This window comes from Lycorma delicatula, chromosome 11, assembly GCF_047948215.1.
Source record: "Lycorma delicatula isolate Av1 chromosome 11, ASM4794821v1, whole genome shotgun sequence".
NCBI classification, from domain to species: Eukaryota; Metazoa; Arthropoda; class Insecta; order Hemiptera; family Fulgoridae; genus Lycorma; species Lycorma delicatula.
The window spans coordinates 12,900,318-12,968,414 of record NC_134465.1 but is presented as its reverse complement, the minus strand read 5'-3'; the positions used below and the strand labels follow the sequence as shown (position 1 = coordinate 12,968,414).

The window sequence follows — 68,097 nt, the reverse complement described above, 5'->3', positions numbered from 1 at the left end:
TATGCACTCAGATCATTACTTGATACAGCATTTTAAACACCAAAAATACTATTATCATAACAACAAAACAAGTGTTGATTAGATAAATGATAATCTTTTCCTACAATTCAATTTACTCAAAGTCCTCTTTGATTTACTCAAAAATCAAGAAACAAATTCACAAATTTAATAAGCTTCTAATGAAAACATTCTTATATCTTTCTGCTCTGGTCCATTTTCAGGAGTGAGATCAATGCCTACACCCTCCCATACCACAGTTCCATCACAGAGTTCTCAACACATCCTAACAGCAAATATCTAAACTGAAGGGGGCTTAATGCCGAAACGCCTATCTTGGTGAAGTAAGCACTTAAGTGGACTCATAGCCACCCGTGTTAACTTATGTAACAGTTTTAATCAAAAAGGTTTACAAATTCCATTACAGGAACTGCCTTATATTTACACAGAGAGTGGATGCACTCTCAAACAAGATATGCCATTTGCTACTTCTTAAATCAAAAAGTGACCTTCCTATCACATCCAAGCTTCCCCACTGGTATAGTTTTCTAAAAGAGATTAGTGTGAAGCCCTGGGTGTAGTATGTTTGTGATATTGTTTAATGAATGTGTCTGTATGTAATAGAAATGGTTTATGTAGATGTGATATGTAGCCTTTCCGCAGTTTGAAGAAAGTCTGACCCAGTTAGAGTACCCCAGAATTGTTACGCCAAGTACTCTAAATATTTGAGGATCCCTACGGCCACAAACTGATGGTAATGCCTTTGACCCCCATTAGATATCTAAATAAAATAAAACCTTCAGAATATAATGAATTAATAGGTACATAATTCAAAGCACAATACTTGGTTCATAAGTAATTTACTGAAAATATTTTTTAAATTATTATACAAGTGAACAGAGTTTTTTGGAAACACAATTAATATAACATAAATAGGAAAAACAATACATAAATATGTTTATTTATATATAATAAATTCTAATTCATTATTTTTGTAAACCAAAAATATACAAATGTACATATTTTTCAATAGTACTTAATAATAATAATAATACAAACATATTGCAAAAATACAACCTTTGGGTATATAAAATTTAAAATTAATTGTATATATTAATTTAAAATATCCTTTTTTATAACCCTACTATTAAATTATTATACTCAACATCATTTAAAACCAGTATCCCGTGTCTTTGTTCTTGAAATTTCCATGCTCAAGAATTTGTACTAACACAAAAAGGTTGATTTTGAATTGTCACTTGTATATACCATTCAATAGAAAAAAAATCGTTTCAATTTATTTGAAGAGAAGTGTAAGAATTACAGTAAAATTATTACATTAAATCTCAGAACAAGTTATGACAAACTACTGGACTGAAGGTAAAATTAATTAAAATAATTAAATATTAGATCAAGATGGAAAGGAGAAAACTTTGTTTTAACCTCACGACTTACAGATGTACCTTTGGTATAGTCAACACTTTTTCATCTTTGAATCTGCAAGTTAATCAATTACATGTAATCTTTAAACATGAGATTCTTAACTTTTATTTAATATACTTAACACAAAAGTGGAACTAAAAGTTCGCAGTTACAATACCATTACCAAGAATATGTATCAAAATATAGTGGCTGCCTTTATGTTGTATTATGGTTTTTATTCCGTTTCACAAAATAAAAAATTTTATACATCCTGAAATTAATACGAATTTAAATCTAAATAAATAAAACTGTAAATGTTAATTTGTTAAAAATCTTAAATCTATTTATATACCTAAGAAAACAGCATTATCTGTTGGATGTAAACGCAACACATGCTATACTAAATATTTTACAATTCCATTTCAATGTTTTCGATATGTGTATCTGCTATAGACTAAAAAACTACTGGACAGATTTATGTATGGAAAAAAGGGAAAATCTAAAAGGTAAAAGGGAAGAAGAGGAAAATGGAAAAAGAAAAACAGGAAAAGGAAATGGGAAAGGAGAAAAAAATAAAAGAAGGGCGAAAGGGAAATAAGATAAATAGGGAAAGGAAAGGGTGACGGGGAGAAAAGGAAAGGGGAGTATGGGAAAAGGGAAAATGGGATAGTGAAAAAGAAAAGGGAAAGGTTAAATTATGTGAAGTTCCATAATGTTCATTTTGTTAATGTTTTATCAAACTATCAATTGTGTTCATTTAATCTATATATAAACTCGAATCTAGCAATAGTGAAGCATTGCCAGGTGTACTAGTAAAAAAACAAATCTTTTTATTTATTTACCATAAAAAAATTTCACCATCAGTTTCTCTATGAATATATATTTTGAAAAAGTTACTATACAATTTGTAGATTAGAAATAATTAAAATAACTGTTATTTTTATAAATATTTATGATTATATTTTTAAAATTCCATTGTAAGGAATAACAGATTATACAAAATCAATTCAGCTGTCTATGTTCATGGTAAAATAGTATTATACCATTTTAGTTGAAAACTATTAATAATTTTACGATTAATTTTTCAATTACAAAAAAATTTAGTTTTAAAATGTTTAGTCAGTCGATTCACATACCGGCACGATTTAACTTTAGTAGTTAGGCAGAATAACACAATACATAAGACTCAACAACACAAACTATCAATAATCCTAACAATCAGTTAAGTCTAGGCACTGTTTATATTTTATACATATTTAAGGGCACAAATAACAATTTAATTCCTTAATGGAAGTCATTGAGAAGTGAAATAATGATAATATGTAAGTTAATCAAGACCTTAAGCATCTGTACTAGAAATAAACTCCTTTTGCTATAAGTTAATCTCTAATGCAAATAAACATGCATTAAAAAAAATAAAAAAATATATATATATAAAATTACAAGCATAGCAATCGCAATGAAAGACTGAAAGTAATTACACAACATAGTAAGATTTAACATTTTGATGAATAGGAATCACTTACTATGATTAATTTAAAGAATGCAAGGAAAAAATTGTGGCCTCTCATAGAACAAATATAAAAAAAATGATTGTATGTGAAATGAAAATAAAGAAGAGAGCCAAATATTAAATGAGATGATTAATATTTTTTTATAAATTCCAGAGTTTTATAATTGTCAAATATACAAAAAAATGGTTATAAAATAATACTGATATACTGTAAATAATACTGAATATATTAATATTGTTTTAAAATTACAATTATTTTTTTAAAATTGCAGTGAGTTTGTGAAATCAGTAAAAGAAACTTGTGCTGGGGATTTCAAGAAGGCGTAAACATTTAGGCCTGCTCTTCCTAAAGCAATTACCGGATTAGACTTCACCAGCTTAGTATGAAAACTTAATTGTATATGACACAACTGCTTTTGCTAAAGAAAAAAAAAAGACACAGATCTATGAGATAACAAAACATTGCTTGCTTAAAGAGTAATCAATTTCAGTAGCTTATTTAAAAATATGTTTTCAGTTTTCTTTTTAAAACCTTTTTTATAATCTTCGGTACAATATACATATATACTTAACACAAATAAGTTACAGAATAATAATACATATAAGTTACAGTAACACATATAGTTACATATACTAACAGTATATAAGTATTATGATTCATATATTTATTAATATATATGACAATTAATTTTAATATTTTGTTATTTTAAAACATTTTATGCTCTAAAATCTCATAATGAAAATTCAAACTGATATAAATCATAATTATTGATATGCTTCAATAATTAAAAGAAGGAAAATCAATAAACAATATTACGTTACCTATTAGTCTTGATCTTCACTATTCAGAACCATGATTTTAACTATTATAATCATTATAAAACATGTATAAAATCAGTAAATCAAGATTTTATTTATAAGGGACAAATCAAATTTAACCATTTCACTGGTTTCCTCAACTTAAGTCAAACTGGCAGAATCTTTCTTTAGCATTTAATTTGATTTTAGTCCATGTTGTGTTGTAACAGTTTAAAATGTGTTTTGATATGATAAAGATACAAGAAGATATAAAAATATATGAGGTCTGTAAATAAAGTAATGAGAGTAGATTTTTGGCAGTCAAAGTGGCAACACTGTAAAGTTACTAGTAAACATATGGTTATATGAACAGCTGATTTATATTATATATTAATATTTTTAGTCTATTGCTGTCATGTGAGATGTAAAAAAAAACTTTTCGTGAAATGAGTTTTGTTGTGCGTTACAAAAATGAATGATACTAATTATGAGCAATGTTGTGGAATTAAGTTTTGTGTTAAATTCAGTGAGAATGTGACTGAAACTTTTTAAAAATTGAAAAGGGCATATGGAGATGACATTCTGTTATGAGCCCAAGTTTTTAGGTGGTTTAAAGGATTTTCATATGTCCGGGAATCAGTTGCGGATGGTCCATGCTCTGGAAGACTGTTAACGTCAGAAAGTGACGACAATGTTGAGCGAATCAAAGACTTGATAAGGTACAACCGGCGATTAACTATCAGAATGATTGCAGAATAATTGAATTTGAACCACACACAGTGCATCAAATTTTGACAACGAATTGGACATGAAAAAATTTATGCAAAATTGGTCCCAAAAAACCTCACTGTTGAACAGAAAAATAACAGGCTGGAAGTGTGCAGTGATTTTCTAGGATGAATTGAAACTAATCCTGATTTTCTAAAAAAAATTGTTATATCAACAATTTTCTAAAAATTTTTTAAGATTATCTAAAAATAATTGTTATATTGTTGATGAATCTTGGATATTTGAGTACGACCCAAAAACAAAATGCCAGAGCAAGAAGTGGCAATCACCATGTTCCAAAAAAGCAAAACCATGCTAATTTGTTTCTTCGATAGTAATGGCATTGTCCATAAGGAATTTTTGCCTACAGGACAGACTGTAAATCAATAGGTTTACTGAGAAATTCTTGAATGACTGTGGAAAAGAATTGGCTGCGTGAGGCCATCAAAGGCAACTGCATCAAGACAATGCACCTTGTCACACTACACTCTCAATTAATGAGTTTTTTGCAAAGAAAAACATTCCTGTAGTTTCTCAATTACCTTATTCACCTGACCTGAGTTCCTGCGACGTTTTCCTGTTCCCGACAGGAAATAAAACATCCCAAAGACACCATCTTGGAACAGTAGAAAACATAAAAAAGATGTAACCGACCATCTTAAGGATATTCCAGTTTCTGAGTTTCAACACTGCTATGAAGAGTGGAAAAACCATTTGAAGTGTTGTGTGGCTTCCCAAAGGAACTATTTCAAAGATGATAGAGTCCATGTATAACTGGATTGTAAATAAAACGTTTTTCTGAGCCATTACTCATTACTTTATTTATAGATCTTGTATATGTCTGAATCAGATTACAGAATATTCTTAAATAAGGCAAAAGAATAAAACAATAGCTTATTACGAAGACCCTTTTTTAAAATTTCATGTTAGAAGTATGTATATAAAGTAAAAAAAAAATAAAAAACAATACTATAAAAATTTATTAGATTTAACATAATTTTTAAAAGTTACAAATATAAAATACCGTTTAACATCTGTATAAAGGTTCAGTAATGCAGCTGTACATTTTAAGGTCAATATATATATAATTTTGGGTAAAATTTCTCATTAATTTAAAATATTCATCATTTGGTAAAAATAAATCCACTGTTGTATTCCTAATGTTTAAATAAAAGAGAAAACTTTTTTTACCAGTCAAGCATCAATATAGAGCTGGCTTTATAATACTGGATCATTGTAGCTTATTAATATTAACGAACAATTAAGTGTTAACATCAATAACATAAAATATATATAGTGCATCATACAATAAAATACATTGCGCTATTTATTAATAACTCATAATATTACACTATTTAAATATCATCAATTTGTACTATAAACTCATCTACACTAAAATTTAATAAAATTCTTCTAATGTTAAACAGTTTTATATCAGAGAATTTTATAATTAATAATCATTCATTAATTATTTTTACCTCTTTCATAATATATATATATATTTTGTCAAAGAATAATAACGTAATAGTATCTCATTAATATCTCACACCGTAACATAACTTGTTTTATATTCAAATCTCTATTATGATATCAGTATTCTGTGTGATCTATCCAGTAATCTACCATTTTAACCACAACTACTAGTAAGTATTCATCTGGAGTAACCAAGCAACATTTCTAAAAACTACTTAAATTTATATGCTTTGTTGTTGACATAGTAGATGAATACGATCATAATGAGATTATGATTATAACCTGGTGTTAATTTTAATAAAATAAAAGTTAGTCGTTTTTTAAAGCAAAAGAGATATATATATATATATACAATACATTAGTTTATTAGTATAATATAAAACTGTAATAATATTGGGTGTAATAAAAAAATATTATTTATGAAATTTTTGTTTTTTTATAAATATCATAATTTATTAACTTTTCTTTTTTATTATTTAAAAATAATACATAATCCTTTCATCCACAGGTCCTGGGTTTGTATCCCAGTCAGGCATGGCATTTTTCATACGCTACAGAAATTACATTTCATATTCCTACACACAAGCTTCGAGTTTCTGTAGCGAATTTCATCAAGCAAAAAAAAAAAATAAATAAAAAAACTCATTCAAGATAATCAGTTATGTATGATTTTTCATGTAAATTTCATATAAAAACAACCAATTTCTTATGTATAAGCCAGGAATCTTCATAATATAGACCATATTAAAGTAATTTTTACTAAGATTCCATTTAAATAAAATGTGTTTTTTTTTTTTTAATGTATCATCAACTTATTTTGGTCGACAAGATTTAACCCTTAAACAAACAAAAATTAGTTTTATAATGAATAAATTTTTATCTGACTGGCAGCAGCAGTAAACTGTGATTCAGCTATTTTTAATGTTTGATGAGATTTTAAATATTAATCAGATTCATATAAGTAAGAAACATTACTACAAATAAAATTTCTACGTTGTAATTTTTTTTTTATTTTCATACAGAGACCAAATGGTTAACATCAATGTTTTACCCTTTAAATGCTGTTTATTTTTTGTGTCATGATGGTAAGTATTTAAACTTTGTAGATTGTGATTGAAAAAAAAATATCTCAGAAAACCGATATGATAAATAAAGAGAAGTCAATTGAAAAGGTTTCCTTAATTTTTATTGAAGATACAGAATTAACTAACAGCACAAAAATGAACAAACTTAAAATCCTAGTTACCTTATTTATTTTTTCTTCGATGAATAAAAATGAAGTACATATATTTTCTATCATAATTCAGGATCCTTAGATTGTAAGAGTATTTTTTTTTAAATTTACGTTTGGACTAAATACATATGTACATGCAAAATCTAACAATTATATAATTTGTTATAAATCAGGTGAAATATTTTATTATAATTTTAAACAGGTTAAACTATTACTATTACTACCACTACTACTGAGATACTACTACTACTACTACTACTACTACTACTACTACTACTACTACTACTAATAATAATAATAATAATAATATGATGAGTTTTCTTTGTTTCAAATAATTACACTGATAGACAAAATTTGTTTTAATGTTTCTCTAAGTGTGATACCATATCTTGAACTGCTTTATTGCGTACAATACAGATCTGTAAATACAATTTTTCTATTACCCTTAGTTTTAAATAAATTACACTTCAAAAAAAAATTAAGGGAAAATATAGTTAAAATCTGTAAAATTTATAATTTTGCAATGCCATACTTGTGTTAGAATGATTTTGCTGACGCTTTTCTTTTATAAATAGCCTCAGGCACATCCCGAATTAATGTCCAACAGTAACTGGCCATTAATAAAAGTAAAATCCATTAATAAAAATTTAAAATTTTTTCAAAAATGGTGGATGATAGAAAGATTCTGAGTTCATATTCGTTTTCAGAATCAAAAAACAGATTAAAATCATGTATCGCATGTTAGGAAACAAAAATTATGTTTATCAGTGTTATGTATGAATTTCACATTAAAATTTCCCCAATATTTGGTGTGATTGATCGTTAAGTCATTCCTAAATCAGTTAAGGAAGTATCTACTATGTTGGAGATTCTTGTGAATGAGTGGAGGGAAGTGCAACGATTTACGGGAAACAGCAGTCACTTCCCAGCAGTGCAGGCGTGTAGTTGTTCTCCGTAGCTTGAACGTTATGAATACAGACTTTATGTACTAAACTTGTACACAATGATTTTAATAAGTATTTTTGTGTTATTAAATCTGTAAACTTACACGCATAATTATATACTTAAACTAAACTTTTCGCATGAGCCTTGTTGAAAAGGTTTTTAGAAGATTATTTAGAGTACTATTTTGAGAGTTACAACAGCAGTACTGGTGTACGAATAGAAGATAAAATTTTAACAATATCTTTTTTCTATAAATTTTAGTTATAGAACCAGTTTGGTTTCTTTAATAACCATACATCATACTGCTTCGCTATACACATATGGAGAGAAAATATAAATACAGAAATATAAAAAGTTAAAAAAAAAAGACAAAAATCATTAAAACTGAACATTTTATAGTACATGAACATGTTATAGTATTTAAAAATGCCTTTTCTCTTCTTTTATTTATTTTTTTAATTAATTATGATAGCAAAGAGAGATACTGCATTAAAAATTGTTCTTCTTGTTCCAGAGTAAGATCTAAATGATCATCGACATCAGTATTTATACATTCTGAAAACCGCTTAAAAGCTTCTTGTTCTTTTGAATGTTATTTAAGAAATGATTGCGGATTCATTGATGTAGATGGTATTGCACCATCACCTGAAAAAAAGAAGAAAACATTTAAACAATCAACATTATTTTTTTTTTTATAAACACCTGAGATTGGATTTGGGTTTGGTCCAGAGGCTTTGGTTTGGGTTGAATTCCCAATAAAGGCAAAGAATTTTCAGGTTAAGTCAAATTTTAAAATGATCTTGTCAAGTAGATTACAAAAAATAATAGAAAATTATTTTCATTGTTCTAATATAATAAAAAGTATTTCTAACGTTAATGTTTATTTGGAGAAAGGTAAATTATGTGTGGTGTTGTGTAAGTATTTTAATTCTCAGATAGCTGGTGTAATAAAATGCTACCCAGGTAGCATTACAGGTATTCATTAGTGATTCAATAAATTTTTAACTGAAAAAAAATTACATGGAAACTATAAATAAAAGTCTAACACAAAAAAGTTAAAATAAAAATACATCAGGCATATATTTAAAGTTAACTCCATTGTAAAATTAAAACAAAACTAAAAAATATGAACAAACTTTATTACTGATGCAAAACTACATTTATTTACTACTTTTCTATACAGCTGCCTTCAGTTTTAACAGATTTTTCATAGCATTTCACTGGCTTCTTTATTTCTTCTTCAAAAAATTCTGCCATCAGTTGACTTAAACCACACAGTAACATCATTTTTTTCATTTGTCAAACCTTTATGATATAAGCCACTGTTTACGATGAAGAAAAAAACAAATTACTGGGAGCTAAACCAGGGCTATAGGAAGTATGATTCAAGATTTTTCAACTAAATTTTTCTGACTGTCTCACTGTCTGATATGTTGTGTGCAATCAGGAATTATCATGCAAAAACAAAATCCTTTTAGCTCTTCTAAGATTTTTTAATGTTCTGCAATATAGCTGGCCGCTACATTCTTCAACAAGAAGGTTGTTCACTGACCCTTAAAATGAATGGCATGACTGTCTTATTTTAGCACTATTTACAATATTCAGCATGTAAACATCACAAATTTGCTTGTGAATTTCAGCCACAGAATTGTTTTTTGCAAAAAATTGCCAAAGATTGGTTTATTTCATATACTTCACACTTTGCAGGATCACAGATTGTAGCACTCATTACAAATGGATGAACATAAACAATAAAATTACAAAACTAATGTTGCTAAAATCTGACAGTTGATTGAAATAACTATGTAAGTGCAGTCTGTTTACATCATGTATGTAGGTGGCAGATTCAAAACAGATATTACTTTAAAAACAAGCCTCATAATATCTGTAAAATAAAATCTAATAAAAAAAGAAATTCATGTAGAAAAAATTAGGCAACAAAAAATATAACACTGCAACTGGTAAAAAGTACGCTTCCCTATAAAATAATTTTCTATTCTGATTGGTACTTAAATAGATAATGCTATAATAAGATAAATTATACAATAACATATACAAAGGATTAAAGTCCATAAAAATGATTTAAAATGTAAATAATTTAAATATATAGGATATAAAAAATTATTATAAAACAATTCACAATTAAAAAATTGTTGAACGGGATGCAGAAAAATCATGATTTTTTAAAAAGAATTTTCTATGAGATTCACTGACTCAGTAATATTGTTTCTGTAAAAGAAAATCTTTTAATTGTATTCTAAATAAATTGGTGAGAATTTTTAATATGTTCAAAAACTTATCAATGCCACAGAAGTAAAACATGGCTATTAATTATAAGTTGAAATGATGTGTTGAATTATATGAAAACAGTTCTGTTGACTAGTTAGGTAAAGATGGGTATTGTTATTTTTAAAGAATAAGTTACTATTTTTTTTTAGCAAAGACTGTATTATTACAAGTTTTTTAAGCTCACAATGAACATAATAAAAGTGAAAGAAAACATTACATTCTATAATGTTTATTTATGACAACTGTTTTACAATTTGATGATTTAGAAGTAACATAAAATTGTAGCATAAACATATTTTTAAATTACAGAATTGGGGTTAAGAAGTTTTTATGGAAAAAAATCTCTAGCAATGACTAAAAAATTATTTTTTGTTAACTATATGTACCACTTCAATAATTTAGGAGTAACATAAAATTAATTTATAGTTGAATTTTTATAATTGGTGGTTAGATGGGAGATCAACTGAAGTATCTATAATAATAAATTAGTCTTTTAAGATTTACTTTAGTAATTTATGACAAAAACACAAACTATCCACGAAGAAATACTAGTAAGCTTTGTTGAAATATAGGCATAAACTTAGTTTCTTCCATGAAATAAGTATTAATTTACAAATAAATTTCACTTACTCCCAGATATTACACATATTTCAATATTAAATGCAATCTTTAAAAAAAGGTTGCTGTGTGACAACAATTTCATTATAGTTTCATTTTATTGATGGACTAGAAATCAGAGCAAATTTTTTACTAGCTGTAACTAAAAATACAAAGAATTTCTTCAAATCTATGTCAATATGAACTTTTTTCATTAATATAATATAACCAGGAATTATTAAAGCAGCTAGAATATGCTAATTCAGTAATTTTCTTTTTCAGTATAGTGACTGTGGATAAAAATAGAAAACTTTTTAAGTTTCTATGAATCTGTGTAAAATACTGTAATCCGTCAATGTATACTGCTCATTTTCTGAAATACTGCTTGGGATTGAATCTCAGAACCTACACATTGACAGCTGTGTAAATGGTGAAGATTGACATACCCATTACCGGCAAGTTTCAATAAATCAGCTTGTGGTCAACAAGTCAACAAGATATCATTAAAATCATGTTTATTTCAACAAAGAAGTGTACTGACTATGCAGCTAAGTGTTTGCTTAGCTCAGTCAGGTTTTATACAAGTAATATTCTTTTACTTTGGCAGATTCAAGGAAAAATGCTGACTTATAATCCTCGATGTTCATTCATTTATATTATTATATTATATATATATAATATATATATAAAAGAATGAAATGCTGAGAAAAACTGAGCATCGTAAACCTACTACACAAACCAGTAATTACTACTGATACATATTTTTCAGCTATACATATTTATAATATAAATATATTAGTAAGCAATGTAACCAAAAGATTAAATAAAAGCAGCATTTTAACATGCAATGAACCAAAATGTAAACTTATGAAGCAGTGAGGAAAACCAATAACTATTCCTGTATTATAAAAAAAAATTGTTGTTTTGCTATGTCGCATGCTATTGTCCCATGCAATGGATAAAATAAAATTTAAATGTTTAGAAATAGAATTTTATCAGGATGAAAATTTAAAAAAACATATAAACCTAATATTTTGTTATAAAATTATCCTCCACAGATAATATCCCACTTTCAGTTTTATTATTTTGGCAATTACAGATAACAGATTATAGTTAGAATACTTAAAATAAGGTAAGTATTATAGTGGGTTGTAATTTAGATTGTTTTACACATCTTGATGTTTTGAGATCTCCCAAGTGTAAAGAAGTAAAAATAAAACTAGAGTAAAATTTTATACAAATGATTGGATGATTGTGTTTTGTCATGGTAATTTATTAACAATTTGGTAAGAAAATATATGGAATGTTGACTTGCTTTTGTGAAGTAAGGGAGATTCAGTAAAAAAAAAAATTTAGACAAATAAAGGATAGGCTCTGCTGGGATATGATAACTATCATATTCTACGTGAATTTTGGTAAAACTTCAGCTGGTAAGTTTTATTTTAACATTTATTAGTAGCAGTATAAAAAACTGAAAAATCTTCACTATCTATCTTAAAACAAAAAAATGTTTTAAATTTTCCAAGTTTTCTCATTACTATGAGGGTGAATCAAATATAAATGGCAATTTTTCTTTTTATAAAATTATTGATAAATAATATACACATTCATACCTTCATCATTTCTCTATATATTCTCCTGAACAAACTACACACTTTTGCCAATGATTTGGAAGCTTGAATATTCCCTGTTTACAAAAGGTTTGAGGATGAGTCGTCAACCAATTGCGCATGTGCTCCTCGTCATCTTCATTGTTTTCGAATTGTTCCCTTCCAAGTGATTCTTTCAAGGGTACAAACAAAAAATAGTCACAGGGAGGCAAATCTGAAGTGTAGAGAGGGTGGTCAAGTGTTTCCCAGTGCATTTTTTCAAATTTATCCCATGTGAAAATTGCAGTATGCAGCCTAGTGTTGTCATGGAGAAGGATGACATCTCTGATGGTCATACCCCATCTTGTTTCAGCTTTTGTTGACTGTAGCAGCTGACAATAGTAAGCTGCATTCACAGTTCGTTGATTGTAGAGAAAATCAATGAGTAAAACTCCCTTAGAGTCAAGAAAGATTTTTGCAAGAATTTTTTCAGCTGATAGATGGGTTCTGGCCTTCAATGGGCACCTCTCATCCTTCCTTTGCTCCTCCTTACTCGCCATTTTTGACTCTGGAGTGTAATGATGGACCCATGTTTCATCACATGTGATGATATGCCTCAAAATCAACCCCTTCTTGCCAAAATCGATTCAGAAGTCTCTCACAGATCTCTCCAATCTGACCTATTTTTGATTTTTGGTCAACAACTTTGGAACCCATTGAGCACTAATTTTTCTAAAGCCAAGATGATCAATGATAATGGATTGAGCACTCCTATAGCCGATACCCACTAAACAAGGTACCTTTAAACAAATTAAAATTTCCGCAAGTTTAATGTTTTCATTGGTTAAAAACTTTAAGATTATACCTTATAAAACATACAACGAAACCTCTTGCTCACTCATGGCTGTACTGACGACAGAAAAGAGTGAAGGAGCTAACAAAGCCGGCTCAAAGCTAGCAAATTACCATTTAAATTTTATTCACCCACATATTAGTTTTTGTGAAAGACTGTGATAGGGTTAAATACAAATTATAAAGTTTTCCATTTATTTTATTAATTTACATGCTATGGATATTGATAAGTTTAGCAAATAACTATTTAAAAAAAAAATGATTTCAATAGAAGGAAAAAATAATTTTTCACTACGCTCGCAATCCAATCTTTGAAATTTATTTTTTGAAGTTGATGCCAAATTCAAACAAATTATGTACACTTGTAATTTTGTAATCTAATTGTAATTGTAATTCATTTATAATTTGGCGCTAACCTAAAGAAATGACCAGAATGCAAACTTCTAGGAAAAATGATCATCTTTTCCTTTTCAGTACAATATATGAAAAAAAAAAGTTTTTTTTTCTCTTAAAAATGACAGTAGCTACATACAATTGATGAATCCCAGGAAGCTGCTACATACAGAAAAAAACATCAAATGTAATTCCAAACTATGTCAACAATAATTGTGATGTCCTTCATATTCAATAAAACTAGCTACAGAGTTGCGAGTAATGTTCTACCATAACATATCTGACAGTAACAGTCTTGTAAATGAAGGTATGTGTATAGTCAAGAAATTCAAATGGCCAGCTGTTAGAAGAGACCAGTCAGAAGATGGTGAGTAGAAAGATGCTATTTTAATTCAATTTGATGATGACACCATTGGTTATCATGCAAAAAATGCAGATGGCGATTTCAATATTGCTTGTCATTGTGACTTTCCAATTTGATCTCCTTGATGGAAAATGTAACATCTCAGCCTTTCATCTGGAGGTACCGGGTTCAAATCCTGGTCAGGCATGGTGTTTTTTATATGCTACAAAATTTCCACTTCATATTCCCACACACTAACTTTGAAGTTTACATGGTGATATAATTATCCAAAAAAAAGTAAAAACCCACTGAAAGATATGGGAATGTTGAATGTCAAACGGCTCCGCTAATTATAGGCTGTAGTAGTGGTACACAAATTACAAGGCACTATACCTAATACAGCTATAATTGATGGCAAAAAGATTTTTGTGAAAGTCAAGTGTATGTTGCTTCAAATGAAGTGAAAATCTTAGAAGGATTTTCTTTGGAGCCTAAAGTACTTCTTTCTTTCCTTTCCTGTTTAGCTTCCGGTAACTACCGTTTAGATAATACTTCAGAGGATGATATGCATGAGTGTAAATGAAGTGTAGTCTTGTACATTCTCAATTCGACCATTCCTGAGATGTGTGGTTAATTGAAACCTAACCACCAAAGAACACCGGTATCCACGATCTAGTATTCAAATCCGTGTAAAAATAACTGGCTTTACTAGGACTTGAACGCTGGAACTCTCGCCTTCCAAATCAGCTGATTTGGGAAGACGCGTTCACCACTAGACCAACCCGGTGGGTGGAGTACTAAACAAATTAAATGGTGATAGATCACTGGCAGAAATGCATAAACTATGAGCTCTGCCTAGTTGATGTGTGTTTTTTTTTTTAATTAAAGCAAAAGTTTTTATTTATTAACCCACCCAGAAACACACAGCATACCTTTCAAACTTCAGGATCAGAACCTTGCAACAAATAATTTTTTTTGATTTTTGCTAATTTCTAAAAACGTTCTTAGATGACTTTGATGTACTTTACATTGGACCAACAGGAAAAACTGCTTTTCAAACAAAAACAAAATGGTTCAACCATTACAAAATTATACATGAACACTGAATGTTGGTAATAAAAAAAAAAAAAAAAACAATAAGGATCGTAAGGATCGAATTGAAAACCTCATCTTTTTCTAAAGTTGATTATAAATAATTCTCAGGTCAAATATCTAAGGGAATAAAATTTGAATAAAAAAGGTTCAGTGGAAATATTTTTCAGAATTTTAATCAAAATTTTCATTATGGTAAATGAGTTTAGCACTGGAAGAAAACAGATTGGGTATTCACTTAATATTTAAAGCGTTTAAAAAAGAGATTTAAAATAAAACTGCATTAAAATACATGGAAATGTCATTAAAAAAGCATAAAAAGATTGAATTAGAGAAGATTCAACTAGATTATTGTTAATATATAATTGAATAAAAAAATTAGCTGTTTTAAATTATTTATAGCACAGTCTTTATGAAAAATAAAGGGTTAATCCAACACTATATCCAAATTCATTAAGCAAACATAGCATATTTTTACCTCTTTCACTTACCATTAAAATGATTTGCAAATTGCATCAATGTGTTATCAAAATTACTTACAGCATTTACTAGCTGAGTTAAGTTGTCATTAATGTTCACATTTATATTATTAAAATTCAGATTATCTGCTATAAAAAATAAATGATCAAAAAATAAATATATATGTTGTAATAAACATGTTATTTTTATTAAATAAGATGGGAAAGTATGTTACTACCCAATCAACAATGAAGGTAATAATATAGTTTGTCAACTAGTAAGGATTTTAGAAAACATTAATTTTCAACAATTTTTTCTTCTGAAAATAACTAAGTAACAAGTAGCTAATTTTAAAAGAACCAAAAAAACAGGTTCTGAAAACCTGCCTTTTTTCCATCCTCCCAAAATGTTTGTTTGGGTGTGGTTTATTAATTAGATACAGGAAGAGAATTAAAATTAAAGCACTCTCTGCACCTTTGATAAAAGTTTTAAATATAGTTGTACAATATGCTTATTAATTCTTCAATGCAGGACTTCAAACTTTTTATAACATCTGAAACCCTTACTATTTGATTTTTTTTCTAGTTAATTAAACTAAACATTCATGCACAGTTATTTCAATTTCTAACTTAATTTTAATTTAAAATTATTTTTCTGTTCTAAACATAAATCTATTTTGTTAAATTGGAAGTCATTTAATAGGATTAAGTAAAGTGTTGGATCTGTCTAATTTTTAGAAGCTGTAATTTTCTACGTTGTTAATCATTTTACCATAGTCTATCACTTTAGATTTTATTAATTTAAGGGAAACAAAATCCAAACTATAAATAAGATAAATCACATGTTTTTTTTTTCATTTTAACACAATACTACATGACAGTCTACCTCCATATTTATCCATACAATAATATTTTTAATTTATAGAAATTCAGTTTGTTACTCATTTCTATAACTGTAACATAATAATTTAAAATAATAAAAATAAATCATATTTGTATTAAAAAAAAACACTTATAAAAGATAAAAGAAACATCAAATAAGTTTATTCACAATTTTATTAAAATGACACAGGCATATAATCTGCTCTTAAAGTATTGCTAAGTTTATTATTGTTTCTAGGCAAAGTGTTAGCCTTAAAGATATACTTCAGAGATTTCAGTTAAAAGTCCATTAAATAACAAAAGCCATTTTAGGTATATATAGCAGCTTTCAGATTTCCAGTTATCTATGAGCAATTAATATATAATCAAACTATATTGACTAACATATAATCAAACTGTTTTTGCTGCTTTCTAAAAGAAAAGCTTACGTGATAAAATATAAAAAAATAATAAAAAACTGAAACAGATTCCTAAATATAAACAGAAATTCAAAACCTCTTGCAAAGAGTATTTAGAATGAATGGTTTATGCAGTACCATTATCTACTTGCAGTTTGACAATCAAGATTTCATCTATGTAAAGCTTTTCAATGGAGTAACACAATATATTTATCTGGTATACAGTATTCTTGGAAAAAAGCAATTTATTTTTTATAAAAAAAAATGTCTAGCTAAAGTTTCTATAAAGGTGGAAAACTTTGGTAATGCACAGATGTCTGATGAATTGCATATAGGCCCAGAAATTACTTTTGTATATCAATTTAAATGGCTCTAAGTTTCAAAATTTAAATTTCTTGGAGATTTTTACTGCAATGCTCTATGGAGCTGAAATTTGGATGATAAGAAAAAGCATTTGTCTGAATTGAGACATTTGAGATGTGTGTGGTGCAGAATAATAAATGTTAGATGAGAAGATCATGTAACATGAGTAAGTTAAGGAGAATAGGAGAGAACAGGAAAATGCTAAATGTGATTGAATATAGGAAACGGAACTGGATAGGACATTGTATGAGAAAAAAAATTTTATAAGTGGATGTGACAGGTTTGGTGAATGGAAGAAAAAGAAGAAATTTCATATGATGGATTGGATTATGGAAAAGAAAAAATATGCTAAAAAAAAGTGTTTAGAAAAGGATAGATTAACGTGGAGAGCAGCAGCTGTGACAGGATCTGTCCTAATGGCAGAACACTATGAATGTATGAATGAACACTTGTAACTTATAGTGTATGTAATATCTGAAGGTGGGTCTGTAGTAGACTATGGCATCCCCTCTATTGCTCTTAACATCACTCAGCGACTTCTCCTCACACCAACAGCTGAAGTAGTGTATTTCAAAAGTCACATCAATTAATTTGCAATGACTTGCACCTATCTAATTATCTAATTATGATGTTACTATTGTAGTAACAAAATATGTTCTGGTAATTTATTTATTTCATGAAAGCATATGGTTTTTTTTGTATGTTAAACTAAGGATTTGCTATAAATAAACAGAAGTAATGACATAATACAAAACATATGAAATGAGTTGTTTATTTATTACAGGCTATAATATTATGATTTTCTTTGACTTGGCGTAATTATTTACAAAAATTATTTCTAAATAGCATGTACGCATCAATAACTAATATTCTTTTGAGTTATATAGGCTTACAAAACTACAAGATTAAATTGTACAAAAAAATATATAAAAAATAAAGTGTTAAAGAAATGTAAATAAAAGTAATATAACTATAAACATTATTAAATTTATTCTAAAAAAAATTATGAATACTATAGAGATATTAATTTAATCAATTAAAACATTAATTCATACAATATTTTATAAACATAAAACATGAAATGATTTCATAAAAAATAAATACAGTAGAATAAATAACAGATGAAATAAATACTTAATAATTAAATTACAAATTTAAATAAATAAATAATAGCAAAAATAAATGAATATGGTAGAATAAAATATTATAAAAAAATAAAAATAATAATAAATCCAAGTCTGTATCACTTTGAGAACTAACTTTTGTTGCAACCAGTAACACATGTTCCGCATGCTGGGTTATAGTAGAGGAGGCAATTAGGAGCAGGTTGTAGGAGGACCCACCTTTAGATCTTACATATATTATAATATAAAAACTAACCTAACAGTTTTTTTAAATAAATTCCTCGTACCTGATATCAGATTTTTAAAGCAATATTTTCAATTCATTTGGTTGACTAATATGTATAATAATAAACTTATCTTTCAATTAAAAAGATTAATATTTTTTGTAGTACTTTTGAAATTTATGGATTAGATCATGTCACAAAAGTACTGTAGGTAATTGAATCTGAAACTTAACGAAGATTCAGATTTTTTTAATCCATGATATTTAGTTAAAATCAATAACAATAGCTAAGTAAAAAACATCAATGAACTAGATAACAAAGCTAACTGAGGTGTATACACTGATTCTTACATAAATGCCAAGCTCAGTAAGGAGAAACTATCCAATTGCACTTTTTGAATGTTAGAAATAAGTATAATATTTTGAAAATTCAATTTATTCTAGAAATAGAGTTGTTGTCTATACTTCCTTATATTACTGTTTGTTGTATTTTAAGTGATAAATGTTAACCGATATAATGTAAATATATTAAATCATTTCATAATAATAAATTTTTGAATGATTTGAAAAAATAATATACGAGGGTTATTCTTTTTTCAAGGTCCGATCGATCGTGAAATAAAAACCCGTGCAAAAATCAGATGAACCTTTGCGCATATGTGTTGCTCAGTGTCTCTAGTATGACCTTCAATCACGCCGCATCACTTCGTTTAAACATGCAGCTAGCACGCAAACATGTCTACAACAATAGCATCTCCTGCCAAGAGTGAAGTGTGTGTGGTAATTTGATTTCTTCAGGCTGAGGGTTGTAATGCAGCTGAAATTCATCGACGAATAAGTAATGTGTACGGTGAAACTTCAATGAGTGACAGCAAAGTGCGACAATGGTGCAGGATGTACAGATGTTCATGATGCAGGTGGTCAGGGAAGGAAGCGAGCTTCAACCAATGATCTTATTGAGCGAGTGGATGAGGCAATTCGAGAAAATCGTCGGTTCACAATTTCTGTATTGAGTGATTCGTTTCCTGAAATTTCAAGGTCAGCTCTCTACACCATTGTGAGTGAGAGACTTCAGTACCGCAAACTGTGTGCGAGATGGGTTCCCAAGATGCTGTTGACGATCACAAAACAATGAGAATGGATGCCTCCCTAACGTTTCTCCAGCGCTACTGCAATGAAGGAGAAGATTTTTTGAACAAAATTGTCACAGGTGACGAGATATGGGTCCATTTCGAAACTGAAGAAACGAAAGAACAATCCAAACAGTGGATGCATTTTCATTCTCCCAGTAAACCAAAGAAGTTCAAGCAAACCTTCTCCAACAGAAAGTGTATGGCTACTGTGTTCTGGGACCGGAATGGAGTTCTCTTGGTGGAATTCATGGAACGTAGCACGACCATCACTGCAGCCTCATACTACGTCACTCTTCAATGTCTACGAAGGCCAACTCAGAATAAGCGGAGAGGAATGTTGTCATCAGGCATTGTCTTTCTCCATGACAAGGCTCGGCCATACACTGGAGCTGTAACAAAGAAGCTCCTGCAACGTTTTCGTTGGGAAGTATTTGATCACCCACCATACAGCCCAGATTTGGCTCCATCCGATTTTCACCTCTTTGCTCACATGAAACGCTGGCTAGGAGGACAACATTTTGGCACAGACATCGAGCTGCAGACCAGCGTGGAAACATGGATGAAAACACAGGCGGCTCCGTTCTATGATGAGGGTATTGGAAAGTTGGTACCACGCTGCGACAAATGTCTAAATTGGAGTGGCGACTATGTAGAGAAATAGCGTAACTATGTAAGTACTTGTTACAAATAAAAAACTTTTTATTTTCAGTGTGGTTTTAATTTCGTGACCGATCGGACCTTGAAAAAAAATAACCCTTGTATAATAAAAAAAAACTCACTTGTTACTGTGGCATTATCATCAATGTCATTACTATTGCAATTACTATCACTAAATTCACTAGATTCTCCCTGCTTCTTTTTTAACTGATTTACTGCAGTTTGTTGCTGTTTACTACCTACTAACATAATGAAACATAACATAAAAAAAAATTATTAGTTTATAATCCAACAATAACATAAAGAACACTTTTTCAATTTGGTACAAACAGCAATGTAAAAATTAACCACAATATAATTTCATAAGTCAACCAAACTTTACCCAAAAGAAGTTATGTTAATGGATCAAAAACAGAGAGGTGAAGAATTAATTTTGGGATAAAAATTTAATGCTGAAATTACATTTAAATTTTACAAAGTGTTCTTCAAATCATACATTTTGTTTGTAACTATTAGCACACTTAATAATTTAAGCACTTTAAGTCATTATAATAATTTATAGTCATTTATAGTGTATTTAAGTATACTTAAAAAGTACATTTAAAGTATACATTAAAAGTATACATTTAAGTATACTTAAAAAGTCATTTTAGGAACGCGTCCACAAACAATTTTTTATGATTTAAGTTTAAAACGATATAAAATGGAACATGCAATTTTTTTGCAGTGCTCTGTAGACATTAATATGACATATTTTTATTATTTAAGGATAACAATGCTCAAATTATTAAAATTGTAGATTTATTGCATTTTCAAACGTTTCTGACATTTGAAAAGTCATTTTGTGAATATGCCCATAGTTTGGCCAAATGTTGTAACTAGTTATGCTAGTTGGTGCTAGTGAGCAGTCATGTGAAGTTTTGTCAACAAAGAAGTCAATATTTTAGTGATTTCTGTATTCAATAATATTTTTTTCTGGTAAGTTCTTTTCAATTCATCATTTGTGTAGCATACTTCAATTGTTTATCATTACAAGAACGCCATTTTTCATTTATTTTGCCAATAACATTACGTGTTTTGTGATATTCTTTAAAAAAATTTGTATCTTAATTGACAACCTTCAAACCATTCAAGATGGCGTTATTTCAATATAAAGATGATCATTATGTCAAATCATCATTTCGGGAAAAGGTCATTTCTGGAATGTACTTAGACAATGATGCACGTTCCTGGAATGATTAATTCATCCTCAGAATGATGTTTGATCTTTACAAGTGTGAAAAGTATTTGATTTTGTTATTTTATGTAAATTTTGTTTGTTTCAGTGACATGATGGAGAAAGATAAAAATAAAAAAAGACCAAAAAGCAGATAAACAATAACAGTTCAGCTTACTTCAGACAACATGAAAAGGCTAATGTGAGGAAATGCAAATTTCTAGGTAAAATGATACTCAAGCAAAGGGAAATGGAAAGAAAAAAAGACAGAGAATACTATCAAAGAAAAAAAGTTGAAAGACTAAATCTATAAGTGAAATAACTGAAAGAAAAGTCAAGAGAGAAAAGTATGGAAGAAAAATTCACAGAAATATAGAAAGAAAAAAGATTGCTGGCAAATATATTAAATAATAGCCCTCCAGAAACTAACAATGAAAGCGAAAATAATCCTGGTTCTTAAGCATCACAAAGTTTAAAAAGAAAAACTGTAAAAATAAATAGATTTACAGAACTATAAAAAGAAAAAACTCAAATCAGCAATATACAATGAAACATAGTCTGCAAAAAAATTGTGAGAAATAAAACAGCACGCAGAGAGAGAGAAGCAAAGAAAAAGATTGATTTGTCTAATAGAAACATCAACGAGTTAATGACTGTTCTCTCATTTCTGAAGTAAAAAGGAAATTATTGTTTGGTGAGGTTTTAGTATCTCAGCTAAAAGAGATCTCTGAAAAGTTACCGAAAAATTCTAAAGAAAGGGAGGTATTTCAGAAGTGCGTGAGTGGCAGTCGAATTAAAAAAATATTGCTTTAATAAAGTAGCCCAAAATCTTTTGCTGCAGAACAAGGACAACCGAAATATTTTAGTTTATGACAGAAAGCCTCAAACATTCCTGATCAGTAAAAGTGTTCATGAAAAAATTCAGGTTTTTTTGAAAAAGATGATGTTAGAAGAATGTGTCCTGGTAAAAAAGACTGTATCAAAGGAGGAAAACAAAAGCGTTTGCTTTTAGATAGTGTAAAGAATTTACATGATAAATTTGTCACTACAACAGCAATTGAATTGTCCTATGCTACTCTTCTAAGAGAAAAGGCATATTGGGTTGTGTCTCTCAAATAAAAGATTGTGGCGCTTGTGCGTAAAACATGAAAATTTTTAGTTCAAACTAAACAAACTGAACAGAGATTGGGTGATTTGGAATACAATTCTACATCAACAATGATGATTCAAGCATACAACTGTGATGGTACCTCGTATGATTGTATGTTTGGTACATGTTTGACTTGTGGAAAAATTGAATTGGACCCTGGCAGCAATGAAGATGCAGTAGATTACTGTCAGTGGCAAGTGACAAAAAAAGACAGAATAAAAGGGGAGAAGAAAGTTGTGAAGATTTACTAAAAAATGTTACTGTTACAAGCTCAGTGAAGGATCTGAAAAAATCCATAGCTGAAGATATTTTTGATATAAAAAAACATGTTTATGGCATGAATGAAAACTTTAAGGCAGAGCGAGAAGTTCAAGATCCTTTAGTTGAGACACAGATTTAGGTACAAATAGATTTTGTTTTGCTGAAAATTGTATGACTAAATATGCAAAAGAAATACAGTCTATACACTTTGGAGCATCTAAAGGCCAACTTACCTTCCACACAGGCATCTTTTACTTGAAAAATAATGATTTGATACAGACTGGCCGTTTGCAACTGTGAGTAAAACATGAATGAACGTGAATAATCTTGACCATCAGGCTCATGCTGTTTGGGGTCACTTAAAGCCAATTCTACAGAAACTTTTAAGTACAAGAGAAGGTGTCCAAACTCATCATATGTTTTCAGATGGTCCTACCCCGCAGTATCTAAACTGTACAGACATTTACTTATGGATAAACACTCTGATGGACCATTTTCCACAAATTACATCTGCATCTTGGACTTACAGCAAGCCTGGACACAGTAAAGGACCAATGGATGGTGTAGGTGGCTTACTAAAGAAGAGAGCTGATGATTACGTTTTAAAAGGAAAAGATGTCCAAACAGCTCCATATTTTATCAATTATTTGATAAGTCAATGGTTTTAGTTCAAGAAGTTACCAAAGACAAAAACAAGGCTGTGAAGAACTCATTACCTGAAAAATTGGATGCCATACATGGAATCATGAATGTAACTAAAATAAAGTGGCAGAAAGCATTGGACGTACTGATATTATATCAGCATGTGAGATTTTTGAAGACAGTAACATTGGAGGCTTTTGCAAGGACTATCCAAAATAAAGAACCAGAAGTTCCTATAGACATGGAAGTTTCTCAAGAACCACTGTCTTTGAAATTTAATAGAGTAAGCATTTACCATGATGTGTATGGTACCAGCAGCTCAGATGAAGAAAATTTGTGAACACTTTCAGACTGAGTCCATGGATGTGAAACGAACTTCATGCTGTTAAATCCTAAGATCAGGTTAATGAAAATTTATAACCTAATTTAATTTTTCCTATGGTATTTTTGCTCATAAATGTACTGACCAAAAGAAAAAAAAACCCGTTATGTATAGATATGCTGCAATTGCAAGCACCTCAGTTGATGAAGATGGTGATGTAAAAGTCACCTTTTTACGTTGTCAGTGTAATTCGGCCAAGATGTTTAAAATTGAAGAAAACGTTTTGTATATTGCTTTTCACCAAATCGTGAAAATTCTTTCGATCCCTCAATCGCATAAAAAAGGCAGAGGTAATTTTTATTATTTTCAAGAAGACATTGATATTTTTGAGAAATAAACACTTTTTGATTCCTATTTACTTTTAATTCCTACCCATTTAAGAATTTTGTTTTTTTATAATAAATGTTTAAAAAATACTTATACGCATATTAAAAACTGTCATAGTTTATTAGATTGTACAAGTGTAAAAGTGTGATACTCTATTTTTGTAAAATTGATGTCAACTTTCGATCTCTATTAGTTTTATTTGTAAGATGCAATTGACCAAAGTGTATCCTAAGTACTATAAAGATTTGATTTTGATGAGATGTGTATTATTTGTGCCATTTAACATTACAATCTTAACTATTGATCATAATTGTCATTCAAAGAATGCTGTTGTCGTTCAGGAAACATCACTGTTGTTTACAGGAACATTGGAAAAAATCAAATAATTCTGTATTTATTTATATATCGGTTAAAATTTCTAAAAAGATAAATAAATATTTTACCAACTTACAACTTCATATGACTCTCTCTAAGTACAGCTTAATGAACTTGACTATACAAAAATCCACACAGATTGGTTTTTATATCTCAATCTCCATTTTCTCCAATTAATAATTGCATATTTTACAATTTTAAATAATTATTGTAGTGTTACATTCTATTTTCTAAATTTTTAAAAACCGTTCCCGAAATGACTAATATTTGCCCCACATTAACAATTTTATGCAATTCCTATAGAAAAAATAACTATTTGCTTCGCCATTTTCAAAATAATTTTAGGACATATATGTTGCTTATTCTGTAAATTAAAATTAATGTTCAAATGTAAATTATTTTTTTGAAAATTTGGAATCCGAAAATGCTCATCTCTCTTCCTCTGATTTTGACTATTGTAAAGCAACTTAATGTCAATTTTTTTAAAACTAACAATTTGTAAAATTACTCATTTTATTATAATTAATATTTACATTAATAGATGAAAAAAATGTAATCAACAGTGCTCTGGATTTGAATATCATTGAAGTTAGTATTTTTTTACAAAATTAATTTCTTGATAAAAAAAAACATTAATAGTAAATAGATGTAAAAAATGTAATCTAACAGTGCTCTGGATTTGAATATCATTGAAGTTAGCATTTTTACAAAATTAATTTCTTGATAAAAAAAACATTAATAGCAACTGGTTTTTAAATCTGTAGTAACAAAAATAATAAATAATAACACAGATATTCACCTGAATGATATGAATGTAACAGTGATGCAACACAGATACAGGTTTAACTTTATTATAAAAAGTAAATGTATACCTGAATTCCCAATTATTTTCCATTATCAGTTAAGATAAGGTATAAATATTTTTTAAATAAAATAATTGAGATCATTAAATTAATAAAAGTTAACAGTACTAAATTAATTAAATTAACATCTTTTCACCATATATTACAACTAAAAAATATTATAAAAATGTTTTTAATGGGTAAGATGTTTTAATGTAAGCATCTTAAATGATACTGGAGAATATAAAGATAGGGACAGAAGAGGAATGGAGAAAGGAATGAGTCAAAATGATGTCACTAACTCCACGGCTAACCTAAGAAGAGAAAAGTGATGCAACATAGAAAAAAATTTACTAAGATTAAATTACAACAATAAAACATAAAAATACACGTACCAGAGTTCATCGAGTTAATTATTCCATTATTTGTAACTAACTCTTCAACAGCCTTTTCAATATTACCATTATGTTTTTTTAAAGCTAGCAGAGCCATTTGAGGATCATAACCAAGGGAAGACACCTACAAAACAAGAAAATAGTAATCGATAATAAAAAAATAAAATAACAAAGTAAATAAAAGTAATAACTTATAAGTAATAACTAAAAATTATAAGTACTGGGTGTACAAAAACGAAAATATTTTTTGTTTATAATTTGTTATATATCTCTTGGATTAGGTGCACAATGTTGATTTAAGGTTACAATAAAAGAGTAAAAAGGGCAGTTTTAGTTAAATTTTCTGTTTTGCAGTTTGCTAAATATGAATCTTCAGTACAGTTCAACATGTATTTTGTAGAAAGTTTAATTGTGATCTTGCAAATGACATTATCATTTGTTGATACAATAATAAGTTTGAAAAGAGTAAGGGACAACCAAGGGTGTCTGAAGAAAATGTTCAATGTGTCAGGAAGTTTTTCCAATGTAATCCTAAAAATCTATTAGGAAGGCGCTCTGGTTGTGAATTAATGATGCTGGTGATTACAGTGTGGTAATGCTTACATATGTGTCCGTACTGTTTATAGCTATTATAGGCTTTGAAGTCTACTGACTGTGCTGCATGTGCCAACTTCGCATTGAAATGTTGCATGAAGAGGTTCATGATGATTTTCTTGATCATATTGTATTAAGTGGTGAGTCGACATTTCATTTTAATGGAAAAGTTAAAACATAATAATTGTATCTGGGGGTTAGAAAATCCGAACAAACCCTTACAATGCGAAAGGGACTCCCTGTAATTAAATGTTTGTGTGATATCCTGATGGCAAGTTTAGAGGTCATTCTTTTTCATTCAAGAAAGCGTAACAGGAATTGTTTATTAGATATGCTATGTACATGACTCTTTTGTTGATTACAAGGTGGAGCAGAGAATATTATTTGATAGTATAAGGTGCACAAGGTCCTCAAAGGCATAACTCTATTTGGGATTGACTGAATGACATTTTCCCCAACTGCTGGACTGGTCGGCATAGACCCGATGACAGAACTTGTTTACATCTAAAGTCATCTGATCTGACCTCATATGATTTTTTTCTTTGGGGTTTTACAAAGAATTTTGTCCAGTGGCCTCAACTACATTTAATCTATTTGATTTGAGGCAAAAAGGGTTGAAAGAGATATTTCTATTACACCAGACATGATGATTAAAATATAGCATGAACTCTCCTATGGTTGGATGTGTGCTGCATGACAAAAGGTGCTCACATTGAACACTTGCTGGGAAAAACTGTCAGAATTACTATTTCATTTTACTTATGATTCATTATTGTAAGTCTTTCTGAATGTCCTATATATTACATAATATTACGTTAGCAGTAGACCATGAGTTACTGATCATATCCATTCACATTGGTCAAATTCTTCTCTGACATATACCTTACTTAAAATATCTGCTGTACGTGAATTTTTATTCTTACATCTCAATAGAGGTGTTAGGAAAGGATGCTGCCTGTTACTAAGACTGTTCAACATTTACATAGAAGATATGATAAGGAATATATTAGAAGAAAAAAGAAAGAGGAATAAGTATAGGAGCACGAAAAAGAAGATGCATAAGGTTTGCTAATGATATGATAATTCTAACTGATATCAATCTGGAGGTAGGAAAGAAAGAGTACTGAATGAAAATAAATATAATACAACCTAAAGTAATCGAAATAAACAAGAAAGAGCGATTAGTAATACGAACAAGTGAAGGAAAGATGAAAAAAAATTAAAATAAAAAAATGAAGAGGTGTCAAATTAAAAGTAATATTCATATGTACGCAAAATCATTATATGTTTTTCCATCTAATTTGATCAGTAGCATAATTTTAATTTTATTACCAAATAAAAAAAATCAATGTTAAAGGTGTGGGAGTAATGCTAGTTTATGCATTTGTTTGCATGTGATATTAGTTTATCCATGAAGTGTTATTTACTTGTATAATAATTCTTTTAAAGCGACTAAAAGATAAATTGTAATGTTAGTCCAGTAGCAAAAAATCCTGCATGTACAGTATCTATGAGTTGGGTTATAAATTAATACCAAATTTTCTGTTGATGGTAACATTTCAAACGACTTAAAAGTGAATATACATCTGATAACATTTAAATAAGCTCTGAAACAGAATATAATTGTAAATAACAATCCAGGGATATTTTTCTATGTCATAATCAACCTCTAATAATACATCTGATTGCAAAGACCCTGTAAAAGTGAGAAACAATGCTTAATTCAGTCAAGCAGGGGAATTTAAATTGTATTTCGTTCTGAATAATTTTTAATTATTTTTTTATAACAGGTACAAAGATATAAAAAAAAAAAAATATTGTATAGAAACTTTTTTAACTTTTTATTAATATTCACATTTTTAAGTTATATCTTTCATTTATATTTACTTTACATTATTTTCTATATATAATGATTGTTTAACAATCAAAATTTGAATCTAATTTTTAGATTTTTATTTCTGTTAACAGTTCTTGAATAATTTATCTTTAATAATTTTACTATAATCCTTTTTTATATGTACATAAATACACAAAAATACTGTAGTGCAGTTGAAATCAGAATTTTGGCAAAAAAACAACAGATTGCTTTAATATTCTTTATACAACATGATCAAAATGCTCTTAATCTGCAATATAATTAAAAGGTTTTCATAAAGAATCCTAATTATTTTTGTAATAACTTCTTTTAAAATAAAAATTAGAGTTGTGAAAACCATATATATAAATATATAATGTATATAATCAGAAAGTTGAGCTTTAGCAAATGGTAGCTAATTCACAAGGAGCACACAATCACTTCCAAATATAACACATGTAAACAAGTACAGCTTCAATCATGTATCCTGGTTATTTGAAAACCATGTCTGAAAAGAAGTTATTCATTTTAAATTATTGGTAATGTACTCTAGTATTTAAACAGGTTCCAAAATACGATACAATTACTAACTTTTATGAGGGCTATCTGGATAATAAATTCAGAATAGTTATTGAAAAACAGAAACTGATAAAATAAAAAAAATAAAATTTGTTATATATATCTTATAGTTATTTTTCTACATAATTGCTGTCCAAATTAAGGCAAATGTGATATATGTAAACAAGTTTTTGAATACCCTTGTCATAAAACTCTAACATCTGTGAATTAAGCCAGGTATAATGTTTTTCAACTTCTCGTCATTTTCAAAACATTGCGTCACTAACCATTTTCCATTTTTGAGAAAAGGTGATATCACTGGAAGCCAAATCAGGGCTGTATATGGAGGATGGTTAAACATCTCCCATTTGATACTGTTGATTTAGGGTTGAGTGCATACGGCAGTATGCAGATTGCCGTTGTCATGAAGAAAACAATGCTTGAACTCAGCATGCCGCGTTGTTTGTTTTGTATGACCTTTCTCAATTTCTGCAACGTCTCACAATAAGTTTCAGGATTATTTCAGTTCAAGGTTATTTAGAAATTAACTTCTAGGACTCGGTATTGTGAGGAGTTGAAAAACAGTGTTGTTACCTGGATTAATTCAGACAGTAGAGTTTTATGATGAGGGTATTCAAAAACTTATTTACAGATATGACAAGTACCTTAATTTAGATGGCAATTATGAAGAAAAGTAGCTAAATAAAAATAATAACATAAATATATATATATATATAATTTATAATAAATTTATTTATTTATTGGTGTTTTTTTTTTTTAAACGATTCGGAAGTTACTTTCTGAACAGCCCTCATAGAACTTAAATTTCAAAAAAAAATATATCCCTTTTAAAACAAAATTATAAAGTTTCATTTGGAGATAAAGATTGCATATCCTTTTATAAAATGTTCTGAGATTTTGTGTGATAAAGTTTCTTTAATTTACTGGAACTGTAAGGTAACAAGAAACAATCTATGACTTTAATTCAGCTTCTAAAAGGTGACTTACTTTGATGGTAAACAAACTTTTATATTGTAATCTGCTTCAGCCTTTTGGTTAACTGCCAAAATGCTATTACTTGGATCCTTAAAAATAAAACATCCTTAATATCAGTGGAATTTAAATTTTTTTCCAGAAACAGTAGTTGAAGAATGATAGATAAAAAAAGGAAATAAAGAAAAGTTCAAAGAATCAGGACATCTGAAATGTAAATGTTAGGTTGAAATCAATATGCAGCAATAATTGTTTCAAAACAAACAAAAAAAAGTTAAATAACAGGTTTTTATTCATTCAGCAGATAATTAAAAACCATGAATTACACCAATATGCTTACCTGATTAATAAGTTCTTTAAAAAAAGGACTGTCAATATTGCCAGACAATGTCGCTTGCAATAACTCTGGTTGTTGATGTATTAAATTTATTGCATCATTTACAGCATTATTAGTGTGGCTTAAAGCTTTGATCGCCATAAAACGAGAAAATCCCATCGCTTCTAACTGTTTAACTAGTCTAGATTCCACATACTGTTGACCATCTGAACAAAGACCCAATATTTTCTTTTCCCAAGAGGAAGAAATAAAAATTAAGAATAATGAAAACTGCTTCATTGTAACATAAATATTACAATATACAGCAGTTATTAATCCTGGACCTAATCAATAATACTAACTGTATTATTCATATAAGTGTCTCATTGAATTGGTATGGTCATTAGTTATTAATAAATAGCAGCAAACTAACTTTAACTTGAAAGCTCTAAGAGAACAACTTTATTAAATGTCACTTTGGCTGTTGATCTTATTTCATATCTTGTCAACTATTTAATATTTAACAATCTAAACTATTTATATTTTATTTTCTAAACTATTTACACTAGGGTTGAGTACTTTCAGTCAGCAATCAAATTTAATATGGCACTGAATTTTTTTAATGGTTTTGTCAGTCATAGTGATTTTTGGGATGCACTGAGCATTCAACATCTTGAATGGAATATATACGACCATGTTTAAATTCAGCAGCCCACTTTTCTACAGTCAAAAATGAAAGGGAAGAATCTTTTTAAGTGGAAGCTAACTCTTCTTTTAAAACAAAGTACTTTACATCAGCTTGAACTTCAACTTTAACTATGTTATCATTGTCATTGTCATTGTTGATAATATGCATACATTATTAAAATATTCTATCAAGCAGCATGTATGCTATGTAAACTTCTATATTAAGATTTCATAGAACACTAATTTTGACTATAAGTATGAAACTTTTCTTATTTTATAAGTAAAATTTAATAGATTGCTTTACTTTATAACTTTTAATTATACAAGGAAGAGGTATGTCTACATACTTACTTAAGGTACTATATTATAAAAAACAATATCAGCAAAATAAGTTTTTTTATAATGAAATGTATAAAAGAAAAAAATCTTCTTCCATCACACTTACTTTTCTTTTTCTCTAATTTCCTCCCGTTCTTCTCTTCTTTTTTGTATATATTCGACAGCTGAATTTACACAACCATTAGTAGCTTGTCAATTCTGGCTTCAACTGGAGTAAAACCTAAGAAAAATATGAAATATTAAGTAATAGATTATTAGTATAAGTAACTTCTATTATGTGGGGGCTTGTTTTTAATACAAGAGACTCAATCAAAACTATTCTGTTCAATGAGATTGAAAAGCTGATAATTCCACAATGTATGAAACATTTCACAGACCAACTTCTGATATTTGATAGTTGTAGAGTAGATATAAAAAAAATGTAACAGCCCAGGCTGCATTTAACAAATCAGTTTTATAGATAACTGTTTAAAACAATGTTGGGTGCAGTTTCTCATGTTGGTATTTACTTGTTGTTGAGTTTACACATGTTGGTATTTACTAATTGGATCATGCCATGACATTATGACTGAAAAATTGAACATGCATTGAGTTACAGCAAAGTTTGTTCCTCATTTGATGACCAAACAGCAGAAAAAACATCAAGTGGACGTTTGCCGGCAACTTCTTGAAGAACCCAATGATGATGTAACATTCATGCAAAGGATCATAATGGGACATGAAAGTTGGTTATGGCTACGACATTGAAACAAAAGTTCAATCATTAAAAAATCACACATTACAAAAACTGCTACCAACACTTAAACACGTTGCACTGAAATAACAATAACACGAAAACTAAATGAGAAATAAACAATCCAAGAACATGTGCTTACAGAGGAGGTTATGTGAAACACAATGCTGCCAACCACATGTCACTAAATATCTCCACTGGGGCATGTAATTAAAAACGTTTGTTTATTTTCTGAGTAGACCTCATATGAAGCATACACAAAGAAAAGAAAAATGCAGGAAGCATTTGAAGAATGAACATGGAAGAGATTGGAGAAGATTAAAGGACAGACTAAATGAAAAATGAAATTATGGAAAGAGTAAACAAGAATAGAACATAATAAAAACAATTATAAATAGTAAAGCTGACTGTAATGTGTCATGAAAGGAGAATTGGTTAAAATAGTATTAGAAGGATCAGCAGTTTTATAAAAGAGAGGCTAGAAAAGTAAAAAATTGTAGAAAGTCTAATGGAAATGGGAGCTCTTGGGATTGTAAGTTTAGTAGGAAACAGATGAGAATGGAGATGAACATGTTGCAAGGAACGTGGCTCAAGGTTCACCATATAAAAATGATGTGAACATATCATGTATCATCTACATCAGTTTATTATAATATTTAATTATATTAATCTTATCAACAAAGATAAGGAATACTGATTATACATCAGATACATTTTACTGTAGATTTACAAATTTTTCAAACCTAAATAAATATTAATTTTCAGTATTATTGATTTCACTGCGGAACTAGTATAGAAATCCATTAACAAATTGCAAATGGTATATAATCCAAATTAATATATAACTTCATGTAGTCATCATATTTCGATAATATTTTGTCCATAATGTAATAGCGGGGTTTCAAATAGTCATTGTTTTGGAATAACCATGATAAAGTCATGAAGTATACATAAAAATATTCTTTCAAGAATCTAGGAGTCACAGGGCAACTCCTTTAGTTGTCAGCAGATAGCAAGACAGTATTCATTTTCTTGCAATAAAGACAGAGAATGTCTAGTGTAATAATCAAAATGCTATAGTGATCCATTCTTTTAAATGGCTCAGATTTCAAATTTGAACAGGAAATACTTGTTATTTGCGTAAATGAAGTCGAGGATTCAAATGTATCACCTTTGGAGCTGAAATGTTATTACTCTGATCAGAAGATCCAGGCAAAGAACACACAGATGTATCACAACCGTTCTCACAACTGTTGATCAAAGATTTAGTCTGTAGAGTCAAAGTACCACCGGGAGATAAAAAAGCTTTCAGTAAAGGCTGAGAATTCCTTATCTTAATTATTTCATTACACTGCTTTGCTTTATTGTGCAAAGTCACAATAGCCTTTCAGCCTATATTGCCATGTCCAAAAAGTTTTTTTACACACATCACAAAAAGCATGTGAATGCTCAACAAACTGAATTTTGGTTGTAAGTTTATATCTAACCACTGATCATTAAACGGCCTTTTTTTATGCTATTTAAAAGCAATTAATTACTAAAAATACAAAAAAAGAAATTCATGGTGGTTTTAGAGGAATTTCCAAAAACAGTTAACAACCTTTAAATTTTTCAATGGTAACCTTTTGTTAAAATGTCACCAGTGAATAAATTAACTGCAATTAGGAATATACCTCCTTTAATATAAAATAATGATTGGGGGAATGTAAGTAAGAACAGGACATGTTAATGGCTGCTTGAAGCACGTAGTTGCAAAGTGCTGGGTGATGGAGGTTATTTTAGGTCATATTATGCAGAATTGTAATCTCTTGAAATCACTTTTCATTAATGCATATAGAATGGTGCAAAATTTAAAAATAAACCACAACATGAAGAACACATCGTCCTAGATTATGAGTTAAATCTTATGGTTTATGAGTATGTCAATACTCATAAACCGTAAGATACATTTAACGATTGTTTCCAAGATTCTATATTACATTTCATTAATTTTTTTTTTAAATATACTTTTTCGTATATATAATTTAAAATATTTTAAATAATCATGGTGACCAAAGTTTTATTAATCCTGATTTTACAGAACTATCTTATAAAATCGTTTTTTTCAATTTCTTAGTTTAATTAACAAAGAATAAATGTAACAAATAAATAATTATTATTAAAAAAATGTCTTACGTACCAAATTCAACAAGTTCACAAAGGCTTGTGTCATCAACTTTAAGTAAAGCTAATTCATGCTGTGTTTCTTCAAGAATTTTTCTAGCTTCAGATGTTTATTTTGATGAAATAAAACGATACCTTGAAGTAAATGTAATCTCATTAGAAGTGCTGACTCATTTCCTAAAAAAAAAAAAAAAAAATATTTAAATAAATATAATTACAAATAGCATGAGAAAATGTTAAAAGATTTTCCAGCAGATAAATTTAATCAGCTAGGAAATTTTGACAGGTGAATGAAACCGTTCTGAAAATTTTAATTACAAAATATAAAAATGGGTAAATCCATCTTAATAAATGATTAAAAAATGTAGTTTGCTTAAAAACTGCTATAGGTCTTGTTAAATTTTACATTAGGAAAAAGATATTATATTTTTCCCTTTACATCATTAATACAAATTCCATAAACAATTTAAATTCCCTGTACACTATTTTTGCAGAAAAATTACACAATGATGTAACAGAGATGATAAAATTTCATGATTATGTTTCTAAGTTGATTATAAAACTAAACAAAATTAGTGAAACTAAATAAGGTTTTTATTTTAAAGGTGAATAAATATATAGTTAGAATCTTGCAATTTTATGTTCCATGCTAACTGTCTACTTAAATAAAAATAATATTTTCAAAACTTATAAATATTTATAAATAAAAGGATAACCCCAGTACAAAAATGTTGATTCATATTTTATAATTATGATAATGTACTACTATGCCATTTTTGAGATTGAATTGTATCAAATATCAGCTCCCTGACAAATCATTAAGTTACAATAACTAATATAAGAAGTGTAAGTTAAATGAGAATAAAAGAAAATATACAAAAAAAAAAAAATACCCCGTAAATCATAAACTTAATAGAAATTTTTCCCAGTATATAAATTCTTGCTTCAAAAAAGTTTTATAAGGATAAAACCATAGTATGTAGTGAAGTTAAAATAGGATTTGCAAAATAAAAAAAAAAAATTATTTTAACCATCTTTTTTTTCCAATCTGATTCAAAACTGAATAAAAAAGTAAGATGCTAATAAACAGCAGAATTAATAATGCATGTAGTGAATTGAAGAGATTTAGCTGCAGAATGAAAATGAATAATAGTTAAAATTAAAATGTTAAAGTTAAAGTTAAAATTAAAGTACAAATGAGGTTGTCAATTTTAACTGATTGTGAAAAATCCAATCAATGCCAAAAATAATTTTACAGTATGCAACATTATAACCACTGTTAGTACGGACACTGAATATAAATTAACCGATGACTTTTGATTAGTTACTTTCGCTATATTTATAGTTTTTTTCCAGTTATTTTACTGTAATATTTGCAATAAATATTCAATGAAATTAATAACTGCAAAGTATGATGTTCAAAGTGTACCTGCTAGGCAATAACTTGGTAAGTAGTGTCCCTAATCAACACTCTTCCAATAATTATACTGACTATCATTTAATGTGGGTGCTGATTTTAAAACAGAATGATTTATGAAAAATTATAAATGCTGTTTTGCCTAACAGCAAGAACAACAAAAGTTACTGAAGAATATTCTGTAAAAATTGGAAAAAAATACATAGATGAATTATCAAAAGGTTAAGTAGAAATAGAATACTACTTTGTTTTTGCTTGACCAATGAAGTAAGCATTTACAAATTCAACACTGCTGTGCGTAATCCTAAAACTAACCAACTAGTAAAAAAAAAAAAAGATTCTGATGTATGCATGAGTTATCAGAATACACTAATAAAGTTTACTCTGATGGGAAAAAAGCAGTTTGTTCAGTGGTCATGCAATAAACCTAATTGCTGAAGTAATTATGACGAAAAAGTCTCCTAAAAAGATGAAAGTGAACAAATCTGACAATAGTCTGTATTCTAAAATGCAGAATAATTAGTCTTACTCTTTATTTTATTTAATTTTGACAAAATACATCTCTATTTACGACAAGTGACTGGTAAACCAATGTTGTAAAAAAAATATGGGGGAAACTTTATTAAAATTTACAAATAAAAAATTACTTTTAACATTTTATCATAAATGACACTACTTTAAGGGAAGAATTAAAAAAAGTTCTGTTATTTTCATAGACTATCCTAGAATTGTTTTTTCTCTAAAACAAAAGAGAAATTAACAAAATAAAAGAAAAAAAACATAATATTTTTTTAAAAAAATTATGACTGAAAATTTTTCAGGTATATTTTATTCTGCCATGGATTTAAGAGAACTTAAAAGAGTTTGGCCAAAACATTCAATGATCTGAAGAATGTGGGTTTCAAAATAGTTGGCCTCCATATCCTAAAAATAATAGTTATAACTGGTTATCTATCCTTCATATGGGCAAAATTTTACTTTACTCGGTTTTTAGTGTTACCCAACAAACACCAATAGATATGACCACACTTCATTTCTAATTTCTTAATTGATTTTATTTTTTTTTGTTTTTTAGTCAAGTAACTGGAAGCAGATGCAGCAGGTTGTGTTACACATACAATAACAGTGGCTGTGTTGGTTAAATCACCACATCGTACACAATCGCACCTCTTAAAAACTCGAAATTCTAAAAAACCTGAAAGTGATTTTTAGATATTTATCTTAAGAGTATTTGCAAGACCCAGTCTAGTGAATATCTTGTTTAGTATAGTCGGAAATGGAGAAAACTTGCAATCATTGTTCAAATTTTTTTTACATTTCTTCACCTCTTTCCATGATCAAATTTAAAAAAATCTAGAAATTGGTTTTCAGATATTTACATGAAAATTACACCTGTCCTTTGTATAAGTAAAAATCTATTTTCCAGTTCCTAGCATTACCCAACAAACACCACTAGGAAGTTACTTCATTTCTTCTTTTTTTTTTAATTTTATTGTTTTAGTCACTTGAATATTCTGTTTAGTAAAGTTGGAAATGGAGAAAATTTCTAATCATTGTTCAAAATGAAGATTACACATACCAAAACTTAAGTTAATATCTTCATTTGTTAATAAAAAAAAAAAAAAGAGTAAATTTTATTGTTACTCCAATTTAAACTAAGAATTTCAAAAAATCCTTTCTTAGTGTGCACCATAAAAAGAACATGTATACATATTTTCATCAATTTATCTTCACAAGTGTTTGCTGGGTTTTGATTATAGATCACTCATGTGACATGTTTTATATATATAGTAGCAGACTTGTCATGGCTTTGCCCATGCTATATGGTTACTTGTGTTTTCCATCATGGTCAGGGAATGTTTAGCCAGTCAGGGCTCACTTCAGTTGTCTTTCCCGTCAAGTCATTTCATTAAACTCATGCTTGTGAGAATAATAATGTTAACTAAAAATAAAAGCCTGTTCAATTTATAAAAACTATCAGTGTATTGTAATTTCTTTACAGCAACAGTTTGGGCAATACAGGCCTTAACTTTGAATGATCTACAAATATGGGTTTCAAATCAGTTGGCCTCCATCTTAAAAATATTAATTATAACTGGTTACCCGTATGACATTTTGCCAGGTTCATAACATTACCCGACAAACACCAGTAGGAAGTGACTGTACTTATTTTCTCATTTTTTTTTAATTACCTTTATTTTATGTGTTTTAGTCAAGTAATTGGAGGTAGATGCAGTCTGTTGCGTTGAACATACAGTTAGTGGTTGTGTTGGTTGAGCTGCCGCACTGTTCACATTGAACCCCTTAAAAAATCGAAATTGAAAAAACCCAAAAATAGTTTTTAGATCTTTATCTGAAAACTATTTGAAAGCCCCAATCTAATGAATATCTTGTTTTGTATAGTTGGAAATGAGAAAAATTTGCAAGAATTGTCAAAACTTTTTTCACTTTTCGTTACTACTTTCAAGATTGAATTTTGTAAAATCTAGAATTGGATTTTAGATATTTACATAAAATTTACACACAAAAAATCTGGTTGATTTCTTCATTTGTTACCAAGAAAGTACAATAAAAAAAAGGCTCTTCAAAAATAAATTTTAAATCCATTTTAACCCTTTGGAATGGAATGCAAAGTTGGCAGGAGTCTATTACTCCCTACTTTATCGCAGAACCTGGACAGAGTCCCTTGCTGCTGGATCTTTCTAATCGGGCTTGTTTTTAAAAGGGTTATTTTTTTTAATCTCGGATCTAATTTTTCAAGTTTTGTCTATTATTATTTTAGTGAATTTAAGACGGATTTAATTGCATTCCAATCCGTTGTTAAACCAGCGTTATCGAACCCATTTCATGGGCCGACCGCGGAAGGCTAGGCTTATAAAGCCTGTCCTCCCGACGTAATTCCCCTTCAGACCGTCCACTGAAGTCCTTTCGGTGCTAACTCTTTAATAGGCTAGCAGGAATACGCCACAACGGGGCACTAGCTATAAGGAGGGAGCAATGTGTCCCCTTTTCCGGAGGAGTCGCAATTGCTGGGTTATTTTATCTTACTGTAAGTGTAACTTACAGATGATGATACCTATTCGCGATCGCGGTTTTGGGGCGGCGATTTTCTGGAAAGAAGTAAACAGTAATTATTCTTTCCACGTAATTTATTAACCTTCAGACACGCGTGTGTCTGAGAAGGGGTTGGGGGGGCCGCGTGGCTGCAGTGAAGAAACCATTTGTTTTTGTGGTGGCTGTTGGCATCTGCAACAAAAGAAGCAGAACACCTACACGAGAAAAAAAAAAAAAAAAAAAAAAAAAAAAAAAAAAAAAAAAAAAAAAAAAAATTTAATTTTTACTTTCCTTTCGACTGGCAGGATGAGACGGCACGACGCGTCGTTCCACATCCACGTTTCTCCCGTTTCTGAAACTAGAGTAACAGAACAAAACACACGCGAGAAAAAAAAAAAAAAAAAAAAAAAAAAAAAAAAAAAAAATTTAATTTTTACTTTCCTTTCGACTGGCAGGATGAGACGGCACGACGCGTCGTTCCACATCCACGTTTCTCCCGTTTCTGAAACTAGAGAAACAGAACAAAACACACGCGAGAAAAAGAAAAAAAAAAAAAAAAAAAACCGCGTTTTTTCCCCTTTTTTTTCCTTTTTAGACCGCGTTTTTGTTTTGTGCGCGACTTACCGTATTTGAAGTCTTCAAACTATATAACTCGCGAAAAAAAAAAAAAAAAAAAAAAAAAAAAAAAAAACTATTCACTCGCGACCCCGGAAACGCGTCTGACGCACTATTCCGTTTATGGCTCATGCGATATGGAGGCCCCTAAGCCTGGTTTGTCGATTTTCGGCTACCGCACCGCACCATCACGGTGGTTCGTCCAGTACGGCGTGAGGCCGCTTCCTTACAACTGTCGGAGTTGGGTCCTCTCTGCAGATGTCCCGAAGATGACTGTGTTCGGACACAGCCGCTCTCCCGAACAGTCTGCGCGCCTGCGCCACCCCCACCTCGGACACGGATTGAAATCTCGCATCAGATCGGAGAGTGGCGTTCCTGACGAACCACGGAGCTCCAAAGATCGTCCGCAACGCGATGTTTTGGACGGCCTCGATCTTCTTTTGAAGCGAGGAGCTCAACATTGCCCCCCATGCCGGGTAAGCATATGTTAGAATCGGCAGTACGTACAGCCGAAAAATGAGAAGCTTAGTTGCCAGTGGGTATGGGCTGGCACTGTTCAGCACTGGGTATAGTGAGGCTCTGGCGGCCTTAGCCCTCCGGGTCGCATAATTTACATGTTCGCCGAAGGTAAGCCGCCTGTCCAACACCACCCCCAGGTACTTAACTGTTTTCTCAAAAGGGATTTTCTCCCCTGAGATTTCCAGCTCTCTGGTCGGTTTTCGTGTCTTGCATGTGAACATCACGGCCACCGATTTTTCACCGTTGACCCTGATTCTCCACATGTCGAGCCACGGTTCCACTAAGTCCAGCTGCCTTTGGAGCCTCCGGACCGCGTAATCCACATTTGCGGATTCGTAGAAATATGCCGTGTCGTCTGCGTAAAGGGCCGTTTTGACCCCTTCCGACAGCGGCATATCGTTCACGTACAAAGTGTACAAGAACGGGGAAAGTACTGCTCCTTGGGGAACCCCAGCGGCTATTTCTCTGGTGGAGGAAATCGTTTCCCCTACGCGCACGACAAAATGTCGGTCTAGCAGATATGACCGCATCAGTCTGACATAGCGGTAGGGGATCGCCGATCGCGCTAGCTTATAAAGCAGCCCGCTATGCCAAACTTTGTCAAAGGCCTTGGCCACATCCAGAAAAACGGCTGCAGTCACCCGTTTCCTGTTCAGGCCTCCGACAAGGTCGTCTATTATTTTTACCAGTTGGAGGGTGGTTGAGTGACCCTCCCTGAACCCAAATTGCTCGGGCCGCACTTCTCCCTCCATGTATCGCCTCAGTTTTTCAAGAAAAATCCTCTCGAACAACTTAGACAATACCGGTAACAGGGAGATTGGCCTATAATTCCGTGGGAAAAGTAAACTTTTCCCCGGTTTGGGTAAACATACGACTTTGGCCGTTTTCCAACAATTCGGGAAATATCCAACGTACAAAATGGACGTGAATATCACCGAAATTGCTGTAATCACGGAGGCCGGTATGTTCCGGAATGCACGGGCGCTGATCCCGTCGACACCCGGGGCCTTGTCGGGGCTTGTGGCCTTAATGGCTGCGGAAACTTCCGCTTCAGTGACTTGGTCAATCTCTAGAGGGGCATCCTCCACCTGTGAGAAATAATCTACAAGAAAGGATTCCACCTCGGTTGTGTGCTCGTCGTTCGGGGAGGGAGGGGGGTTTGGAGTGAACTGCTCCTCCAAGGTATCGGCGAATACCTCGGCCCTCTCCGCCTCCGAGTATGCAAGAAAACCTCGCTGCCCCACAACCGGATGGCGAGGCTTCTTCCCTTCTCGCAGTCTCCTGTTCAACCTGAACACCGAGGAGATGTCGTCAGAGACTGAGGCGAGGTATTCGTTCCACGAATCCTCTCGATGGCTTGTCAGCAGTTGTTTTACCCTGTCCGTTTGATTATAAAAGGCCCGCTTATCAGCGGGGGACAGGGTGATTCGATATCTCCTCCTCAGTCGTCGTTTCTCCGTTATGGCTTCGGAGATATGAGGAGGGAGGTCGTTTCGAACAACTGCTCGAGTTTTGGCCGATGAGCTGCCTGCCAGGGCCTCAGTCATTGACGACGTGACGCGCCCGACAGTGTCGTCGATTTCCTCCGGGGTGTTCAGGAGCTCAGGATTTACCGGCCTGTACTCCCGCTGGAGGGTCTCGTAGAACCTTTTCCAGTTGACTGACCTTCGGGGTATAGGCGGGGGATCTCGGCCACCCCCTGCCTGACCTAGTTCCAACAGGACAGGGGAATGGTCCGAGCTGAGGTCTTCTATCGTTTCAATCATGAATGGGAGGGTACCCCCCTTCATGACTGCGATATCCAGCACGTCAGGCCTAGATCTGCCTGAGCGATGCACGAACGTGGGCACCTCAGGGCCTACGACGACCAAGCGGCGGGCTCTCGCCCTTTCGTACAGCAATCTGCCATTCGGATTTGTCAGAATGCTGTTCCATGACACGTGTTTGGCATTGAGGTCGCCCATGAGTATCATGGGCCCATCCCAATTTTCCAGCACGGCATCCAGATCTGCGCCGGTTACCGCGTCGTTCGGCTTGCTATAAGCCGAAACCAGCCGATACACCGTGCCCAGATGCTCCACATGCACACACGTTTGCTCCATCACGTTTGTATGAAGAACAACGCGCGTATGCATGTGGCGTCTGTGGACTAAAACCGCAGTTCCACCAGAGGTGCGAGATCCGGGTCGAACTGGCCTATCCGTCCTATATGTAAAATAGTTCCGAAGGGTCAGTTGCTTGGTTGGGTTCAACCACGTCTCAGACAACAGTATCACGTCTATCAGTAGATCCTCGGCCAGACGGCATAGTTCCTCCGTCCGGCTTACTACTGAGTTGGCGTTCCACTGCAAGAGTCTGAGGGTGGGCCTAACCATACCTGGACAGTACAGCCATGAGGCACTCTATTAAGGACTGAATACAGTCCTTGAGAGATTTTGCCTGGAGCAGGCGTGGCAAAACCATCATGATATGTGGCAGGATATCCTTCACTGTCATCTGCGACAGGAAGTCCATGCCAGTGGTCTCCAACGGGGTAGCCGGTTTCGGATTGCCGCTGGAGGTGGCTTTTGGCGCGGCCGCCCTTTTGGTGGGGCGCGGGGTCACAGGGGCCGCGGTGTTTTTAACAGCCTGCTTGGCCTTCCCAGCCGGAGCAGGCTTTGCCTTTCCCGTCGAGGAAGGCTTGGCCTTTCCCGTCGAGGAAGGCTTGGCCTTCTTCGCCGGGGCCGGCTTTGACGCCGCCTTTTGTTTCACCACCTTCTTGGTGGTCGCCGCCGGTTTTGGCTTGGCGGGTGTTGGGGAGGGTACCTCCCCTTTTTTCACTACCGCCTTGGCCACAGGTGCCGGCACCTCCGGTTTGGGGGCTGATTTTCCCCCACCGGCAACACGGGCCCAGCTGCGGCCGTCAACAGTCGCGGGCTTTTTAATGCCCTTGACCTTATTGACTTGCTCCTTATAATAGGGGCAACCCCGGTAATTAGCCGGATGAGGCCCCTTGCAGTTAACGCATGAGGCTGGTTCCTCACGCGGCTTAACGCATGTGGCAGTGTCGTGGTCCCCACCACACTTGACACATTGCTGGGCCCTCTGGCAGTAATTGGACGAGTGTCCAAATTTCTGGCATCTGTGGCACTGGGGTGGCCCCCCTCGTGACACAAACGCAGTCACTGCGACCTTGCAGTAAAAAATACTGCCAAGGTCATAAATGGTCCGGGCCGAAGGGGTCCTCTTAAGGGCCACTAGGCAGGTCGGGGTTTCCCGACCGTCCCTTGTGAGGAGCTTCTTAACCGAAACCACCTCATAGCCAAGGGAGGTCAGTTCCTCCCTTACTTCCTCCGGGGCAGCCCCATAGGGGATTCCCCGTATAACCACCTTTAGCTCCCTGTCCTTCGGGAGCTGAAAGGAGTGAAAGGCGATTCCCTTCGAGTGCAGAAAACTCTGCACCGCCCGGTAATCCGCCTCGCTGCCCAGCTGCAGCCTTATCGAGAGCCCGGTGCTTTTAGCCACCAGGCGCCCCCCGATCCGCGACTTAATGTCGCGCGCTAATGCTGGCCACTCCTTCGGGCAGTCCAGCATTATTGGCGGGATTTTCTCCCGCCTGACGGTAGCAGGCTGTGATGGGGCCCCATCATCAGCCTGCGGGTTGGTGGCTGCTGCAGCCTTGCTGCAGCCCGCTACGGGCTCCGTCTCCATAGGAGGCGCGGAGTCCCGGCGTTTCTGGCGCTTCCTAGCGCCAGACCCGCTTTCCTCTCCACCGACGGACAGTTCCGGGGTGGGAGAACGGGGCGGGGCAGGCCTTACTTTTCCTTCCATTGAGGAAAAATAAAGAATAAGATTTAAAAATTAAAATTAAACTTAATTAAACACTTCTTAATGTACACTTGCTGCAAAATAAAACCACTGACAAGAAAAATCAAAACAAGATATAACCTGTAGACCTAAATAGGTACAGATTATATCAAACAATTTAAAATAAAATTATTTTAAAATCAGCACAATAGTCCTATAATAATAGGCTATTAACTTAATGTGTTCGTAATGACTACAAGAGTTCACTTTACATTATTATAGAAATTTGAATAGAATAGAAATAAAATTAAGAAAAGGATTATCCTTTTCTTAATGTAACTGGCCTGTAATCCAGGTAGCTGGCCGCCCGGCTGATGTCCTAGCAGACCCTTCTCACATTGTCTGGCGACGCAGGTAGAAGAACTGTTGAACACCTGGCTGGACTGGTTACAACTCACAATCACAGAGCACAATAAGACACAACCTTTCACTACAAGAGCCAAGGATGGAATCCCTTTAACCCTTTAACATGGAAATTAAAAAATCTAAAAATTAGCTTTAAAACATTCACATGAAGATTAGACACACTAAAAATCAAGTTGTTATCATTTGTTACTGTAAATTTAAAAAAAAAAATTGTAATTTCATTGATACTCCATTTCAACCCTTTAAACTTGGAATTTAAAAAAATCAATATACAAATTTTCATTAATTTATCTTCAGTAGTTTTTAATAGGTGTTAATGAATCAGCCAGTTAGGACAAGTTGCTTTATAGTTACAGAAGATATAAATATTCAATATTTATACAAATATTTACTACAAAAATATTGGTATGTTTATAAAAACACAGGTTATTTAAAAAAAAAACAAAATTTTATTTGATGATCCTGTGTTTGATCCCACAGATTGTTGAATCAGAATCTCTTAGAAAAAAAAACATTTTATTTCAAAATTTAACCGATTATATTTGGCATTTAAATCACCTCTTTGGTGGACATACTTTTTATGATTAAATTAATGATAAGCCTCAGAAATATTTTTTCTCTACAGAATAAATTTAAAACATTAATATAAGCAGGATTAAAAAAATCCTTAGTTTTTAAAGCTAAATCAAATAAATATTAAAAACAAGAGGGCTGACTACCAGAAAAATTAACATTTCTAAACTGTTTTTGAAAAAAATTACCAAGAGGAAAATGCAGACAATCTATAAAAAAAGATAAGTGCACTTTTTAACTGCTTAATAATCATCATCAATAATAAAGTTTTCAGAAACTATTGCACTGACACAACTTATACATTACTTCCTTTCACATGTCACTACAATTATAGATAAGGAGTTTCCTTAGGAAATCCTGAAAAAACATATAGGAAAAAAACACATATATATGCTGCCTATTGTCATCTTTAAGAAGTATACATTTCTTGCTAGAGGGTATTTGATATCACTCCTCAAACCCTTATTTTATAATTTATTTTTTATTTCCTTGTACGAAGTAAAGGAAGTATTGTGATTGCAAAAAATTTCAGTTTTCAGAATTCAACAAAAATATCCATTTTGATCATCCCTGAATCCATTTTGACTAGTTTTGGCATGATGTCTGTACATACATATGTATTTCACATAACTCAAAAATGATTAGCTGTATGATGTTGAAATTTTGGATTTAGGTCTGTAGTAACATCTAGTTGTGCACCCCCCCCCCCTTTTGATTGCAATTGACTGAAAGTGTCCAAAAAAGCCCAAAATCCAAAAAAAATTAGATTTTGGGGTTATTTCCATTGGTTCCAGAGTTATAGTCAAATGAAATTTTAATTAATGAAATATTTGGATCTTAAAAGGGGAAGGCACATCAGTTCGAATCAGACTTCATCTCCAATTTTTTAACTTTTTATTTTAATTTAAATATATTGATTTATTAATAATTATTAATATCTGATCGTAAAAAAAAATATAATAAATAATAATTCAATAATAACAATAAAAAAAGGGAAGTTATTAATGAAATAAAATTTTATGCACTTTTCATTTTAAAAAATGTATATATGTAATTTAGTAGGCATACAAGGAAGTCATGTGGTGTCTAGATCAAATTTTTTTCAGTCGGATATGTACAAAGATATCTCTCAACCCTATTCCAGTGACTTCCATTTCCAATCTGGGAGTTACACAATAATTGTAATCGGCGACTATAATACAATTTGGATGAGGCTGGGTTTCCTTCATCTACTTAAGTATACCTTTATGAAATAATCATTGAATAGATAGAATGATCTACCTTGTTCTAGTATTTAAACTAATCAACTTACCAGAACTTCCTTTTAAAGCTACAACTCTTTCTAAGTTAGGTCCATAACTATATCTGAATTTTGATTCGCATATTTTCAATCTTTCTTCAGCGTCTGGTAACTGGGTAACATTTTTCAAACAAAGATAACACCATGCAATATCCAAATTAAGTAATGCATAATTATCAACAGAATTCAGCAGCTGAGAATTACAAGAACTGTAAAATAAATATACATAATTATAAACAGTTTATTTTTGTTTTTTATATAACATTTAATAAACAATAAATATTTATATAATATTCTGTCCATTTACTATATTTACTAGAATATTACTACTAATTATTATTTAGTTAATAAATGACAACCAACCTAAATTCCTTATCTGCTTCGAGTAGAAATATGAGTGCAAGAGCAAATTCATCCTTTTTAAGAGCAGCTTTTCCTTTTTCATGTAGTGCCATTGCTGATAACAAAGCTTTTTTCTCTTTATGTGGAAGAACAAGAGTTTTACCAACCTGGTCAGTTATCTGTTACAAATTAATAAAAACAATAAAGAAAATTTTTATTTATTATTAAATTTTATAATACTTTTATTAACAACCTATTACTTTATATAAATACAATTTACTATGCAGAGTACAGTAGTTCTTTCATTTAGTAATAGAAATAAAATTAGAATTACATCTTTTATAACAGAATGGAACATGAAGTTCTCCCAGGACTTTCATAACCTATTCTATTATATAAATAAAAATGTAAATGTTACTTTGTTCAAAGTCTTCAATCTCCGAAAGTTCTTCACCGATTGCTTTGAAATTTTGACACACTGCATTCGAATATGTGCATGTTTTTATATACCTAAGATGTCACACCTGAGACAGGTAAAAACATGTTTTTTTTGAAAAACATTGCTATCTGTTGGATGTAAAAGCAATACACACTATACCTACTATATTTTACGATTCCATTTCAATGTTTCTGATATGTGTGTGCTATAGACTAAAAAACTACTGGAACAATTTATGGGTGGGGAAAAGTGAGAAAGGCAAAAATTGAAAAAGATAAAAGAAAAGAAGGGGAAAATGGAAAAGGAAAAAATGGGAAAAGAAAACAGAAAGGGGAAGGGAGGCAAAAGAAAAGGGGAAAGGAAAACAAGGAGAATATAAATGGGGGAAGGAATGGGGAGAAAAGAGGGGAAATGGGAGAAAGTGAAAGGGAATATGGTAAAAATGAAAATAGGTAAAATGGAAAATGGGAAAAGGAAAGGGAAAAAGGGGAAGGTTATATTTTGTGAAGTTCTGTAATGTTCATTTTGTTTTATTGTTTTAATGTTCATGTTTTATCAGACTTTCAATTGTGTACATTTAATCTATATATACGAGGTGCAACAATAAAGTAATGAGACTGATGTGAAAAAAATGTTGCTTACCGTTTTAGTCATGTTTAGTGTTGTCTCCTTCAAAGTAGTTCCCCTCTGATTGCACATACTTATTCCAGCGCTTCTGCCATTGATGGTAACATTTCTGGAACTCATCTTCTGTAATATCCTCCAAGACCCTCGTCACAGCTTTTTGGACATCTTGTGTTGTTTGAAAATGGTGTCCCTTGACCGCCATTTTGACTCTTAGAAATAGAAAAAAGTCGCACAGAGCGATATCTGGTGAATAAGGTGGCGTGGTAGTACTGAAAGTAGTTTTGAGGTTAAAAACTGCTGTACTGACAGAGCAGTATGGGATGGCGCATTATCGTGATGCAGAATCCAATTATCAGCAATGTTGGCACGGACGCGAAGAACTCGTTTACGAAGTCTTTCTAAAATTTCTTTGTAGATTATCGGTTAACTGTTTGTCCAGGAGGCACCCGCTCTTTATGAACAATTCCCTTGGAATCGAAGATGCACACAAGCATGCGTTTCACTTTTAACTTTGAAATGCGAGCTTTTTTGGTCTGGGTGATCCCTTTGAGCACCATCGCAAACTTTGGCATTTTGTTTCTGGATCGTATTGAAAAACCCAACCTTCATCACCAGTGATAACACGGCTCAACAAATCTGAATTGATTTCCGTTTGCTCTAACAGATCGGCTGCCACATTTTTCCGTGTTTCTCGCTGTTGTTGTATGACTTTTTGGGGACCATTTTTGCACAAATCTTTCTCATACCAAGATCTTCAGTTAATATTAGACGAACCGTTTCTCGATTGATGTTGAGTTCTTCTGAAATCATTTTCACGGATAATCTTCGATCAGATCGTACGATTTCACGCACCCTGGTCAAGTTGACATCTGTCCGTGAAGTTGATGGTCGTCCACTGCGGTCTTCATCTTCAACAGTCGTTCTGCCTTCACTAAAAATTTTATGCCACCGAAAAACTTGAGCTCTTGACATAACCTCCTCTCCAAAAGCCTTCTGAAGCTTATCATAAGTTGTCGTCGTGTTTTCACTCGATTTAACGCAAAAAGAAATGGCATACCGTTGCGCAATATTTTGCGGTTTCATTTCTGTGACGAGAGACACAAACACGTGTTCATTTATTACAGCACAACTCACGACTGAGCAGTTGCATCAATGTGCCGCTTGGACTAGAAGTAGCTTATAGACCAAGGTCAAAGATCAGTCTCATTACTTTATTGTCGCACCTCGTATATATTCAGTTATACCCTGATGAAATGAGGTATTACTGAGATTTTTAAGATAATAATTAAGTGGCAGAATTAGTGATTTCTTATCGGTTTTTGACTGGAAAAATTGAATAAAATAGGTCCTAGAAGAGTAATAGTAGAAACTACTGCACTGTATATGCAGTAGTTTTTGAGAAATCTACGGTGAACACCAATAAATTGGGGTAAAACCCTGTTTTTTATACTTGGCGTACAACTTTTTTAAATGAATAATAAACACATAAAACTTTTAAGCAAAACTTGTAGAGAATTTCATTCTGAATAAAATATTGTAAAATAAGTTGAATAAAACCAAAAAAAGGTAGAAAAATTCAAATTTTATTTAGAAATAGTACACTAGACCAATGCGGATTATACATACCAGTTTACAGTAAATGTTCAAAAATAAAACACACCATTTTCAACACGTTTCCTGGCACGCTTTTGATTCTCTTTTTAGTTGTTCAGGACTGCCCTTAAGTTGTTCAGTGGCATCCATAATGTGGACAATTAATTCCTCACGAGAACGTATTTTTGTTTTGTAGATAATATTTTTCATCCATTCCCAGACACAAAAATCTAAAGGTGTCAGATCAGGTGATCTTGGCGACTAGGAACATGGACTTTTATGACAGATCCATTTCTCAGGGAAATGATGATTTAGGTGAGTGGAAATGGCAGAAGAGAAGTGCAGTGGCTCAGCGCTAGAGAAACATCTTCAAGTAGTTGCAGCAATTCTTGTTGAAGAAAGTGCAAATAGACCTCAAGCATTTAAGTGGCCAGGTAATATGAACAGTACAAACAGCTGATTGTGAAAAGGGTGCACCACACATTGACGCTAAATCAGTGTTGAAAATTGCCTTCCACTGTTTCACAAGAGATTACTTCTGCCCGTGTATGCTCATTCTATAAGTTGTTGACACCATCTTGAATGAAATTTGCCTCGCTAGTAAATGAAACGTACTTGTAGAGTTGTCAATTTGTATTCCACCAGTTGCAGAACTCCAAGTGAAGTGGACTGTCTCCTGGGTTAGATGTTGAACTGGCTGTTTATGATAAGGATAAAACTTGTTTTGTTTAAGTGTCCTCCAATCTGCTTAGAAAGACATCATGCATTGATCCCTGGACTGTGCTGAACTGCATTGATAATGATTTCACCAATAACAGCATAATGTTGGACAGATTATTCATAGTTGGTATGAATACTAGGTACTGAATCTGTTTCCTGAAGATGCAAAAAGTCACGCTAATTGTTTTGGGATCTGTAATCCTGCGATTCAGAAAAAGATATTTCATATTCTACTGCAGCAACTGTAGTATTACCATTACACACATCCACAATGAAGACAATATCAGTGTATTCCTTTGTTGTAAATACTTCAATGGCAAACTGATCACATTCAAACTAAAATTCATAGATCTTCAATAACGACAGTATAGTTCACAGTACCTGATATACTTAATGTCCCTTACAGAAAATTTAAACACTAATACAGTATTGCAAATTATTAATCAGCTGTTGTTATTTTATTGCCAATTTTGAAATAATTTATTAAGTAATTTTTATTTATTTCTATTTACAATTGTTTTGTATTTCCAGTTTTTAGAAAATGTTTTAAAAGCAATTTTTAATGGTAAATTTTATTTTTCACATCACCAAAAAAGAATTTGGTTTTTGTTTACATTAAGTATTTTTCTGTACTGTTTCAAAATAACATTTGAATTTTTCTAACCTTTCTGTTTTATTCACTTATCTTTCTCAATTTTGTTCAGAATTAAATTTCTTACAAGTTTTTGTTTAAACGGTTTTTTATGGATTTATTACCCATTTAACAAAGTTATTGCATATCAAACATAAAAAAACAGGGTTTATACCCCAACTTATTGGTTTTCATCCCAGATTTCTCAAGAAAACTACTGCAGATATGGTTCTGGACCTATTTTACTTAATTTTTCAGGTCAAAATCTATAAGAAATCAATAATTCTACCTCTTAATGATTGTCCTAAAAAATTCAGTACGACCTCATTTTACAAGGATAGCGAAATCTGAGCTAAATCCTTCTTCACTAGCCTTAACACGTAAACGAAGCCTTTTAGGACAAATAGTTATATGAACTTTTCCCATTATTTTAAGAATTAGAATAGTTTATGAAAGTCCTGAGAACTTTGTGATACACTCTGTATAAACATACAGAAAACAAATTTCAAAAATTATAAATTTATAAGGCTGGAGTTTTGGTGAAAAATCCTTTTCGATATTAAAATTGAGGTAGCAGGAGGGAAGAAAACCCATCTGTAGATGATAAAAATCTGGGAAAATATTACATGACTTTCTCAGGTAAATGTGCCTTATTAATTAATTAATATTATATAATTATAATATTATAAACATGAAAAACTTATTACATTGCAAATTTTTGGCAATTCAATCATTAAAAAGAATTACTCTTATCTTAGTAATGAAATGTCATCATCTCATTATGAAACAATTACAAACACAATTAGATAATGTGTTTGACGAATAAAATTTTTTATGTATAAACGTTTTTTAATGTTCTAAATTGTACATCATACATTGAATGAAAAATAATTATTGGAGAGCTCCCAAATCAAGGGGTCAAGTTTATTTTTTTTTGTTCTGTATGGAGGAAAATTTGGATAATAAAAAATGAAACTCACCATTTGCATTGATATTTCAAATTAGTCATCCAAAGATGTGAACAATTCAGACATAAACAATTCTTGGCTTGAGTGAAGGAGAAAATATCCTTGCTGTAATTTCTACAAACAGTGCCAATGTACCATTTATTCTCATATTAATTACACTCAATACCTTCAAATACCCAGTACTGGAATGTGTATCATGATTGATTTTCCTACACTGTGATTAATGGTAATCTTAAATTATCTACAGAATTATGTATATAGAATGGCATTTCTTCCGTACTGATGACTTGATTACTTTTTGCACTCTTGTTTGGCACATTTATGATATCTCTTATATTAATTATTAATTTTCATCCTTTTTAGTAGATTTTTAAAAAATAAATTTGTTTTTGTGTTTTAAAAAAATATGAATTGTTTTAATAAAGTTTCTGTCTATGATATTTGCATCTAAACATTTAAAAAAAATATCAGTAACAAAAATGTGAAATTATATTATATTATCTCTTATTGAAAGTAATCGTCTCTTGTTATTATTTAGGCTTACTTTACTAAAATTTCTGTTATTCATTAGGTTTTGAGTTACAGTAAGGTTCTACAGAGAGATTTTAAATGGCATGACTAAGTTTAGAAAGTGATTTTCCTTTGAATTGTGCTTGTTTAAATTTTTTCAGTTTAGATGAACCAGAATGAAACCGCTGCAAGGATTGTTTTTTTGTCTCAGCACTGACATATGAAATCCACATTTCATCACTAGTGACAGTGCGAAATAAATCTGTCTCCCTTATGGCTAAAGCAATAGAGAAAACCACATGCAGATGTCATTTGGTAATCTTTGTGAGCACTTGTCAACATTTTTTGCATCCATCATGCATACAGTTTACAGTAGCCTACGATTCTCAACAAAGTTATCTTAGAAACTTCTGGAAATTCTAGAGAAAAATTACTAATTGTAAAGCGACTATTTTCTATCACTTTTGCATTCACATGTTCAACAAGATTGTCAGTCTGGACACTAGGCCTGTCATTTCTCTGTTCATCATGAATATTTGAACGCCCTTCCTTAAACTCATGACATCATTGTCTCACTTTTCCTTACCTCATTGCAATAGGCCCATATATTTCACATAACTGATGATGCACTAGCATTATGTTCTCTTGCTTTTAGAAATGTAATCACTGATCAATCTTCACAAATGGCAGGATTAGTTATTACCACACTCATTTTAACAATGACTTACAAAGGCAAACAATAATGAACTAACGGCAAATGTGGCGGTTACATGCCCAACAGACTATTTAAAGCTACTGTACATGTGCAAACCAATCAATGTTGCTGATCGCTATTTATAACTCATCAGCCCTTATTTTTTAACTGTTTCTGTTGTGCGTGCAGCCTCGTATATTGGCCTGTTTGAAGTTTAATAATTCAGGACTCTATAAATAGATTTTCTTCTTTGTAGAAAAAATTCAACTTCGCAGAAAGAAGATGCCGTCCTCAGGGGAATTTATTTTATTAAATTTTTGTAAAAATTGGAAAAAGGTGCAAGTTTTTTGGTCAAAATAAAATAAAAAAATGTTTATGAAGCATTTTATCAAAACACTTTTCTTACAAAAGTTGAAGCCAACAATTTTAAGATGATAACAAATTTTCCAAATATTTTTTAATATTAATCTCCAGACCCAAAAAATGAATTTGTTTTTTTATTTTTTAGATATTTCCTGCTTCAGAAAAGGAGTTAATAGGAAATTCTTACATGAATATTCCCTACACAAATGAACCTTTAGATTATTATAAAAATTTTCCTTTATTCCAATTCTATAATACATGGCAATGAAAAATCGTTTTTTTAATTTTTAAAAAATTTAAAAACACAATATATCATACTCATTGTGTTTAAAATGTGACAGTATTGATATTTCATTATCCCTAATTTTTGGGGATAGGATTGTTTGTTGGTATAGTTACAAAAAACTGCCACCCCTTCCTAAAAAATCACATTTGAATTTATCTAAAATTATGACTATATATTTTTACTTTTTCAATTTAGTGCTGTCACTTTGCTGTACAATACCACTTTTACATTTTTTTAAGATTAATTTTACCCAATTACTCCCCCTGGAGTTAGGGAGCACCATATCAATTTTTTTTTAAATTTTAAATTATAAATGCCTAAAAATTATTTATTTAATTTAACAAGAACAAAACAAAAGTAATGAAATATAGTAGAAATAACAAAGATGGACCACTGAATGTGAAAATAGGAGGAGAAAAGATTATGGAGGTAGAAGAATTTTGTTATTTGGGAAGTAGAATTACTAAAGATGGATGAAGCAGAAGCGATATAAAATGCTGAATAGCACAAGCGAAACGAGCCTTCAGTAAGAAATATAATTTGTTTACATAAAAAATTAATTTAAATGTCAGGAAAAGATTTTTGAAAGTATATGTTTGGAGTGTCCCTTTATATGGAAGTGAAACTTGCACAATCGGAATATCTGAGAAGAAAAGATTAGAAGCTTTTGCAATGTGGTGCTATAGGAGAATGTTAAAAATCAGATGGGTGGATAAAGTGACAAATGAGGAGGTGTTGCGGCAAATAGATGAAGAAAGAAGCATTTGGAAAAATATAGCTAAAAAACGAGACAGACTTATAGGCCACATATTAAGGCATCCTGGAATAGTCGTTTTAATATTGGAGGGACAGGTAGAAGGAAAAAATTATGTAGGCAGGCAACTTTTAGAATATGTAAAACAAATTGTTAGGGATGTAGAATATAGGGGGTATACCGAAATGAAACGACTAGCACTAGATAAGGGATCCTGGAAAGCTGCATTCAAACCAGTCAAATGACTGAAGAAAAAAAATTGTTTTTGTGCAAAAGTCTCAAAAAAACCTTTTTAATCCTACATTCCCCAATTCTGAAAAAAAATTGTTGAATTATGATTTTAATTTATTTAATAATAATAATTTTAAACATATTAGAATCATTAAAATAGTCCCCTTGAATAGGGGTTTCACAATTCTATAAAACTCAACTAATTTTTTTTTTACCTATTTAATTAATCTAATTTTGGAGTCTATTAGACTCCAAACAATAAACCACAATAAATATCATTTTTAGGCTATCTTTTACCTTGAGGGTAACATATTTTGAGAAGTAACAGTAATTTTTCAGCAATCCCTTATGCAGGAGAAAAAATTATTCAAGGAATCAGAGTAAGTTTTGCAGTAGAAAATCCAACTTTAAAGAGATTTTTTTATGCATTCCACTTTATTTTACCATTCATTTTACCAGTAATAATTAGAGCACATATAATTTTTTTTACATGAAACAGGATCATCAAATCAATAAGAGCAAAAAACATTCCGTTCTACTCATTCATTAATGATATAGAAATAATAATTAACTAATAATATTTACAATTATAATTAATTTATTCTTAACCACAGAAAATTTTATTCCAGCCAATCCAGTGAAACTTCTTTCCCACATTCAACCAGAATGATACTCATATGAATTGGTATACAACCACTTGGAAAAACCTTATACTTCAATAATGGTTTTATTAATAACTATTCATTGAAAAGAAAATATAAGAGCATGTTATAAGTTATACAATATTTTTATAACTCTGATCCAAGTTTGAGTAGACAGAACACCTCTATAATAAATGTCTAAGGTAATAAAAAAATATATACTTGTCAGTTAATGCTGTTACTCATAAAAAAAAAAAAAAAACAGAAATCAGTTGAAGAGCTACAAAAACTTGTTTTGGTTCAAATTCTCGCAAAACATAATGAATCCAAAAAGAGAACCGAAATCATACAGCCTAGTTAACTGAAGAGATGTATTAACTAGGTCAAGAAATTATTAAATGATAATTATTAAAAAAAAAAAAAAAATCAACATACATTTAAAATATACATAAAATTGACAATGTTAGACACTCTTTCAAAACATTTCAAATTATTCAACCTCACACAACCTATACCTGCTTTTGGAACTATGATGTGCAGACTACTTGACATTATTACATCACCTGAAGGGCATACACAAAAACTCAATTTTATTAAATAGGAGTAAGCTTTTACTGACCTGTAAATAGGGATCTACTTCATTATCAACTCTTCTAGTCAATAACTTAACATCATCTTTCATAGTTTCCAACATTTTCACTCTTTTTTCATATTCCTTAAAAAAACAGGTAATTATATAAAAAAGAAACCGAGTCAATATATATATATAGACTTACATAGACATCATGTCATAATATATATTTATTTGTATATATAAATTTATATATTTTTAATATATATATATATATCTTTACAAACAAGTAAATGATACAATCTCTAAGGATCAAAACAGCTACTATTATGGTACCACAACAAAATACAAAAACTATGTTAAATCATTATGTTCTCAAACCTAATCTTATGTAGCTTAATTATAAAGGATAGGTTCAAAAAATTCCCCACATAAAAATTTGTTAGTGTACATTTCTTATAAAGTAGTTTCCTTCAGTAGCTACACACTTTTACAAACTATAAATTTATTGGAAATATTCCTGATATCCACTTTAAGAAACCATCCCCTCATCACACTGGCCATCATGTAATTGACATTGTTATATCTATTCCCCTCCAAAGCATTTTTCAATGCTTCATTGCACTGGTGATGAATTTATGATGACGTTATCACATTGGTCAACATGTCATCAGCATTATTGTATTTTTCACCATCCAGAGGATTTTCCAGTTGAGAAAACAAATAAAAAACTCAACTGATGTTGTTAAGTCGGGAAAGTATATGATGAATTTTGTTAGATATAAATATCTAACAAAAGTTAGGTAGTACCTAACTAGAAAATCAATACCTTTGTCTAGTATCTAAGACAAATGTATTTGAAAGATATTGTTGAATTACACTTTAGTTACAACCCTATCATTAAATATAAAGTGACAACAATTAGTGAAGTCACAGTCCATATACTTAGGTAAGTTAAGATACAGTCCATGTACTTTGCTCGTAAGTAATGTATGGCTTGATAAATTACAGTTAGTAATTAGATCAGACGGACTGTGGTTTGTGTGAGTATGATGATGAGCAAATTAAGGAAAATAACTCATCAGGAATGAGCTTGTCAGGTAAACCTCCAGATCACATATAAAGGATTTTGCTAATTGTGTGTCCTACATGCTTATGGTTTGGCTTTTAGGTTAAATTCTAAATTTGTGCATTGTCCAATACAGTCCTTAGTACATGCTCTGTTGTCTTTAAAACATGCTCCTTTGATGCTTCTACTGATTTAAAAAAAATCTATCCAACCGGATTTATATAGTGAAGATATAGGTTGCAATATGAAGATTGTGAAGAACAGAAGATGAAGTTATGTACTGAACACGTCATGGTGGGTGAAATATTAACCAGGGAAGATGTAAGATGAAGTTATGTACTGAACACATCATGGTGGGTGAAATATTAACCAGGGAAGATGTACCTGATCACACTGCATTCTAAATTCAGTTATATTCCCATGAAGAAAACGAAGGATGAGAAAACGAACGGATTTCATGCTTCAAATCCTTGACGCAAAAAATAAACTGTCTAATTCACATAAAGTTTTTATAAAACTAGTTCAAATGTTCCTAAATTTTCAGGTAAAATTAAAACGTCTTTACTTTAAATAAGTAGTTAATGTGTTTTGTAAAATAATTTTGTAAGTCTTTTACATGAACGTTTCCAATGATAATTTAGTTTGCTGAATGATATTTTTTTACTAAAATGTTCAAGTTAGTTTTTTCTAAAAAAAAAAAAAACCTTATATCTATAAAATTTCTCCAACAGTACATAGTATCATTTAATATATATCATTAAAACCATACAAATACACCACATATAAGTAAGACAATCTATTTTAAATATAAATAAAAATCATTCTGTATGTATTTATAAATCTCAATTATGCTTTTTTAAAAACAGTTTTTCTTGTAAATGTATAATTACATAGAAGATATCTCCAGTAATTATAAATATATAAAATAACTTTAAAAGAAAAAAAAATTTCATAACTTTTTAAAAATGATTTGCCTGGTGTGGAGAGGTTGAGTTTGGCAGATTATCTAAGGTAAAAGCATTCACAAAAAATCGCAAAGTTCATAAAGACAGTGGTTGATATTCATACATGGATTTGATGAACTGCAGTAATTAATCTGTTACACGCTGCATATATGCAGAGTTCAAATATACTGGTATCAGTTCTTTACCGGCTAAGTATTATTTATCCAGTTACATAAAAATAATTTACTATTATATTAATGCACATTCACTAATTATTTCATATATATTACAGCATCAAAAAAAATATACAGACGCATATATAATGAGATGTGATTGGACAATTTTAAGACAGGTGCTGCCAATGCTCAATAAGAAGAGGTGGGGGGGTTTGCCTGCAGATGTGTAAGGGGAAACTTGTTTTATCCTTGAAACTTACTGAAAAAATCACTGCGATATCTTTGTTCAGTAGAGAGTAGTATCCTGGCGAGTGAAGACAAGTTTTTAATTCTTGGCAGATTATTGATTTCACAAAATGGATGAAAAAACATAACAAGTTTGAGTCAAATTTCATTTGAATACCGGGAAATCACCTTTGGATACTTAAAGAACTCTTAAAAACAGCTTTCAAGCTGTACATTCAAAGATGGCCACAAATCAATCAAAGATAACCCCTGGTCCAGCTGGCCTTCCACTTCAAAAGTTCAAGGTAGAATTTTTTTAAGGTTTATAATTTGTCAGTGTTTTTAAAGATATTCAAGAAATTACTTAAAAATTAGAAGACGCTTAGAAGAATATGGTAAGAAAATAATAGTTAGGACATAAGGAACCCACAACGAGTTAATCTAGTGGTGAACACGTCTTTGCAAATCAGCTGATTTCAAAGTCGAGAATTCCAATGTTCATGTCCTAGTAAAGGCAGTCACTTTTATATGGATTTGAATACTAGATCGTGGATACTGGTGTTCTTTGGTGGTTGGGATTCAATTAACCACACATCTCAGAAATGATTGACCTGAGACTGCACAAGATTACACTTCACTTATACTCATAAATATCATCCTCTGAAGTAATACTGACAGTGATTTCCAGAGGCTAAATATGAAAGAAAAAGATAACATAAGGAACGAGTATAGCTGTCAAAAAGCCAGAATGTGTCTACAAAAGAATGAAAACTGAAACATGTTTAATACACTGAAACAGTTATTTTATAGTAAGATGGAACTAAGTTGAAGAAGCATCTTGTAAAGTGTATGATTCTATAATATTTTTAAAATATTAATATCTACAAAAAAAATCTATAAATAACTTACCTGAAGGTCAGAGTGGTTTTCTGATAAAATTACTGCCATTATTTGTACACCATTTTTAAGACCTTGAGCCTCTAAGGTCATATAATCTACCAGAACTTTGCCACTAGATATCAGTTTTACCCTTTAACAAAAGAAAAAAATAAATAAATAAAGGTTAGAAATTTACTCTATACCATAAGTCCTACTTAATAATAATTTTTAAACCAAATCCTAATTTTTTTTAACTAATTTTTTGGTAATATATTGAACATTCAAAGATTATGTATGTTTATATGATCAGTAATCAGAACAAAGGTTAATATTAATTACTCATTGAAGTTGGTACAATCATGTGTTACAACATCTAGGCCATAATAGATGTGCTGTAACTCAAGACAGTACGTGAGCAGTGACACAAGCTCACTGTATCTAATAAATGTGTAAATTATTACAAATATATTTTAAATGATATTTGGAGAAACTTGGAAAAGCAACGTGTGTACAAGGGTGAATCATATATAAACAGTAATTTTTTTTAATAAATTTATTAATTAATAATATACACATGAAGGATGACATCTCTGATGGGCATACAAGTGTCTACTGTTTCAGTAGGTGGCTTTCGTTGACTAGCAGCTGGCAATAGTAAGCCGCATTCACAGTTTCTTGATTGTGGAGAAAATCAATGAATAAACTTCCGTGGAAGTGAAAAAAAAATCATTGGAAGAACTTTTCCGGCTAAAAGACAGGTTTTGGCTTTCACTGGACAGCCCTCATACTTCCTTCGACATACCTCAATTGCCATTTTTGACTCCGGAGTGTAATGATGGACCCATGTGTCATCACATGTGACAATACACCTTAAAAAATCATCCCCTTCTTGCCGAAATTGATTCAGAAGACTCTCATAAATCTCCAAACTGACCTGGTTTTTGATTTTCAACCAAAAACCTCAGAACCCATTGAGCACTAATTTTTCTAAAGCCAAGATGATCAGTGATAATGGATTGAGCACTCCCACAGCTGATACCCACTTCTGATCCGATTTCTTCAACAGTGAACCGATGATCACCTTCAATAAGCTCTTGAACGATATGGATGTTGTCAGCTGTGAGACTTACCTTGGATCATGACTTTTGTTTTCTACACTTTCTTGTCCACCCTTAAATTGTTTGGTCCATATATAAACTTGGTTCTGGGACACTGTAGTATCCTCAAGCTGTACCTTTATATATTTATAGGAATGTAACAGTATTCTTATGTTTAATGTTAGATCTAGAATAGTAACTTGCATTATGTAGTTTATGAATGTTGTTAACGTTTGAAGTAGGATATTTGTGATGAAATTTAAATGCATTGTTGTATTTTAAAATTTCCATTTCCTAAACTGAATTCCCTAATCTGGCAGTACTATAATCTAGCCGTGTTAGAAATTAAATTACGATGAATTCAAATATGTAAACTAGAAGTTGCATTCCTTCAAGCGAGTTGACAAACGAAGAAATGTCATTAATGAATTTAGATGGAAGATCTGATTCTATTTTCAAAAAAAATTATTTTTAAAATGCAATCTGCATTAAAATATTCAATCATAGATTTATTATCAAATTGTTTTATCAATAAATCTAATGTGATTTTATAATTTTCATCAATTATTGGAAGATTTTGAATAATTGCTAAGATTTTGTCTTTTACTGACAAATGTAAATAATGTAATTTTTGAATATTTGTTAAATATTGTGGATTTAATCTTCAATACATTAAAAAAGTGAGGCCATTCAAGAATGTCACCTTTAAACAATGGTAAATTGATAAGTTGCAATTGTAATTGTTTAATAACTGTGTCTACAGAATGTTCTTGATTATTTAATCTCTGCGAATAATCCAATTCTTGTAATAGAGTCCTTAATTGATTTTCTTTTGACATAATTTTGTTCCTTGTCCTTAATGATTACAATTATTAATATGATCAAAAAACATCACAAGTCAAACTAAATTACACAAATATTACATAGATATTGGTGTTAATGTAAATTACGAATCCAGTTTCAATGTAGTGAAGAAAACACCAAAATAATATTTTTGTTCATTCATAATTTAATTATTATTGAAGATAACCAGTGGAAATTTAATTTTCCAAGCTACAATGTATATATATATATATATATATGTATATATATATATATATATATGTATAAACATATTTTATATATATGTATATATATATATATATATATATATATATATATATAAATATCAGTTATATGTGAAGTTCTAATATTGTTTTATATATATATATATACATATATATAAAACAATATTAGAACTTCACATATAACTGATATTTCACATAATTATTTAATTATCTGGCCTTATCCATTTTTTAGTCCTTCGGGCTAGATCATTTAATCAGTGCCCAATTTTATTTAGATCTTGTTTCACCTCGTGAATTTATCCAAAATTAAAGTTATTCAAGAGACTAAGCTAGAATATACTTTCACCGGTTGTCTTCCTACTAACTGTAAACATAAGAATACTGTTACACCCCTTTTTACAAGTAACAATAACTTAGATCATTCAACTATACTTGAAAATTTTTGGAAACTTCATGAAACTGATTCTCATGTGAACTTTCTTAATGAAAGTTCTACATGTGAAACGCACTTCTAATTTCATACCACTAGGAACAATCAGGGCGGATTTATATAAAGTATTGTTAAGCACTTCCTTTATTTACTTTGAATTAATCATTACACTGTGTTACAATAGTTTTATGCTTTTAATTAAGTTTACATTTTTAAATACATAAATCACATTTCACAATGCACATTTTTAATATGCACACACTCACATTTTTAAATATGTTGTCTAACTAGAACACATATAGAATTTAGTAATATTATCTATTCAGCATTTTAAAGGAAAGGTGAAAATTCATATATTAATAGTTCTTACAAATATTAGATGAGCTGAAAGATGAACAGAAAGTACACTTATTTTAAATTATATTAAAATAATATAAAAAACATCTTACCTCAACCGATAATGAATGTCACCTATCTAAAACAATGTATAAGAAATAATAATAGTTGATAATAAATCAAGAGTGACCGCAGACGCAAGGATCAAAATTGAACTGCGTACCGGACGCCATCTGTAATCTTTTTCTAACAAACCCGGACTGACCGTTACATTTCATAATCTCATTCTGTCCACGTAATTTTTCTGTCGCTCCCCACCTCTACACTACCGCAGTGGTGGGGAGCGTCTAGACAAACGACAATATCTTCAACTGCCAGAGAAAATAAATTATGAAAAAGTATTTCACGCGCACATCCGCGTGTACGGGACGGCGGCAGCAGCAGTTTAACCTTGGACACAGCTGTTGTTTGATAGAGAGGGTTAATAACCTCTCATAGCAACAGGATTGTAGACAGCATGTCGCCGAGCTCTTCCGTCGATTATTGTTGTATGATTTACAAAGTCATCTCGCACTAAATTAAACTAATTTTTATAACCGGTTCTTTTTTTTATTAATTTATTTTACTCGAATTGACAACATCTATATGAGTAAGAGTTAAATAAAAATATAATGCGTGTGCGCGCGCGCGATCTCCATTATTCTTTAATTACGCAACAGACTCAAAATTTAACGAAATATTTTTTGTACATCGCAGATCCATTCTTTTGATTTCATCGACCCAAAAATGTAAGGGAAAATTATCTTTTTTACAGAAAATTTACTGCATTAGAAACTGTCAGGTCAATTGAGGCGCTTAACTAACAGACAACAGATAATACGTTTTACAATGGCAACAGGATACAATTTTCTGGTTATTTTTTTAGTACTACCGTTCTGGTTGACAAAAAATGTACATTTCATTTTACTTTATCAGATTAAATGTATCACGTAACTGACTTATATCCCAAAGGTTCTTGATACGAATCCCGTTAATTTTTTACGTACGAAAATATTTATCTACCTCACTGTCATATTTAAAAAAAAAAACAACAATAATTTTAATTTTGGGCATGAGCCTGTAGGGGTTAACAAAGAAATAAACATCGAACTTATATAACATAAAAATAGAAATGTGTTAAACAGCGTTATGTGCGGAATCCAGTCAGTTTTCCCTTTTTTTGGAAGTAAATACATTCGCATAAGAAACTTTATCGAGTTGCATTCTTTCTTTACTGATTTTCTTTTTTCCAAAAATGTTCCCTCGCAGTTTACGGGAACGCATCGATTAACAAAAAATAAATCAAGCCGTTACATATAGGTAAAATAAAACAAAAATACTAAGTGGCAATAAAAGTTGCCTGAATCAATTTATATTTAATACGACCTGCTTCCAAGAGATAGAGTAACATAACAAATGTCGAGGCTTAAACATTTCGCTTCAACAAAAAACGTCTGAAATACTCTTAACCTGCGCGTGCGTTCCCACGCTCGGTATGAGGTAAAAAAGATAACAGTATTATTTTTCACTTAAGTTGCAGTGAGTACAATTAATTATCGTACCTAACTTCGCACGGGCCCCGATCAATGTTCAACCCTGCGACACATTTATGCCTAATCATATCTCGAATAAGTAAAACAGTAAAAAAAAATAATACAATTTATTACTTTTTTATTTCACTTCATTTATTTTTTGATAATTTTATAAGATGCTTAAAAAAAATTATATGCACCAGGCCCCATAATGTACTATTGGTGGAGACATTAATTTTGAAAGTTTAAATAATTTTTTGTAAAAAGCCTTTAAATATGTTTTTTTTTTGTCTTCAGTCATTTGACTGGTTTGATGCAGCTCTCCAAGATTCCCTATCTAGTGCTAGTCGTTTCATTTCGGTATACCCCCTACATCCCTAACAATTTGTTTTACATATTCCAAACGTGGCCTGCCTATACAATTTTTTCCTTCCAATATTAAAGCGACTATTCCAGGATACCTTAGTATGTGGCCTTATAAGTCTGTCTCTTCTTTTAACTATATTTTTCCAAATGCTTCTTTCTTCATCTATTTGTCGCAATACCTCTTCATTTGTCACTTTATCCACCCGTCTGATTTTTAACATTCTCCTATAGCACCGCATTTCAAAAGCTTCTAATCTTTTCTTCTCAGGTACTCCGATCGTCCAAGTTTCACTTCCGTATAAAGCGACGCTCCAAACATATACTTTCAAAAATTTTTTCCTGACATTTAAATTAATTTTTGATGTAAACAAATTATATTTCTGACTGAAGGCTCGTTTCGCTTGTGCTATTCGGCATATTATATAACTCCTGCTTCGTCCATCTTTAGTAATTCTACTTCCCAAATAACAAAATTCTTCTTCCTCCGTAATCTTTTCTCCTCCTATTTTCACATTCAGTGGTCCATCTTTGTTATTTCTACTACGTTTCATTACCTTCGTTTTGTTCTTGTTTATTTTCATGCGATAGTTCTTGCGTAGGACTTCATCCGTGCCATTCATTGTTTCTTCTAAATCGTTTTTACTCTCGGCTAGAATTACTATATCATCAGCAAATCGTAGCATCTTTATCTTTTCACCTTGTACTGTTACTCCGAATCTAAATTGTTCTTTAACATCATTAACTGCTAGTTCTATGTAAAGATAGAGATAGGGAACATTCATTGTCGGACTCCCTTTTTTATTACGGCTTCTTTCTTATGTTTTTCAATTATTACTGTTGCTGTTTAGTTCCTGTAAATGTTAGCAATTATTCTTCTATCTCTGTATTTGAACCCTAACTTTTTTTGCTTCCCTTGTCCCTAATAATAAGAATTAAATCTTATTGTGAGAAAATTATTAGTTAATTTGATACTAATTTACAATACTAGAATTAACAATAAACAAATAAAAAATTAATATTTAATCGAATTTAACGTAAAGTGGAGAACAAGATTACAGATACAAAATTACATCAATTTTCTGCCATAATTCGGCTATTTATTAACCGATTTAAAAAAATAAAATGTCACTTTCTTTAAAATAAGAAGCTTAATATTTTATCGAGTAACATACATTTTGATAAGCTAATATTTACGGAGATAAAAAGGATTGAAAAATAATAAGTATGGCTGCCATTTTTTAATTTGCAAAGGTATTTCATTCCTGATTTTTTTATAATTTTAAAACTTTATAACCAAGACGCTTATCAAATATTAATGTGATTCGTCTATCCGAACTTGAGATACTAATTTTTATATAAAAATAACAAAATGGCCGACAGGGGGAGAAAGAAGGAAAAATCGTCATTTTTTCAAAGGATATATTTTTTTACCAAAAAATATATATATATTTATAAACTTGAGAAATGTGAAATGCGCAGATATTTCGAAATTTTCCGGAAGTCGAATCATATATCCATTACAATAGATAGCTTTCTTATGAAATCTACTTAAAACATTAGATTGTTCAAAAATATAATGAAATAAACTATTTTGTAATTTGGGGTGTTTTACCCATTTACAACCCCTTAAAACTAGATAATTCATTCGGTTTGAAAAAATATATATTTTACGTAAAAATAAAAACAATAATTTATTTTTAATTATTAAAGATCTTTTACTGATTTTAAATAAAAGTCCATTTAAATCCATCACTTCGTTTATATTAAACATCGGACCTTTAATTATTAAATATCACCTCATTATTTTCAAGTCATTTAAATATTAAATGATGCGTTATTAAAGTGTAAGCTGCCCAAACCTAGTCCTATTGTAATATAATATTAAATTTAAACTTCTTTTCATATTATAATTTATTACAAACGTGTCATTACACGTGTATTATTCGTATTTTTTTAAAAATAAATTTTGTTTTTATAACTTAAGCATTTTTAATATTATTACGTTCTATTAAATGAAATGTTTTATTGATTTACTTTTGAAATAGATAATTTAATTTTTAAATAGAGAATGTAATAATATTTTTTATTACATATTTGTTTTTTCGAAGAAGACACCACATCAACACCCAAGTGATCCGATTTTGGCCGTTAACGAACTTGACCGAGATTCTGGGCCGATTTTTATTTAGGGAACAATTTGAAAGTGATTGACGCAAAATTACAGCAGTTATCGTGTACACAAGAAAGTGATACATATATATATATATATATATATAAAACTTTGTGCTGATTGTGATTTTGGGGTCTCCAAAATCACCATGTTTAGCCTTTTCCTGTTTAGCCTCCGGTAACTACCGTTAAGATAATTCTTCAGAGGATGATATGTAATGAGTGTAAATGAAGTGTAGTCTTGTACCATTCTTGAGATGTGTGGTTAATTGAAACCCAACCACCAAAGAACACCGGTATCCACGATCTAGTATTCAAATACGTGTAAAAATATCTGGCTTTACTAGGACTTGGGAATGTGAAACGCGAAGATATGTCAAAATTTTCCGGAAATCGAATCATGGTACTCTACAATATGTACCTTTCTTATGAAATCTACCTAAAAAGATTACTCTTAGACTGAATATTTAAGAGTTTTCTAAGCTTGGAAAAAGTCGCAGCGTAATATGCTTAAGCATATTACACTGGCCATGACAAGGATTCAGTCCTTGAGCGTGTAATATCCTCTATACTGTATTTTGTAGAATATTGAGTAGCGTAGAAATTCTTCGCGTACTCGTTTTAGAACTAAACTGTACTACTTGAAGATTTTTTTTCCTCATCTTGTACCGGTTGGCGTTCAAATGAAACACGAGTGCTGCGAAGTGTGCTATTCTCACAAAGATTATTAAATTCTACAAATCAGTTTGTTGTTTGCGATTTAAATTTATCGCACCAAAAAATTGTTTAAATTGTTTAAAATTTTCATAAATTCATTCGCTGTTTTCTGTTAAATTTTGTTTTTAATAATAAAAGTAGATATTTTTTTTTTATTTTCGTAGACTTCTTTTCATCACTTTTCTCAAAATTAAGTTCTCTACACGTTTTCTTAATAAAATTTACGCATTCATTAGTCATTTAACAAAGTTATTGTACTTCAAACCTAAAAAAACATGATTTTCATCACTGATTTTTTCTGTTTTACGCTGGTTATCATAAAACCTACGGGGGATACAATTTTGGGACCTGTTTATTCGATTTTTCAAGTGAAAATCATAAAAACCCATCAAGTTTACTTCTTTTATGACCCCCTTAAACATTTCAGAATGACCTCATTTCACCTGGGAACTGAAATCCGAGCGAAATTTCCGCTAACCGCAACTCTACAAAGAAGCGTTTTCGGACATATGTTTGTATGATAGCAGCCCTTTCCTCGATGGAATACTGTATTTTAGGATAAACATAAACGTAAAGAACGAAACTATATCGCACTGTAGCAGGAATAGTTTACAACCGACAAAAATAGACGATTAGTAATAGCAGTGTTAAACGCGACGCTAAAATAACTGCACTTCGAGCCGATTAGGTTCGATTTTAAGTGTATTTTTCTCAAAAGTCTGTATAAGTGTATATTTATTTATACATCTATTCAAATATTAATCCTTTTAGGCTGATTTTTTAAAAAGCGTGCTTAAATTAAAATATGAATTTAAATAGTAATATGTGAATTTTTGTTTTGTACGGTAAATGATTCGTGTGATTTAGTAAATTAAAAATTCTGATGTTTCCCCGCATTTACATTTACGAATGGTAACATTTGTTAAGAAGTAAACGAATTTTAATAAAAATTAAAAATTGTAATTATGTATTAACAGATTTCTGCATTTTTCGCGCGCGCGTGTGCATGCGTGCGAACTCTTGCATTACTGATAAAAACATATACACATATAGTTTTATCAAGCTGGAACATTAGATTTTATTAAATAACAAAAAAGCTTCATACCGGTATGGTAGTTCAATTTACTTTTGAAAGTACAGTTTTATTTACTGTAATACATAATTTGTGCTAGATTTTAAAAAATTCAGATTATGATAAAAGCGAAATGTTTAATAAAAAAAAAAATAAAAGTAATAAGTAAATTCTTTATGGTAATAAATGCTTTAATAAAAAAACAGTAGTTCGAAGGCCAATGATAAAATAAAACAATAATTTATAAAATATGCTGACAGACGAGCTAAGAGAAATAAATATTAGAGGTAATTATTTTCGTTTAATTTTTTGGGGATGACGCATCTCTCAGTCTGACTATGCGATGATGGTGAGAGGGGAAGGGGGTTGAAGAAACGCAGGTGGCTTCCTTAGCTCTGATTGGCTACCGTTGGACAGTACAGTATCACGCGATGTAAACTTGTTTACATGTGTGCGTATTCCTGCCGAGTGTAACAAAGTTAATGTCCATATTTTTTATCTAGACGTTCGATATAATTAAATTAAATCAAAATTTGTCGATTATTTTA

The 68,097-nt window shown here is 31.1% G+C and overlaps 1 pseudogene; it reads right to left on the bottom strand.

The window, feature by feature from the left end:
• Positions 1 to 26,133: 26,133 nt before the first annotated feature.
• On the bottom strand, positions 26,134 to 61,868 carry LOC142332410 (NEDD8 ultimate buster 1-like; annotated as a pseudogene).
• Positions 61,869 to 68,097: the final 6,229 nt, after the last annotated feature.